This window comes from Podarcis erhardii (assembly GCF_964252035.2).
Source record: "Podarcis erhardii genome assembly, chromosome: 13".
NCBI classification, from domain to species: Eukaryota; Metazoa; Chordata; class Lepidosauria; order Squamata; family Lacertidae; genus Podarcis; species Podarcis erhardii.
The window spans coordinates 21,182,547-21,254,635 of record NC_138502.1 but is presented as its reverse complement, the minus strand read 5'-3'; the positions used below and the strand labels follow the sequence as shown (position 1 = coordinate 21,254,635).

The following is a 72,089-nucleotide window of genomic DNA, read 5'->3' as shown; positions in this document are numbered from 1 at the left end:
GTTCTGTTTGGTTGTCTTTTGTGCCCTCTTACCTGAGCACAAAGGGGAAATACATGGTGGCTGTGGAGATCTTCTCTATCTTGGCCTCCAGTGCTGGGTTGCTGGGTTGTATATTTGCCCCTAAATGCTACATAATAATTCTGAGGCCTCATTTGAACACCAAGGACCAATTAACTTGGAGAAAATATTAATAATCTAATCATTTTTAAATTCTATATGATCTTAAAATGGTGGTATTTATTAAAGAATAATATTACTAAAATATATAATTTACACCTTTGTTTTTCCTAAATACTATTAGCTAGGGCTAAGTGTTTAGAATGTGATGCAAAACTCTTTACTTCTATGATTCTGTGCTTTCTTCATTCTCCTGTTTATTTGGGCTTCTGAAACTGTATCTGTCATGAAAAGTTTATCTATGATGGGTGTAGACGTTCCCCCATTGACTTGTCATTTACGTACCTTCACTGAGGCAAAACCTCATGTGTCCCCTCAACTACCTATGATAGTTTAATTTTGTAGAAATGTGATGGCCTTGTATTGTATTTTCAAACCATGAGGGTCAGAATACTGGACTGCCACATGGCCAAAAATCATTTTGGAAGGACCTACTTCTGCCGTGAGTATAGTGAATGATAGTGAACCTGTCGGAAAGTGAATGTACTGTGACACAGTTTCTATATTTTATAATAAAATATTGTTTTAAGGATATGCAATGCAAGAGAGTTTTTGTAATTTTTAAAAGTTATGTTAGTTTGTAAATGTAATGAATACAAAAATATTTATTTGTTTATTTGTGCCTGATTACTACAATGCATCAATATACATGAAACTTCTATTCCAAATAAGCAGGCTCTTTGCCTATGGCATGGAGTTCCTCTATGCTTTTGCACTTTTCTCTCTGAGCTCTTTTGAGAGCTCATGTTACTTGTCTCACTAACTTAAAGTGAGATCTGATATTATTTTCCAGGCATGGAAAACATTTTACATGTCTCTTACTCTACATACTCTGCTTTGCTTTATTCGATCCTCAGATAGCACAGAATGTCATCCTTGCCCCCCCCATGAACTACTTGAAACTTCTGGAAAAACTTTCTTTTTCTAGGCATTTCTCAATTAACTATAATCTTTTCCCCATCCCTGACCCCCTATTGTACATCTCAGATGCTAAAGCTCCATAGATGCTCATGTAGAATGACCTGCTAGATTGTGGTAAGAATGTTGAACACCAATTGGTCACATTGATCATATGCTCACTGGAAGACTGAATACTGAATAAGCCTTTACAGGAAAATTAATAACTTGATCTCAAGTATCATTGATGTTCTCATACTAGTTTAAGTTTTTCATTTGGCTTGAAACCAACAGCAGTTTTATCTCAACCTCATAGTGTACTGGGAAGAAGAAGGGGAGACCGAAGGGGGAGATCCATCTTGGGCAAGATGCCTGAAGGTTGGCTGGGAGAGATACCTTGCACACCAATGATGCACTGCTGTGGGGAACAAGTTCCTCTTGAAACTACCATACTGTAAAAATTAGGACTCCATGCAAATTGAAGGTATAAATATCTGAATAAATTATATTTCTTAAAATTACGACAGTCTCTGCCACATCTTCAATTGTCCAAAGGAGCACAAATGCCTGCACTCCTTTGGGGAAATTCATATCCTAAATAGACAGTACCCTGCCCTACTTCCATCCCATGGGCCCTAGTCATCTCTTGTCACTTTTGTCTCATATCCCTACTGAGTGCACATGCAACATTTGTCCCACATATGGTACACTGAGATGTGATAACTTGTCTTCTGTTCCTGAAAATTATGTTTGTATAGGAAAGTACTCTGGAAAAATTACATTGGACCCTGTCATTTATACTAAATTACTATGACTCCTCCTGTACTTTAGCAAACTCCCCATGGATTTGTCAAGCTACAGTGGTAATCAAAAACAATCTGAAACCCATATAGAGTATACCTTTGTACAGAGCTCAGTGACAGGAAGAACTATGCCAGTCTAATTGACAAGTTCACCTTATCAAAAGAATCTGGAGCCACAGAAGAAAGACTGTGACAACATAGTGGAAGGTTCATAGCAGACAGAAAACACAATTTTTGGTCGATATTTACCCTAAGAGAAAATAATGTCTATGTGGTTACTATTCCTCTTTCTGTGGCTGCAGCTGCCCTCAGCTGATGGAAAGGAAGACACTGTTATATGTATCACAACTGATCTCTTCCAGCTTCCCTATGAATATTATCAGAAAGGGGATGTACTTATTGGAGAGGTGACTTCTCAGCTTGGCTGTATGATGGATGAAATATCTTTTAGTGAACACCCTAAAACAAAGTTTGCAGATCAGCTTCTGTAAGGACTCTCCCCCACCCACCTGCCCAAATAGACACAAGATTAGGTCATATACAATCTAAAGAAGCCATACAAGTACCTGCAGTTAATATGAATGGATTATTCAAAGGTGTATATGGTATCCCATCTACACTATATTATTGGTATTCATTTGCACCAGTTTGCTTTTTCACATATGAGTGGAAAGCACTTTTGCTGCACATTGCCTCAGAGCAGCACACATTGGAGGATCTGGGTTCTTTAACCCCCCCCCCTTTTTTTTTAGTAACAAAGGTTTCAACTGGCAGCCAGGACTCACATTTTTGCACCAATAAAGTCTGGGAATTAGGAGTTGTGCACACAAAACAAAGAAAAGACAGGCTGACAGACTGAGCTTGGCTACTTAATGTGAGCAACCTGTGGCCAGTATGACATACCCCAATATTGTTTTCCCTCATCATCTTGTCATCTGCAGCACAGGCTCTATGTTCTGTATTTATATACTAGTAGTGCTTGGGTACTGAACATATTATATACTCAATCATCATTGCTAGAACAGCTTTTTTTAATAACACACACACACACACACACACACACACACACCCCACCCTCTCTGAGCTCAATGTGAAGGACATTACTTCTATGGACTCCAGGTTTGGCTTAAAGTTTTTGTTCCTCTCTGACCCACCCATGATTGCCTCATTTTGTTTCCTCCACTGATGCATGTTTTCTTGCCATAGCAGATGCTATTATTAGATAAATTGTTCAACTGCTCATTTTGTATCAGATGTAAGTAGAACTTATGCCATATCATAATGACAACTTCCAGAAGGTTTATCTACAGTATCAATAAATACTTATTTTTCTTGTAGATTTGAAAATATGGCAACTTAAGACCTAATTATGTTTGCTGCAAAAATGATATAAGCAAGGTAATTCTCACAGACAGGTGATAACATGAAGGGTTGAGGGTTAGATATCTGTCTTACGCAAGATGCAATTTTTAATTTAGTGCTACACCAAAGAACTATCAGCATGTCCTATCCTTGGCATTTGCTGTGAAAGAGATCAACGAGAATCCAAAGATCCTACCAAATGTCAGCCTGGGGTTCCACATCTATGATAGCTACACAAATGAAAGGATGACTCATCAGAACACCTTGAAGCTTCTGTCCAGCACAGAAAGAATTGTCCCTAACTTCATATGTGACAGGAAAAAGAATATGATGGCTGTTATTGGGGGACAAGACTCTGACATCACCCTTCACATGGCTACTATCTTAGACATCTACAAGATTGCACAGGTAGGATGAGTGTGTGTGCAGTGAAGCTTTTTTGAATCTAATATAATAGGCCTTCCCTGGCATTTTCTAAACTTTATTTCTATTACACTCTTCTTTTATGAGTGAGAAAAATATTGCATGGGCAAAACGTATAAATGATTCCAAAGCCCAAGTCTTTGCTTATATTTTATCACAGCACCCATGGAGTAGAAAATAAAAATCATTTATACTTCTTTTCATTGTGTACGTATATGTTGAGGAAGGAGTGATACATTTCTTTCCTTTTGATTTCAGCAGCATATCCAGCCGTAGAAATAATTTCTAAGATGTCTTGATCTTATGATCTGCAAAGATTATGAGGGAGTGATTCTTACTTTTTTTTATATAACCAATTCATTTGCTGTATGCATGTTTCTAATATGGATGCCTCAAGCCATACATATTTTGTCCAAGGTAGGAAGGAATTATGTGGAGAGAAATGATCAACATTTAATTATGCATCTGCAACCTTCCTCCAAAAATAAAATATCTAATGGAGGGTCTCATATAACTTTTGGTATTGTAGTTCTGCAGGTCAATAAGAGAAAAAAATATAAATATTAATGAAGGGATAATCCAAAATTTATTTTGTCGCTTGGGGAAATGTCTGAGTGGCAGGGGCAACCCACTCAGATGGGTGGGGTACTAATAAAATAACAAAAAAAAATTATCACAACACACACAAAGTAAGGCAACGTACATTTTGCACAGGTTGGAAAGAGATCAACATAATTCAAAAGAAATATTTCCTATCTGATATTTTGATAAAATAAAAAGAAGATGGAATTTAGCAATGGCAAAAGTATATCAGTATGCAAAAATTGGAACAAAGCTTTTTATATTTTCACTTCTTATATTAGGAGAACAAATATAAATACCAAAGAATATTTCTATTTTGGAAAATTATCCTGCCTTCAGAAATTTTGAATAAATCTTGGCAGTTTAGTTTGACTTCTGATCATCATGTTGAAATTAATCCTATTTCCCCTTAGGTGGCCTACTGCGTACTAGCTCCAGTGAGGAGTATTAAAGCCCAGCTTCCTTCCCTCTACCGAATGGTTCCCAAAGAAATCTATCAGTACAAAGGAATTGCACAACTACTTCTACATTTCCAGTGGATATGGGTGGGGATTATTGCAACAGATGATGAGAGTGGAGAAACATTTATGGAGACCTTGATCCCATTGCTCTCTCAGCATGGAATCTGTACAGCCTTCTATCAAAAAATGCCATCCTTATCTCAAGCTATAGAGAATTTCAGTTCATTAGACATCATTCGGACCACATCTGTTCGCTTCATCACTTCAAAAGTCAAAGTACTGATTGTATGTGCAGAACCTAAGACCATTGCAGCTTTGATATGGATTATATATTTATTTTCCTTATTAGAAGGTATTAGAGAGACTTCTATAGGAAAGGTGTGGATTATGACAGCACAATGGAATTTTTCGCCAGAAATACTGCACAAAGATTTTGATATACAGGTCTTTGATGGCACATTGTCTTTTGCAATCCACTCAAATGAAATGCAGACTTTCACAAGCTTCCTGAAGACATTGAATCCTAACACTGCGAATGCAGATGGTTTTATCAGGATCTTTTGGGAGCAGGCCTTCAACTGCTTCTTTTCTGCTTCTAATGAGCACGAGGAAAGGATGGACAGCTGCACTGGTCTGGAGAAGCTGGAGAGCCTCCCTGGGACCCTGTTTGAAATTAGCATGACTGGCCAAAGCTACAGCATCTACAATGCAGTTCATGCCATAGCACATTCTTTGCATAGGATGTACTCATTCATGTCAAAACACAGAGCCATGACAAAGAGAAGTAAACTAGATCATAAAAATCTTAAGTCTTGGCGGGTGAGATTTCACACCCAGAACAACCACTTGGTCGGCTGGAATACATCAACAGAATAAAACCAGCACACAATATTCACCTCTGTTTAAAACTGCTACCTCTTCCAGCTTGCTTGTTTTTTGTTTTCTTGAGCATATTTTATTTCAACTACTGTGTTTGTGTATTTATCAATTATGTTTTCCTTGAAAGGTAGCATAAAAATACTTTAATAATAAATATATAAATATATATTACTTATATGTTTCTGAAAATTGTAGACACACCCCTTTTCTGAAACCTAGTTTAAAGAAGAAATTTCATTATCCCCATAATGATGCATCTGTGGCCAATTTTCTTTTCTTTCCTTTTCTTGCCTTGCTAGCAGTGGCCACAGATGCACCATTATGTATTTATTTACTTTGAAAATTCCATTGAGTGATTTTTATAGTCCTCTTCCCCACCATAGCAAGAAAAATATATTCTTGTGTTGTCCCTTTTTGTCATTCAGTAAAGTCTGCTTTTTATTCATTCTGCATAGCTTCACTATTTCCTGAGGAGCATCTCATTTAACAACAGTGTTGGTGATACAGTTTCATTTGATGAGAATCGTGAACTAGCAGCTGGATTTGATATTATGAACTGGGTTACTTTCCCAAACCAATCCTTCTTGCGACTGAAAGTAGGAAGAATGAATCCAAAGGCATCACAAAACCAAGAATTTAAACTGAATAAGGAGGACATCATGTGGAACAGTGCTCTTAATCAGGTGAAACTGGACTACCAATTTTTTAAAAAAGAAGGACCTGTATTTTAAAAATGTGGATTCTAAGATACATTATTGTATAGTAAAGCATTCTAAAATTTTGCTACACTGAAAAAACAAACTACATTCCATAGGACTCAAAGCTAGCAGATTATTATGCCACCAAATGTTTATGAAGTAGAGTTTGAAAATTGCTTGGTTCTACACAAATATAAGAGTTCCAAATATTTGTACGTTTACTAAAAACTAAAAAAGTAAGCACTCTGTGAAATAAAGCTGCAATTCAGGAGTTAGTTTCCTTGAATTGAGATCTTATCTGCACTATACATTTAGAACAGTATCATACCACTTTAAGCAGTCGTGGCTTAAACCATTGACTCGTGATGTGACCAGAAACCAACACAGGGGCTGACTGCTAGCCAGTTTTTCTCTTTTCTGCAGAGGGCAAGGCTATTTATATGCTCTGATAACCCCTAGCAAGCAACATTGTAAAATGTTATGAGGTCAGGATTGTAAATTACCCTAACAAGCTAATCAGCCTCACAGCTGCCGTCTTGGTCTTCTGATGACTATATCTCTATGCTTCAAAATTATTTTACAGCCTTTTATCCTTTTAAAATTATAAATATATTTAAAGTTTCAAAGCTTATACACCTCCTTGACCCTCTAAACCTTTTACACAATACAAACTGTAGGAGTGGTGCAATAAAGTGCCAAATTCATCCAGAATAGTTACTATTGCTACATAGTAGCACAACTCTGTTGAATATTGAGTCAGGCTATCTGGTTTAACTGGAAGTAGCCTTTGAAGGTCACAGGAATATATCTTACCCAGTTTTTTTCTGCCTGAGAGTCATCTCAATGGGGATTGAATCTTCCTGTTTGTGCATCTTGAACTTTGGTGCTCCCCATCACACCTTTGGAATACATCCTGAATCAGCAATAGGGATGAACAAATATGGCAATTTTGTTTTTTCTCAATATCTCATATCTCCAATCTTGAGTTCAATTCTCATTTTCATTCAGTTTGCTTTAAAAAGAATTCTCAGGAAAAGAGTTTATAAGCAAAATTGTATTAATATGCATATGTGCATTCTTGCCAATATAAATATTTTGGAAACAAATGCCAAATGCAATGCACTTTAATGTTATTTTCACTAATGTAGCATTTATATGCAGAATTTACATTGGTATATGTCTTTTTGTACGTAAGTCATGGCCTGTGAAACTGCATTACAAAATTCAGAAAAGTGCAAATGCTTAAGGACTGCTGTGTGAGAAATGAATTTACTTTTCAATGCAAATTAAATTTATTAATCATCCCTAATCAGGACTCTTTGCTATCACTTGGTTAGATCTTAACAAATGTTATGATAATTGGAACACCAGTTTCTATTTATACTATGAATACAATGAAGTATTTATAATTTTGGCCTTGTTGTAAATAATGTAAATATGTAGACTAAAGGAAACTTGAAGTCTTTTGCATCCCTTTTCTGGGGAATCTAGGGGGGAAATTCCACACACTTTTACCCGAAATGACACCACCATTTTTAGTATTAGTTACTTTTCCAATCAATAATTTTCCAGATTCTGCCTATTTGCCTACTGTCTAATTCATGATTTCTTCCCATCAGTCCCAACACCGCTTCTCAAGGCCAGAAACATTGTTGTTGATTGCTTTATTTAAAAGCTAAAAAAACCCATTATCATCTTTTTATGAATAGGTGCCACCCTTTGCTTTGTGTAATGACCGCTGCCATATGGGCTATGTGAGAGAAAAGAAGGAGGGGAAGCCATTTTGTTGCTATGACTGTGTTCCATGTCCAGGTGGGATGATTTCAAACCAAAAGGGTAGGAGACATCATGTGCCGTGGTATAAGATACTCCATCTTATATTTCACATATTCCCATATAAAAGAGGTTCAACTTTTTCTTTCACATTGTCAGAGTACTTTCCATTTCCTTGACTATCATTCAGAATGTTGGTGGTTCCAGCATTTAATTTACTTTTTCACTGTGAGCTAGGTTTGGATAATGGATGTGTTTTTATTTTTACTGAACATTTGTTCCACACTCTGCAACCACTTTCAAACACCTCTTTTCAACTTTGAAAACAGTGGAGTCTGCTAAATTACAAAAAATAGGGTACTACCCTACCAACCTCAGTTTGCCCTTAGTCAGCCCCCACCTGCTTGCCTTCTAACTTACCTCTAGTCCAGGGGGTGGTAGCACTTGTTGTCCATGTCCAATTAGTCTCAGTGTTGCTATTGCAGAACACAGAAAATATACAAGTTGTGCATTAGTGAAAGCAATTTATGCAAAGCGATATCAATTGCCCCATAGCAGGTCTGCAGAGAATAGCAGTCAGTAACCCAAAGTGGTGTTAGCTTACAAAGCCCAAACTCCAATCTCAAGCTTTTTGGGATGTAATCCTAGACATGTTTACTCAAAGGAACCTACTCCAAAGTAAGTGAGTATAGGGCTGTGGCCTTGGTCTTTGTCTCAAAATTGCATTCTACATTACAGATACCCACTATGTTTTTTAGTTTATTTTATAAAATGTCTAGGGTATTTAACTGATTTTCACTTACATAATATATATATTTTCTGCTTTCCTATAGTTCATGTATGTACAAACAAACAAACAAAGATCTGAACAACAGAGCAGAAATTGGAAATGGATGCATTCACTTCATTTTGCACTTGGGCAATAAAGGTGAAAAGAAGAAGAAAAAATGTCAAATGCTTGTGACTATTAATGCCTCTTTTATTTCATTTTTTCAGATATGGACAATTGTTTCAAATGCCTAGAAAATAAATTTCCAAACAAAGACCAAGATCAATGCATTCAAAAGGCCTTTAATTTCCTTTCTTTCTCAGAACCTTTAGGGCTCACTTTAGCTTTCTTGGCTCTGTGTTTTTCTCTGATCACAGCTTTCATACTTGGAATCTTTACTAAGCATCAAGACACTCCCATCGTCAAAGCAAACAATCGGGAACTCACCTATTCTCTCCTCATTTCCTTATTGCTCTGCTTCCTCTGCTCCTTCCTATTCATTGGGTGGCCGCACACAGTGACATGCTACTTACGACAAGCTGCTTTTGGTATCATATTTTCAGTGGCTATTTCATGCATATTGGCCAAAACAATCACTGTGGTTCTGGCTTTCATGGCCACCAAGCCAGGTTCCACAATGAGAAGATGGGTGGGGAAAAGATTTACATATTTCATTCTTCTTGGTTCCTCCTTTATTCAAATGAGTATTTGTGCTGTATGGATATGCACAACTCCACCATTCCCAGATTTTGACTTTCACTCTCTGACTGAAGAAATTGTAGTTGAATGCAACGAGGGGTCTGCCACAATGTTTTATTGTGTCCTTGGTTACCTGGGTCTCCTGGCCTTTGTGAGCTTCACCATGGCTTTCCATGCCAGGAAGTTGCCAGACAGTTTCAATGAAGCGAAGTTCATCACTTTCAGCATGTTGGTGTTTTGCAGTGTTTGGTTGTCCTTTGTGCCCTCTTACTTGAGCACCAAAGGGAAGCACATGGTGGCTGTAGAGATCTTCTCCATCTTAGCCTCCAGTGCTGGATTACTGGGTTGCATCTTTGCCCCTAAATGTTACATAATTATCCTGAAACCTAACTTGAACATAAAAGACCACTTATTTAGGAGGAATTGGTAATGATCTACTAATTTCAGATTATTATTTTTTTGCCAATTATTTTTTATTACATAATTTTTATGAATCTAAATTATGATGCTTCCTGGAAGAAATACCTAAATAAGCACTTCTTTTTCCTGTTCAATGAAATTATGATATTACATCTCTTTCTAATTAATTTTGTCTTGTGGAATAATGTACTTCAGACTTTTAAAAAATAGCAAATCTCATTTGCAAATTATAGAATCATAAAATCATATGTGGGTTTCCTCCTTCTCCAGATGGGATTATAGTTTAAAAGACAGTATCTGTGTTTAGGGAAGGGAACATTTAGAATGGTAGTTGGGAGTTATGCAACATGATTAGCAAGTCATGAGCTGGAGGGAGGCGTGGTGGCTCCATGTTTGTGGAATGCTCTCCCCCGGAGGGCTCTCCTGGTGCCTTCATTATATACCTAAGGCACAAGCATCAAAGGGAAGCACATGGTGGCTGTAGAGATCTTCTCTATCTTGGCCTTCAGTGCTTGGTTACTGGGTTGCATTTTTACCCCTAAATGCTACATAATTATCCTGAGGTCTGATTTGAACATCAAAAATAATATAATTAAGAGAAATTAGAATACATTTACTAATAATTGAGATCCTTATAATTGACTTTGTATTTGTTTTTGAAAAACATAACAAAAATATGCATATGCTAATATGACTTCCGCACGAGCAACATTGAGTGGCTTTCCAAAATTACTTAAGCTCTATACCACATCAACAATTTTTTATTTTTAAAAAATCTGAATTCCATTCAAAGTACAGCACCTATGTCAGTCTTATAAAACATATGTAGGAGAGTGGAGTGAGGTCCTGCCATCAGTGGAACTGCCATAAGCTCAATGCAAAATAGATAACATGAGCACAAATATATTTTGACTACTGGGGGAAGATTTGGCTTGAAATTCTCTCTCTCTCTCGAACAACCAGCAATAGTGTTTCAATCCAATGTTACTGCTGTTTCCTGGATAAATATGGGGGTAAGAGATATTGATATGTTCCTACTTCTATCAAGAAATACCGTATTTTTTGCTCTATAGGATGCACTTTTTCCCCTCCAAAAATTAAGGGGAAATGTGTGTGCGTCCTATAGAGCAAATGCAGGCTGTGCCGCTAAGCCCAAAGGCAGAACAGGGAGACGGAGTGCTGCAGAGTGCTCCGTCTTGCTGTTCTAGCTTGGGGATGGCTGCGCTCAAAGCCTCTGCAGGGCAGCGGGGTACCTTTACCCCGCTGTCCTGCAGAGGCTAGCAAGGCTGTTCCCAAGCCAGAACAGCGAGACAGAGGGCTCCGTCTCGCTCTTCTAGCTTAGAGATGGCTGCACGCAAAGCCTCTGCAGGGCAGCAGGGCGCTGCGCTCCAAAGGCTTCAGGGATCTTTGAGGATGGCAGTGGGGGAAAGCAGCGCTTCCCCCCACCGCCAGCCCCACAAGCTCGGGTGAATGCACCTTGAACGCACCTTGTTTTAGAGGGGGGAAACAAGAAAAAAAAATTCCCCTGTTCTCCCCCTCCTATGGTCCGGTGCGTCCTATGGTCCAGTGCGTCCTATAGAGTGAAAAATACAGTAAGTGTACTGAAAGAAGTAGACTGCTGCCTGATAATCGGAATGAAGTAATAAATATTAACAGAACAACTAAAGATGTTGAATATATGAGATCCAACTGAATGTGAATATACAACATTACTGAAATTCATTAACAGATCTGGTTAAAATTGCAAACGAAAAGACACAATATAAGACATCAATGTAACTAACTTTTATTTGTGTGATTATATTAAAGTAAAAGTTAAACCCAAAGTTTTAATATTTGTCTACCATTTTTACTATGGGCCTGAATAATCTCTACACAACGAACACAGCCCACTCAGTTCCAGTGAAATCTGACAAACACATATAATCATTTTGCTCTGTTATTTTGCACATAACAATGATCAAGGCTAAGATTTTGAACCCTGTAATCATCTCAGATTGCTAGGATTCACCCCTCCTCTTTTCAAATCCTATGTGGATTATCTGAGGCAACAGATATCAATAGTGCAGTCAGAAAACTTACATAAGGTATCTCTATGCTAGTCAGAAGAGGGTGAGAAGCTCCAAACAGGCAGGGCTGCCCCAGTTTGAATTTCAGCAGGATCTCTTTACCAAAACAAAAGCAAAACCCAGAGCCATTGAATTGGAGGGCCTTTTAACCTGGCTGATTGTGAATTTCAGGTAGAAACTTGCGCTTATATGACAAACATTACCCCAAGATGGCATGGAAATTTCTGCTGCTACTGCTGCTTTCACTGTGGCTAAAGTTGTCTCAGGCTGTGTATACTGTACATTCTGTTATGTGTACCATGACTGATTTGCTCCATATCCCACACAGGTATTATCAAACAGGGGACTTCATTATTGGAGTGATTGCTTCACAGTTTGGCTGTGTATTTGATGAAATACCTTTCAACTCACATCCCGGAAGAAAGTTTGCAGCTGAACTTATGTAAGGAGATATTTTGTTCTCTGCATAACATGCACTAAATTAGGTCATTAGAACTGTATATTTTTGATAAAAGTAATGGTACGTTCCAAAAACTGTCAGCTTCTGACATTTTTTAAAGTTGCATTTAGACTGATTAGAATTACATACTGAATACATATCATTGTGTATTGGTTGCATTTTCCTCATTTTAGATTTATTTTCCTTACCTATAATCTGCTTCTGGCTCTCTCATATTGGCTGCTTACCATGCATCCGGGTGGGCACTAGTTGCGGCTCATCATGTCAGACCACCAGCCTCACAGTACAAAAGCCTCCTCATCACAAGGCCAGAAACTGGGGGAAATCCCCAGCCAGCTGCAGAGGTGGCTGGGATATCCTGCCACCCATTGGTCTGAAAATCAGTCAATCTTTTCTCTTGCAGAAAATGAGTGTTGGCTGAATGACCTATGTAGAGGCATCAAAATTGGTTGCAGCTGTAGGCTGGTTTGGCGGCAAGATGGCAAAGGAGCTGTCTTGAATGGTGGATAAGGCATTGGGTGGAATTCTTAGTCAGATATTGGGGCAGGGTGAAGTGGTACAATACTTCTATCCCAAAACAGGTACGATCACAGTTTACTATGTTGACTCTACAAATGATACTTCCAGACAAGGCCATCAACATGTAACTCAGGACTATGACACTCTGGGCTGGAAGCTGAAGGGACTTAGGGTACAGGTGGTTTTTACAGGAAGAGAGTCAAAAATACTGGAAGTAACCACTGGCTGCATCAAGCAGTTCTTGGACCATGGTCTCAGCTTCCTTGAGGAAGGACTTTTGGCAAGAGATGGCCTGCACCTCGCAGCATTTGGCAACAATGTGCTTGCTAAGAGTCTCACAAACCTGTTTTGGAGAGTTTTAAACTAGAGGGAGGAGGGAAGGAGACAAATTACAGAGAAAAGAAGGAAACTGATGTGGTGCTCCAGAAACCACTAAAGAGCAAGAAACTACATGAAAGAAGCAGCTGGGGGGAATGACTCATGGTTTCTGTTGTCTTCTTGCACAGAGTATGGGAAATAAACAAATATGGCAAGTATGACCTGGTAGACATGACTGAAACCTGGTGGGATGAGATTCATGACTGGGATGTTGGAACTGAGGGCATAACCTCTTCAAAAGGAACAGACCAAACAGGAAGGAAGAGTAGCATTATATGCAAATGAGATGTACAATTATGAAGAGATGCATGACCTGGATCATGCAAGGCAGATTGAGAGTATATGGGTAAAAATTGTAGGAGAAAGAAACAACAGTGACCTTACTGTGGGTCGAAACAAACAAACAAAAAATCCTTCCAGTAGCACCTTAGAGACCAACTAAATTTGTTATTGGTATGAGCTTTTGTGTGCATGCACACTTCTTCAGATACACAGTGTACTTCAGTGTATCTGAAGAAGTGTGCATGCACACGATAGCTCATACCAATAACAAATTTAGTTGGTCTCTAAGGTGCTACTGGAAGGAATTTTTTGTTTGTTTGTTTCAACAATGGCAGACCAACACAGCTACCTACCTGTAACTTACTATGGGTGTCTGTTATAGAGTGCCAAGTTAGACTGAAGACTTGGATGATGTCTTCTTAAAGCAGATTATGAAACATTTGAAAAGGAGAGAGATAGTGGTTACGGGAGATATTAACGACCCTGATATCTGTTGGAACTCAAACTCTGCCAAGAATATAAGGTCTAACCAATTCCTCCATTGGCTCACTGGCAATTTCATTTCCCAAATGGTAGAAGCAGCAACAAGGCAATCATTTATCTTGGCGCTGGTCCTCACCAATAGGGAGGAACTAATCAATGAAGGGGAAGTACTGGGAAACTTGGGAGGAACCTTTTATTAAGGTTTTTGGTACATTGAAGTGGCATGGACAGAGATGCTTTTGTCATGTCAATGAAAATGTGTCTGTAACCGATGCCTCCCATCCACCATTCCTGGATTAATGAAATTAATTGTATCAGGTTGAAGTTACATTAGCTAACTAATGCATTGTGCACTTAATTTATTTAGTAAAACATATATAATTCTTCATCAAAAATTTCTGTGCAGGCCCACATTCACAGACCTGTAATCTCCCAGCTAATACAGAAGAGCTGTCATCCATCCAAATTTATATAAAAAAAGAATATATTTTCTCAGTAACTCTTGGTTTTGTTTTATTACAACATGTAACATTGTAAATGTAATTTCTTCAGAATGCATGAACAGGGCTTTACATAGATTATTCTCTGTCCTTATCATAATTATCCCACAACATTGCCTTTCAGTTATCCATATTTTCCCCTTCCCCTTCTTGAGTTCTCTAGTTGAATTATAACGTCACAACATTAGTTTAAGATATTACTGGAAATACATTGGCACATAATGCAAAATTCCGGCTTGAATTAAAACTCATTTGTCATAATTGCAATATAAGATTGTCTGTAAACTATGCTGAAATTCAATAAACATGTTTTCTTTGGTTCTTTTGCTGCAAAAGAACAATGCAATTCTCTTGGGAGACAGACCCTTTAATTATAACTATTCACTTGGTTTCAGCCATTTTGCCAAACCCCATGTGAATTAACAGCACAGACTGAAGGCTGTTGTAAAATATCCTAGAAAATATGAAGGGCTGCAGGGAAATTCCATGTATCATAAGTATTTAGAACTCTAGACAAAAGGTGTTTGCACCAAGCTGCTTCTGGATTATTGATAAAAGCTGGATATTCCTTGCCAAGAAGTGGTCAAAGATGACTAGGATATTTCTTTTGCTAAGGCTCAGTTTGTGGTTCCCTCAAAAGGTGTGCAAGGTATACGCTGCTATGTGTAGCTTGAGTGAACCCTTCCAGCTCTCACATCAGTATTATCAGACTGGTGACTTTACCATTGGAACAATTGCAACTCAGTATGCCTTCATATTCGAAGAAATAGGTTTCAAAAAAATCCCCACAATAAAGGATATTGATCGACTTATGTAAGGGAATTTTCTTTCCTTCTACATGTGTTAGAACAGATCAGAACAGCAACATGCAGATTATATGCAGTGCTTCCCCCTCCCAGGGGGTACTCAATGGTATGCAGTACCAGCACCTCTTTTTTATTGTTAAAAGGTATGGCACTTACTGTAACAACTTTGTGGTGAGTAGCGGCACCAATGTTTACAGAGAAAAAAGCACTGATTATACTATAACCACTGTCATGATCAAAAAGCTAAGTGCAGATGATAATTAGCAGGTTTCTTACAACCCAGCATACTCTCTTCTACGTTATTTGCTTAGCATTTCTTCAATATACTCCCACCCTCCCAGCTTACTCTGAGTGGTGTGTATTCTTGTTTATACATTAAGAAGTAGTGATGGAAGTAGTAGAAGAAGAGGAAATATTAGCCAGCTTAGCTTTCGAATCACTTGCTTATTTGGGGAGGAAAGATCCTTCATTAGGCATTTCTCAGTGATACTCTACTTAATGCTGCCTGCAAAGTCCTTTTACTTTTTACAAAGAAAAAAAAAGAAAAACTCTGCTGCCCCCCTCTTATTTTTAAAATAATAGGAAGGGTCCAAGGGTCCAAGGACATAGAGTAAAGGGACACAGGCATACCGTTATATTGCACAGAAAACCACAGTGACACAGCAGTACAAAGCATTGTGGTGGCCCTTATCCAACTTGGGTTACTTTGTTGGCATTGCAGCTCAAACTGTGTAGGGATACAGCCACCCCATATTTGTGTGGCTGCACACTCCTAAAATTAATCCACGGTCTATTTTTGTCGTTCTGCTGGATTATGCTGTGTTTTGTTAATTTGCATTGTATTTTAGCAGTCTTTATAATCTTCCATTTTTTTTTAATCAGAAAGGCTTCATATATGGGTTTACTACCTGATTTGACAGGGTCCCTGGATTTTTGTACATGCAGTTATAAATCAAGATGAATCAAACCAACCAAATTTAAAGGCTACTTGGAATGATTAATTTAATGCAGAAATAAGTGCCATGTCCTTTATGTTCCCTCTGAAATAAAAAGAGTAAGATGTTATATAGTATGCATTTGGTGTATTTTTGAATGTACTGAAATGAACTGATAGTTGATGGCTCAATATATGTCTTAAACATAACATAACTCTTCCTTTAGAGCAAGGCCTAAGTATTACCAGCATGTTCTGTCCTCAGTGTTCGCCATCAAGGAGATCAATGAAAACTCCCAAATCTTACCGAATTCAACCTTTGGCTTCCACATATACGACAGTTATATCAATGCAAGGATGACTCATCAGAACACCCTGAAGCTTCTTTCCAGCCAGGAAAAGATTATCCCGAACTTCAAATGTGATAAGCAAAAGAATTTGATAGCTGTCATTGGGGGACTTGACTCTGAAATATCCCTTTACATGGCTACTCTGTTAGGCATCTACAAGATTCCACAGGTAACATGCATGTGTCATACACCTTAACCTAGTGTAATGTAATATTTATTCTTTTACTATTTAGCTTAAAACTCAATATCTGTTGTCTCCATTTGTTTTCTTTTTTGTAAGCAACTATAAGCCCGTGAGAGAAATAGATAATTGTGTTTTTTAATCTATTGTACATTTAGATGGAAATAGTGAGATATTTTGAAATCACCTGCCAAATAAAATGGTCAGATTTGGGTGGGCAGGTGTGGGAATTCACCAAGTCAGATTACAATCAGAAAAACGGTTAAGGGTTGAGAAATGAAGTCCCAAGACTTGCCTTAGGCATCTAGGGCTAGAATCCTACAACACCTTGAAGGCTACAGGTTCTCTATGTTTACAATACTTTCTTAACAGGGAAATGTGATATCTTCATCCAAAAATAATGGAGTCATTTAGAGACTTGAAGACCTGGATATTTTCCTAGTTTAAAATATTTCTGTAAGTGGCATGATTAATACTTATTCCATTCAGTAGTGTGGGAACTGAGACACAATGTTAAAGGTATATGAAGTACTTTCTACAGCGCTCAAGTACACCACAGAACCATATTATACATTGCAAAAAAGCTGGTTTAAAGGAAGCCTGTGTAGATTAAGCTGGTGTAAGGTTGCAGTAGATCCAAACCCCATTGAGCTGTTCCAGCTGCTGGCAGAGGGAAATCAAGACTTTAACATAGGGTTTTATGCTGGGTTGCCATTTCACATGACCTTATTTATGTAATTTTACTATTGTGTTGATTTTTAAAGATTTTCCTCCTTTCGCTTAGCTTGCCTATTGTATAATTGCTCCAGTGATGGATGTTAAAAATCAGCTGCCTTCATTCTATCGAATGGTGCCGAGTGAAGAATATCAGTATACAGGGATTGTCCAGCTTCTTCTGCATTTTCAATGGACATGGGTTGGGATACTTACAATGGATGACGATAATGGAGACCAGTTTGTAAAGACATTGATGCCAATGCTTTTGCAGCATGGAATCTGCATAGCCCTCAATGAAAAAACTCCACCTGTATCTCAGGCTATAGAGAAGCTTTCATTTGATTCCATTCTGAAAAGGGCTTGTTATCTATCCAACTCTAAGATCAAAGTGCTGATCGTAAATGCAGAAAATCCCACCATAACATGTTTGACATGGACAATATATTTATATGTTACATTGAAAAGCATTACAGAGACATCAGTAGGCAAAGTATGGCTTATTACAGCTCAGTGGGATTTCTCATTGGATATAATGCTCAGGGCTATTGATATACAAGTTTTTGATGGTACCTTGAGTTTTGCAATACATTCAAATGCAGTGCCAGGGTTCAGAAAATTCCTTTATCACCTACAACCAAACACAGAAAAAGGAGATGATTTTATTAGGATCTTCTGGGAACAGGCTTTCAGTTGCTCGTTTTCTGGTTCTAAGGAGGTCAAGCAAACGTCTGATAGTTGCACTGGTGAAGAGAAGCTGGATAGCCTCCCTGGGACACTCTTTGAGATGAGTATGACTGGCCAAAGCTACAGCATCTACAATGCAGTCCATGCCATAGCACATAGTTTACATAAGATGTACTCATCCAGGTCAAAACACAGAGCAATGCAGGACAGAGCTAGATTGGATGTTTCAAATCTGCAATCTTGGCAGGTAATGTTTCAAATAAAGAGTACTCTTCTAATAACCAGTTTAGTGTATGATGGCACACAATTCAGAGCATACCTAAGAAAATGTTTATTTTTTCTTGAACACGGATTTACGGATTTTCTTGAACACGGCTCTAAATGGCTGATTTAGAGCCGTCCAGAGGTTACCTGACTCTAACTCTCCTCAGCCCAAGAAAGCAAGATGAATGGTCACAAATGAGTCATATTTCCAAAATAAATAAATAAATAAAATAAAATAAAATAAAATAATCAGAAGGGTCACAGATTCTGCATCCATTCAGCAAGTGATCTCATAGAATCATTCTTCCCCTTTTTCGCATCTACCTTGGTTTCTGTAATGCTGATCTACCCTACAAAAGGTCTTGCTCTGGACCTAATCTATTGTTCATAGATTTTACTCTGTGAATTATTATGATCAAATATAATACTCTGTTATTGTTATTGTCATTGACACCTAATGATTTCAGGAATGACCATGTTTACAGGCAATGAACATAAGGACACCCCATCCCACTCCATTCTGCCCCTTTTTGTGACATTTTCATGACATTTTCAGGTTATTTCTGGGATTGGTGTGATGCACACACGTGTGGCCATGCACATCTCAGACAGGCCTAAACTGGTCACTAGCTGTATAGTCAGGGACTGGAGCTTATTAAAATTAGAATGATATATTAGAATGATCTTGTTCCTTTTTTATTATTTTGTAAAATCTGCCTTTGATTGTTTTCATTCAAGATTCATCCTTTCCTCAGAAGCATCATATTTAACAATAGCGCTGGTGATAAAGTGTCTTTGAATGAGAAGGGTGAATTAGCAGCTGGATTTGACATAATAAACTGGGTTGCTTTCCCAAACCAATCGTTTGCAAGTGTGAAAGTAGGAATGATGGATCCAGAGGCTGTAACAGATCAAGACTTCACAATCAATGATAAGGCTATCACATGGCATAACACATTTAATCAGGTGGGATTCAAACATAGTTATTTCAGAAAATGTCAACAGGGAAAGAGTTCAATATTTAAAATTTCCCCTATGGTGGTGATCAATGAGAGGAGAAATCAAAACAGCAGACAAGAAAAAGCTTATGAAATACCAAATAAAAACAAAACTAAATGTTGTCCCCGTACCTTCTGACTATCTGACAGGAGTCCAGCAGGGATATGGGTTTGATAGACTGTTTATCATTGATTCTAGCTGTTCCCTACCTTTCTGCTTTCCTTTGTCTAAAAATTAAATTATATTTTTCTATATTTTCTTGAAATATGAGTTAAAATGGGTTAAAACAACTTTTCTCATGCTAGACAGCCATTGTGTGGACAGGCGGAGTCCCCAGATCCCACGCGGTCCCCCCCGTCATGTGGAATAACGACTCAAGACAACGTGCTATGGGATTAAATTGGCACAACTTTATTAAATTTCAAATGTGGGTAGACCTTGGCTCAGGCATTGGGCGTTCTCCCTCCCCAGTCCCCAGCCGGGGACCTAGGGAGCATCAGGGTTATCCAGTGTGGGGGGGGGATGGGCTGGCTCTGGAGAACATATGTTCAAGCAGAGATATCCGCCCCCGTTACACCGCCGCCACAGGGGAGAGCAATGACGACCTTTTGACGTACGGTCAAAGCCTCCCTTCAGAAACCCCTTTAACGGGGAACCCTGGTATCGCCGCCGCAAAGAGGAAGATGGACTAAAGGATTCCGCCCAAGGCCTGATACCGCCAAAGTTGTGACGTTTTGCTATGGGAAAGGCGAAACCTGCCAATGCAGGGAAATTCCTTTCCGGCCCTTTAACAGCGACCTTAACGTAGCAGCGCCCACATACCTGTGAAGAAAAGCTAACCTGCAAAACCTGTGAAGAAAAATTAACCTGCAAAATAAGACATTAACTGAGGGTGGGTAGGGCGGGAGAAGCTCTGGAGCCAAGTGAGGATTCCCAGGTAAGATCCTCCCTCTATTGCGTGGGCAGGTAATCCCTCCCCTACCTGGCCTGGTCTCCTTGGCAACACCTCCCCCAGGTGGGATTGGACAATTGACTGAGGTAGGCGGAGACCTAACCCTAACCCTGAGGGAGGCAAAGCCAAGCCTATGCTGTTGGAGCCGCTTCAGATCTAGGGGCTGCGCGCGTCCACGCAAAGGGCGCCCCCCGTTTTTAAGTGGGGAGCGGTCATTCTAGCCATGATTGAAATCTCACTAAATATGAAAGTTATTTATGACAAGATGCCTTTGCAACCTGAAGCCTTTTCGTGAGTTCTTTTTTTCAATAATTAGCAAGGTTAGAAACTTTCCATTGACTTACAGTGAAGTGCTGTAAAAGAATTAAATGTGTATAGAATGGCAGCCTTAGAAACCTCACTTCTATTATAAACAAATTTCTTTACACCACCATAGAGTACTTGAATACAACAGCAATTTGTTTTTCTCCTCTTCTTATCAAAAGGTGCAGCCGCTTGCTGTGTGTAATGACTATTGCTATCCAGGATACAGCAGAAAAAAGAAGGAAGGGCAGCCATTTTGTTGCTATGATTGTACTCTGTGCCCATATGGGAAGATTTCAAACCAAATGGGTAAGGGCACACAATGTCTAATGGTATAAGTAATGCACTGCATCTTTCAATAGATTTACTTTCAGCTCTACAAAACAGAAAACAGATTATGATCATCAAGTTACGAGGCAGATTCCATACATGTTACACCAGACAGACATAACTCCATAAACCTGTTTTTATAAAGCACAAGCTATGATAATCTTTGCTATCTCTTATGGAAAGAGAACACTTAGCAAGGTTATGACATGGTATTGTCTAAGGAAATTCTGAATTCTGGAAAAGTCATTCCATGGCTGAAATGCAGATCTCTGAGTCATATAACTACACCCCCTCTGCTCCCCACTTCCTTGTATGTAGCATTTGACAGTAGATGTTTCAAAAATGAAAAATAAACTTGGACTAAAATAAAGCAAAACTTCACACCATTAGAAGGGCCCACTTTTGTTTGGACTGCTTTAAAACAGAGTTGTCTCACTTTGGGGGGGGACTCCAAAGATTGCGTTATATTTCATCATCATTGGGCTGTTCATTGGGCTGTTATTCATCAGCTTTTACACTTCCACTATCTTCGGCAGCAGACCTTGGCTCAAAAATATAACAAAATATACATGAAAATATGTATTTGAGGGCGGGGGAAGTATTTTTAAAGAGTAGGATTTTTCAAGGATAATTGAAATGCACATTGTTATACAGCTCTTATTTTATAAATATTTGGTGATTTCTGAAGACATACAAAATAATCTTTTGGTAAACACACATGATAAAGTGATGAGGACTGGAAATAGACTGACAACTATTCCTAGTCCTCCAGTCCCCAAAGTCTTTATGTTCTCATATGAGTTTTCATGGCACTCTCTTTAATATGAAATCAGTGTTAAGAGTGGGTGTGTCAAAATTAGTTCTTTGAAATAATAATAGTTAAGTACCCATCCCTGTATTGCATTGAACACAGCAAAGGCTGTCTTCCACTGAATAGTGAGGAACTAACAGAAAATTTGCTTCATTTTTCAGATATGGATTACTGTTTCCAATGCCCCAAAGGCCAATTTCCAAACAGCAACAGAGATCAATGTCTTCCTAAAGTCCTAAACTTCCTGTCTTTCACAGAACCTTTGGGAATCATTTTAACCTTTTTGATTTTGTCTTCTTCTGTAATCACAGCTTTGGTGCTAGAAATTTACATCAAGCACAAGGACACTCCCATTGTCAAAGCCAACAATCGGAATCTCACCTACACTCTACTCATCTCCCTCTTGCTCTCTTTCCTCTGCTCTTTGCTATTCATTGGCTGCCCTCAAACAGTGACCTGCTGTTTACGACAAACTGCCTTTGGCATCATCTTCTCCATGGCTGTTTCTTGTGTTTTGGCAAAAACTGTCACTGTGGTCCTGGCTTTCATGGCCACCAAGCCAGGATCGAGGATGAGGAAATGGGTGGGGAAAAGTCTGGCCAATTCTGTTGTATTTAGCTGCTCCATTATTGAAGCTATCATTTGTGTTGTTTGGCTATGCACTGCTCCTCCATTCCCACATTTGGAAACATATTCTCTCATGGAAGAAATCATAGTGGAATGCAATGAAGGATCAGTCACAATGTTTTATTGTGTTCTGGGATACTTGGGATTTCTTGCCATTGTTAGCTTCGCAGTCGCTTTTCAGGCCAGAAAGTTGCCAGATAGCTTCAATGAAGCCAAGTTCATCACTTTCAGCATGCTGGTATTTTGCAGTGTTTGGTTGTCCTTTGTTCCTTCTTACCTGAGCACAAAGGGGAAATACATGGTGGCTGTGGAGATCTTTTCCATCTTGGCCTCCAGTGCTGGGTTACTAGGTTGCATCTTTGCCCCCAAATGCTACATAATTATCCTCAGGCCTTCGTTGAACAGCAGAGAGCAGCTTATACGTAGAAATACCTAGGAATTAAATTGTTTTGCTTTTTATGTATTATTCCATTGAAATGACTATTCAAAAGTACCCCTGAAAACATGTTAAATAACTTGGCCTTTTCAAGAAACATGCTTCTGCGATCCTCAATATTCTACTTTTTTTTTTTCTTATTTAGTATGATATTCCAAATCTGCCTACTCCCCTTAAATGGAAGAGTAGGGTATATATTTTTCTCTGAGGTTCATGTTCTCTCTTGTCCATAGGTTTGAATGTAGAGGTTTGTGGCATATATTGCATGTTCAGATACAGTAAGGCTTCCAGTGTTTTTACTGAATACATAGGACTATATTATTGAATCAAAACAGGCCAGAACTTTATTGGTTACTTGTGTAAGTGATTTTGACTCAGGCATTGTTTGATTATCTACATAGCATGTCTGCTAACTGCTTCTCAGGGGGGTCACTTCTGGGACAGAATTGCCCTAGGAATTATATCAAATAGTAGCAGCCCACTGAAACCACTGTTTTGGGGCTTATGGACAAAACACTTTTCCTCAGATTCTTTTAATGAAAAAACCCAATTCCTGGAAGGGAAAGGCACAACCATAGAATTCTTCCCAATGCCTAACCATTGAAGTTGTGATGAAAGCTGTGAAGGAGTCAAAAACCACAAGAATGGCCAATTTGTCTGGAGATAAAATTCCTTCCTGGTCCTTGGGAAGGTCAAGAAGCAAACAACAAAGCATCACACCAGGATACTACAAAATTTTAGGACAGGGAGGTTGGAGACAAAATGAATCCATAAGTTGCTTACAAACAATAAATAACAATAACAGACCATCATAAAACATCATAAAACCATCCAAAACCAGATTACAATATTTTCCTTAAATTGACTTTTTAAAAAAAAATCCTTCCATTTTCCACCAACGAGTGATGTCTTACAAAGTGCAATACTTGTGGGAGATAACTTTGAACACTTTCATTATTACAAATTGCTAAATGTCATCATTCACCTTGCCAATTCCCACATGGATTTTTGTGAAATCACAAGCACAATAATTAACGGTCTGAAAGCTAATATTAAGTGTCTGTGAGTTTTTCTTTATCAAATTTTTTATAGTCTTTGAAAAGATTTGTGGTGTATAACAGATTGAACCCGGGCATTCTGCATAACAAAGTATCTCACAATGATTGTGGTATTTCTTTTGCCTCTTCTCATATTGTTACTGCATGTACCTCAAACTGAGTGTGAGCCACATGCTGCTATGTGCGCTGTGGTAGATCATTTCCAGCTCCCATATCAATATTATGAGATAGGTGAGCTAATCATTGGAGCAATTGTTACTCAGTATGGCTGCATATTTGGAGAAATATTGTTTAGTGAACACCCCACAACAAAATTTCTAGATGAACTGAAAGAATTTGCGTAAGGATGTTTTCCCCCTCTGCATGTGTTGTGTCAGATCATAAGTACTAAGGAAAAGGTAATGGAAGGGAATGCAGATGATACAACGGTGGTTGGTTTAATCACAGCTGGAGAGGGGGAGGCAGCCTATAGGAAGGAAATTGAGCAGTTGGGGGAGTGGTGCAGGAAAAACAACTTACTCCTTAACTTAAAGAAAACAAAAGAGTTTATTGTGGCCTTTAGGAAATGTAAATTGAATATTCAGCCACTTATTATTGAGGGGAAGTGCGTGGAACAGGTTTTGGTGTTTCGATTTCTGGGAATGGGGTTGAGAGATAACCTAACCTTGGGAGAAAACAGCAAAGATCTGATGAAGAGAGCACAGCAGAGGTTATTTTTTCTGAGAATCCTCTAAGAAAAAAATCTCTCAAAGGACCTGTTGATGGCATTTTACCATTGTACTTTGGAGAGTGTATTAACTTATGGTCTCTCTGTGTGATATGGGAGCTGCACGGCCGGGGGGGGGGGGGAATACTGTCCAGGGTTGTAAAGACTGCAGAGAGAATAATTGGGTGTACTCTTCCCACCTTAGATCAAATCTATGCTGTCAGGTGCCATAAGAAAGCTACAGAGATAGTGCAGGATAGTGCGCACCCCGGAAATGATCTCTTTCAGCTTCTGGCTTCTGGAAGAAGGTATAGGGTTATAAAGACCAGGATTAGCCGTCTGAGAATCAGTTTCTACGCAAATGCAATTCTGGTTCCAAACGCAGCATAAGGAGTCTCTATAGTATATTGTATTTTAAAATGGGGTTTAAGAGTTTTTAGGGGGTTTTGACTGTCTTACGTAGATTTTCAATTTTATTCTTCTATATGGGACAATGGCAATAAAGATATTGTATTGTATTGTATTGTATTGTATTGTATTGTATCGTATCGTATCGTATCGTATCGTATCATCGTATCGTATCATCGTATCGTATCATCGTATCGTGTCTTGTCTTGTCTTGTCTTGTCTTGTCGTATCGTATCGTATCGTATCGTATCGTATCGTATCGTATCGTATCGTATCGTGGTGGTTGTAGACTAGGGATGGGGAGTGAATTTGTGGCCCTCCAGACTACAATTCCCATAGCCCCTGATGATTGACAAACTGTCTGGAGCTGATGGGAGTTTGAGTCGATCCACATCTAGAGAACCATAGGTTCCTTCCCCCTGTTGTAAACACATATGTAGGTCCAAAGCAAATTCATAATTACTTTTGAGTAACTTGTACAAATGTAATTCTTAGGAAGGCATGAAGAACAGTATGATATAATGCTATAATCTTAGGAAACTGTATAAAAGCCTAGTACGTTCTAATCAAAACAACTTCCTACCATCTAATCAAAACAACTTCCTACCATCAAAAACAATTGGCCTTATACTTACAGCTTATTCAGCTTAAATGTCACTGATCGAACTTTGGACTTATGAAAGCTTTGCTACTCAACTGTTAAGATCTAAACTTTGTAACAAAACATCCTTAAGCACTATTTCTTGTCTTAGGTTAATATTTACTTTTGATATTTATGTCTTATTTATTTATCAATCAAAGTGAACCAAGAATTCAAAGACTTCCCTACTAATAACTAACATTGAAGAAGTTACAGGCAATGAGCCTAGGACTCCCTAGATGTATATAGTCTTTCTTCTATGTATTACACTTTGTATTTGCTTGTTATTTTGGTTTGACTTGGTTTGGCATGTTGTTGTTTTTCGTTTCTCCTCATCATGCTGATTCTATCTTCCACATGTCACTTTGTCACATCATAGAATCATAGTATTTTAGAGCTGGAAGGGCAATGTAGGAATCCTTTGCCCAACATGAGGTTCAAACCCATGACCCTGAGATAAAGAGTCTCATGCTCTACCTGACTGAGCTATCCTATTATTTCAGGTAATTTATCCCTTACTTTTTTCTCCCTCATCTCAGTCTTTCCATACTTTCCAGTCCAGCTGTATTATTATTTTTTGTATCTTCCCTTCGAGTTCATTTATTTCTATCTCTATTTTATGCCACACAACACCCAAGATTTCTCCCCATTATTTTTCTCAACCAAAGAAACATACTGCATAAAGCTCATATCCATTCAATTATATGGGCCACATTTTAAATGTCATTTATTTCTTTATATTGATTGATTTAAAAATGTTCTTTAATAGTAATTTCAGCTGTATCTCTGATTTTGCTGTTCAAAGAGATCCATTGCTATTGGAGTGTGACGTCAGAGGTGGATTTAGGTTAGTACTACTGGATCCACCACACCAAGCTTAGGGGGGCATTGGAATGCATCACAACTAGGAATAGTGTATTAGTGACTGGCTGATAGATTTTACAGAAATTTGGGTTCAATGTGGCTTTCTTGAGCAGCACATTCACAGTTACCGCAGTCTGTCCCACTGTCAAACATCTCTTACCATCAGAAAGTTCTTTGTAATGCTTAGTTGCAATCTCCTTTCTTTTAACTTGAAGCCATTGATTTTTGTCCTACCCTCCAGAGTAGGAGAAAACAAGCTTGTTCCATCTTCTGTGTGACAGCTCTTTAGATATTGAAGGATGGCTATCATATCTCCTCTCAGTCTCCTCTTATCCAGAGCTTTCATCCATCCTGCATTTTTCAGCAATTGGTTTGGAGAAGCCTTACTGCCTCCAACCTTGGAGGCTGTGTATAGACATGACGAGTGGCCATTTTGATCACCTAATTCTCCATGAAGTTGTTTAATCCACTTTTAGAGCCATTCAAGTTACTGGCTATCACTGCCTCCTGTTGCTTGAAACCATGCAGGGTGTGGGCTGGGCTGGGGCCTGTTCTTGTGCTTGAGTCCCACTTGTGAGTTTCCTTCAGGCATCTGGTAGGCCACGGTGGGAACAGGATGATGGACTAGAAGGGCCATTGGCCTGACCCAGCAGGCTGTTTTTATATTTTTATATTATTTTATATTCTTAAATGGGCAGTTCTCTGAATTAACTGTTGCGTAAAGAAGTCAAGGACACTTCAAGGAATAAGAAGAGAGGTCCTCTTGTGGATTACAATCAGATAGGCTTATCTATTAAGTTAGATTAAAAATAAGAATACTTTATTCTATTTTTCAGCCAGCCACAAGTAATGTTTTGCACAATGCAATACACTGAGGAGACATATTTGAAAACTTTGATTATCACAAATTATTAGTTGTCCTCATGCATATTGCCAAATCCCATGTGGATTTTCTCTGATCACAATAATTAACAAACTCGGAAAGTAGATATTGAATACTCAGTGCTGGGATGTTGGGTGGCATAGAGGCAGGGTGACAGCTGTCAGACTGATCTGTGTGAGATTGCCTTCCTCAGAAAGGGTCCAGAGCCACTGAACAGGCTGGACGTTTATTTTGGATTGATGCTGGGCATTCTGCATGAATATGTGGCTCAAGATGACTGGGTTGTTTCTTTTGCCTCAGCTTCTCTTGTTTCCGCGACTCCCTCAGACTTACTGTGAGTCACATGCTGTTATGCATACCATGGTTGATTCCCCCCAGTTCCCACATCAATATTATCAGTCAGGGGACCTAACGATTGGATTTATTGTTACTCAGTATGGCTACTTATCTGATGAACTATCATTCAGGGTACATCCCACAAACGCGTTTCTGGAAGAACTAAAACTTATGTAAGGAGTATGTTTTCTCTGCGTACTTCAGGCCAGGTCATAACTATTACTCCTTGAAAACAGTAGTTTTAAAATGTCCTTAATGAATTCTGGGTATGTTATACACATATATCAAGAACTAAGGCCGTGCACCTGCTTGATCTACTCAACAACCCCCTGCTATCTCCTCCATATTAACACAAGGCTTTCCCCTTATCATTTCCCCTTTCCAGCTGCATTTCTGAAGCCACTTCTATCTTGCACTGATTCTCACCTTCGTCTTCAAAACTAGGCTTGTGTGTGAGGGGAGGAGAGGGTGCTTTTCTCAGCTAAAGAAGTTTGAGTAAATGGAGGTGAAGTGAGGCTGAGAAAAAAAGTGGTAGTTTTAAAACAAAATGTGGGGAGGGGGGACACCGAGGAACTTTTAATAAATAAATAAATCAAACCAACCACTCTTTGCCAGGAGAAATAGCAGATATGAGTAGAACACAGAAGCTAAGACTGAAAAGCTAACGCAACAGAACTATTCCAAGCTGCATTTTCACTGCCCTCATATTTGTTTTTAACTGCCACTTACTCCCGCCTTGCATGTTGAACCCTGTTCAGTCTACTGAAACCTCTGCTTTCTTTTAAAATCACCAGATAGTTATTCTATGTTCCTTTCTCATTGCACTCAGACTTCTCTGTCTTTCATTCCTCAGCAGCTTCGTGTGTGAGAGATAACTAATGTGGACTCCCATATATTCCATAGTACTCAAACCTATGTCTTTGATAATTTTCCTCGCAGTTCCTCCCAACCCTGCTTTACTGAATCTTCTACCAGTGTTTAAACCACCACTTTCCCCCTTGCAGTGTTGCTCCCTTCTTGCTGCCTTGCCAGGGCCACTGCTGTTGTGCAACCTGCCTTCAGCTTTGTTTCCCTACCCCACTCTGGTTTCATGAGAAGCCAGGATTCCTATGTGGCACTACAAATCTTCCATAGGGGCTGAACAATGGTTTCTCTCTCTCTCTCTCTCTCTCTCTCTCTCTCTCTCTTTCTGTGTGTGTGTGTGTGTGAGTGTGTGTGTGTGTTTGGGGGCAGTTGAGTTTAATCCTTAGAAAATGTATAAGAGCATTGTAGTTTCTAATCAAAACTGACTGAGAATACAATCTTGTGTACCTTTTCGCGTGCATATTGGCATATTCTTCAGTTTATATACAACTAATATGATTTTGGATTTATTAATGCTTTCCGTTTGGAATCTTAAGATCTATGGTTCAAAGCAATAAATGTTTAAGCACTACTATTGCGCATCTTAAGTTATGATATTTATTTATTTATTATTTCCCCAATACTGCAAAGTCATATAAAGTGTGTGTGTGTGTGTGTGTGTGTGTGTGTGTATGAATGTATGTTGTGCACAAGATCTCATTTAAAACCAGTGCAACATAACAAATAAAACTGAAGTATAATACATTAAAGAAACAAACATGCATAATATGTTACCTGACAAGAAGGTTATTAAAACACTGGGGGGGGGAGTTGTTAGAAAAATAATATGCATATTAATAAACATTTATTAATGTTATGTACTGAGTTGAATAGGATCCAAAATGCAGCAGTCTGATTGGTCCTAGAACAATAGGATTCAGAATGCAGCAGTTTGATTGGTCCTAGAACAATGTAGCAGTATGATTGGTCCGCAGGAGACACCCAATCCAGCTCCAGGTGGAAGTGAATCCACAACCTGATTGGCCTACTGGAGAATCCCGGAATTAGCCAATCATGTGCAGCCAATTCTGTAAATAATGTATGTAAAGCAGATATTGTGGGGGAACTTCCATTCCTCCTCACCACTATGAGCTGAATAAAGAGCCTGAAATCCACTCTCAACTCCGAGTATATTTCAATTAATAAAAAGGGAAAATGGATCCATAGATATTATACCAGTGATCAATCCTTATTAATTGCAAAGTTTCCCACATTTGGTTATTATCGTGCTAGCTGCTGTTAGTAAATTTGTTATTAAATCCTAACTTACAAAGCAGGCAAGATTCTTTCCTAATATTCCTTCCAATTAGATGTAATCTAACAAATGTTTGAAAAACTGATGGTTGATGAAGAGCTATATATCTGCCTTAATTAACTCTTTCTTCAGTTCAAGGACAAAGAACTACCAGCGTATCTTGTCCTTGGCATTTGCTGTCAAGGAGATAAACGAGAACCCTGAATTTCTACCAAATGTCAGCCTTGGCTTCCACATTTATGACAGTTATACAAATGCAAGGATGACTCATCAGAACACCCTGAAACTTCTTTGCAGTCATAAAACTGTAGTCCCCAACTTCAAATGCAATAAGCAGAAGAATCTGATGGCCGTCATTGGAGGACTCGACTCTGAAATCTCCCTTTACATGGCTACACTTTTAGGCATCTACAAGATTCCACAGGTAAAATATTTGGATTGGCTATGCAGCTTTCCCACATGGAAACCCAGCCAGATGGGTGGGATATAAATAATAACTATTATTATTATTATTATTATTATTATTATTATTATTATTATTATTGGTAATATTTACCTTTCTACTACTGGCCCTTTCAGTTTCTCTTTTGTTCTTTATGGAAAGAAAGTGTCAATCAGCAAACAATGAATGTGCAGTTAACACAACTGCGTAATTGGCCCCCTATTCATGCAAGAGAAAAGTGAACAATTAATCCCATTCTTTATGGGAAGCCACAAGTGGTAACCCTCCCCCCCCCCAAAAAAAAACAACTACAAATGAAATTGCCACCACTTAAGTGTATGTCTTGCAGCTGGGCCAGAGCATCTCCCACTGGCAATTGTGACACCTCATTCCAGTGTCTCTGGCATAGAATGGGTAGTCAAAGACAGAATAAGAAACCTAGCAACTGACTAAATGATCTAATTAATGAAGTCTTCCTTGTTCATTTAAATAAAATATACAATAAAATACTAGCAACCAAAGAAATGGGATCCTCATAATAGAGGGTCGTCGTTGCGCGCGGGACCCAAGAGCTCACCTGATAGGGTTAAAATGGGGGGGAGGAGCAAGAAGTCCTGGCCGTTCCCCTGGGATCACACCAGGGGATTTTAGCCAATAGCCAGTGAGTGGTGTGATCCCAGGGGCTTTAAAAACGGCAGTGTGATGCAAGGAGGGGCACTTGCTTCACACTGTTGAACACCTGCCCACCCTCCCTAGTTTAGGTAGAGTCGCTTGGCCTTGCTTTGGTTTGGGTCACCTGTTTTGGAACAGGGGCTGGGTAGTAACTTTTCCATTTGGCAGGTTGGCTTTAGCCATTTGATTTTCACCTACCCCTTGGCAAATTATCACAACTTGTAAGGTGGTGGTTAGGCATTGGCTCAGTTGATTTGTGGGGAGGGGAGGTGCGGCCATCACCTGCCCCTCCAGGAACTGAGTATTCCATTAAAGGAATCTGGGGGTCCTGGATCTCGTCCGAAATCCGCTTGAGGGGCTAGGGCCATGCCAGGACCACAGGTCCTCATCGAACCTAGCTCCCTTGTTTGGTTTACCCCATTGGACGATCACCCTGAGAAGTGGAGTCAGTTATAGTGGGGAGTCAATGTCTAAGCCAATACCACTCACGTGATTGTATTTCAATAAAGTTGTGGCCAAAAATTTGCCCCAAAACATAAACTAATATAAGTGTCTGTGTGTATTTATTTTGGGGGTGGGTCTTGGGGCCTCGAGACGCAAATGGTACAAGCAGTAAATTACAACTTGGTCATGAAAAAAACCATAAATCCCTTACTCCATGTATGCCTACTCGACTGCTTTGAATGACAGAATTAACACTACTACAAGTGCCACATAATACCCATGATGTATTTGTAAGAACTTAACTATTTAGTGTGACAACATAGGGACACCCTGTCTATTCTTTTTGGCACCTGTTAAAACTGTGGGAGGCAGTGGAAAACAGGAGTGCCTGGTGTGCTCTGGTCCATGGGGTCTCAAAGAGTCGGACACGACTAAACGACTAAACAACAGCAAAAACATTCTTGTTTAGGCAAGCCTACCTAGATGCTTAGGAAGTTGAGGAAATTTTAATCTGTTCTAGTATTTTAAATTTTACATATTTTAAAGTAGGCTTCTAAATGGTCATTTGAGATTTTTTTTTTTTTAAAAAAAACCACACCAAGCAATGTATTAATTTTGTGAAATAAATAAAAAAAGGTGCCAAAGTGTAGCCAACCAAAATTGGGCAGGGATTGTTTATAAAGTGCATACAGCATACCTATGCAAAGTGGAAATGCACAATTAGAACATGTAAATGGGAACAGGCATAACACACTAGACAAATGGTTCCCTCCTCACTCAAAAGTTGGACCTACCCCCTCTACCCCTTAGCCCACTTTCATTCCCTAGATTCTCACAAAAGGATTCAGTCATTGGAGAACACTGAAAGGAAAGAGCATCCTTCATGTTCTCTGAAGAGGGGACCTTTAGGTTTATAGCATTTGGTGGGAAGCTGTACACCATTGCTGGACAGCAACACTTCCAAGAATGCCTTGCAACATAATATGAGGTGATGTTTCTCTCAAGTCATTCCAGGATATGTGGGCAGGGGAAAGCTGAGTAACAAAGCTTGAAATTTTTTAAAGTTAACAACAACAGCAAAAAGTAGAAAGTGGAAACAATTTGGCCACTTTGTAAAGGTTGTAAAGACTGTGGAGAGAATAATTGGGTGCACCCTCCCTACCTTGGATCAAATCTATGCTTCCAGGTGCCATAAGAAAGCTGCAGAGATAGTGCAGGATAGTGCACACCCGGAAATGATCTCTTTCAGCTTTTGCCTTCTGGAAAAGGTACAGGGTTATAAAGACTAGGATTAGCCACCAGAGAAACAGTTTCTCTTCAAATGCGATTTCGGTTTTAAACACAGTGTAAGGTAGTCTCTATGGGAGTATATTGTATTTAATTATGGGATATCAGAGTTTTTAAGGGGCTAACCAGGCTGGGATAGCTGGGATAGAAGGCTTGTTCGTTTTTGAATGTCTGATGTAGATTTTTTCAATTTCGTTGTTCTGTATGGGACAATGACAATAAAGATTATTGTATCGTATTAAATGATGGTCAGTGGCAAGTCCCCGCTATATAGTTTGAAGGCATTTGTTTTCTCCATTATTACTTTTCAGGAGTATCTTATGTCACTCCCCACTCACCCAATGAACTCTTGAAAAAAAGACTTTCCTGATATTTTACTGAAATTTACATGTCTTTTTACTTAGATTGCCTATTGTGTAATTGCTCCAGTGACTGATGTTAAAACCCATCTCCCTTCATTCTACCGGATGGTGCCCAATGAAGATTATCAGTATGAAGGGATAGCTCAACTTCTTCTGCATTTTCAGTGGACGTGGGTTGGGATCCTCACAATGGATGATGATAATGGAGACAAATTTTTCCAGACCTTGATTCCAATGCTTTTGAAAAATGGAATCTGTATAGCCCTCAAGGGGAAAATTCCAGCCACCTCTCAAGCGGCAGGTACACTTACTTCCTTTGATTCCATCGTGGATGAAGCTATTTATCTATCGAATGCCAGTGTTCAAGTGTTGGTTGTAAATGCAGAAACTATTACTATCTCTTTTTTGTTATTTAAAATATATGCATATGCAGCACTGGAGGATATCCTACCATTAGCTATGGGGAAAGTGTGGATCATGACAGCCCAATGGGATTTCTCAGCAGACACAATACAGATGGATATGGATATGCAAGTCTTTGATGGTGCCTTCACTTTTGCTATACAGTTAAATGAAGTGAGGGGGTTCAGAAAATTCCTGCAGACTGTTCGTCCTAAATCAAAAAATGAAGATGGGTTTATTTTGCTCTTCTGGGAGAAGGCATTCAGATGCTTATATTCTGATTCTATGGATGGCATGGAAAATAATAATAATGCCTGTAGTGGTGAAGAGAATTTGGAGAGCCTCCCTGGGACACTCTTTGAAATGAGTATGACTGGCCAAAGCTACACCATCTACAATGCAGTTCATGCCATAGGACATAGTTTACATAAGATGTACTCAGCCAGGCAGAAACACAGAGCCGTGCCAAACAGAGGTGGAGTGAGTCCACTAAAAGTACAACCTTGGCAGGTAGTGTTTCTCGTCCAAAGTTAATTTCTTTAAAAGCTGTATGCACATATTTGCTAACAATGTCCTGTGTTCCTTGAATACTTTGCTCACTCACGTGACTTCTTTTCTCCTTGTAATTTTTTATTAATAATACAAAAGGTGGATAGAATTCCAGAGTTAAAAGAGAACAGGAAAAAACTGTTGGTTTATTTATTTGGAACAAACAAACTTTTCTACCCTATTATAGCGACACATAATTATTCCATACTTCCCTATACCCTGAGGTTCACAGAAAAGATCAACATAAAAGCCACAATATATTTAATCAAAATAAGAATAGCACCCCAATAACACCTCCCCATTGGTCCCATTGGTGCACTGGTGGGAATTGTTTTTTTGGAAGATGTTCAGTAGGGCCAGTTCCGGGGTAACTTCTAGTACCTGTTTAGTTCTTTTTGCTTACCGTATTTTTCGCTCCATAAGACACACTTTTTTCCTCCTAAAAAGTAAGGGGAAATATCTGTGCGTCTTATGGAGCGAATGTGTGGTCGATCCCTGGCTCCCTTTCTGGCCCCGCCCCTTTGCCGAGGCTTCCATTGTTGAATGTTCTGCAGACAGAGGCTGTTTGTTTCCCCAGTGACATTTGATTGGCTGATTAGATTATATGTCTGGAAACTGTAGAAACAACTCCCTTTCCTTTCCTTTCCTTTCCTTTCCTAAAGAAGCTGCAGAACTGTGAGTTTAACCCTATAAAAACAGGATTTCCCCCCTTTGCAAAGCAAGCTCAACAACTTTGAGCTGATCCTTAAAAAATTGGGGCTTTCCCCCTTTGCAAAAGAAGCTGCACAACTGGTAGCTGATCCTCAAAAAAAATGGGCTTTCCCCCTTTCCTCCTCTAAAAACTAGGTGCGTGTTATGTTCAGGTGTATATTATGGAGCGAAAAATATGGTATTTCTTGTATGACTGTTGTCCAGAAGAGTTGGGTTTGGGGGCATTCCCACCACATGTGGAGGTATATGCCTGTGGAAGTGTAGCCTCTCCAGGTTTTTGTGAGGTTCCTGGGTGTGTCAGGGCCAATTTCTGTGGTGTTCAGTACCATCTGTAAGTGAGTTTCATAGTGAGTTCTTTTCTTTTCACTGATATGGATTTCAAGGGAGGTTAGAATAGAATAGAATAGACTTGCGTAGCCGACAGGCCATAGCATCAAAGGACAAACACTGACAAAAATACATTACGAATATAGTTACCATAAAATCTTATGACCTATTAAAACCCTAGGTAGAAGCTGGATTATCATTCATCCATGACCCTCTGTCCCATGGGCGGCCGCCTTTTCTCTGATAGAATGTTCCTGGTCGGTTATGTGAATAGACCAGCCAAATTGAAAGATTATAAATATAAATATAACCTCGGAGGGATGGTCAGGACAGGGAGAAAGATAATAATAACCAGATGCAGATAAATTAATAATCTCAGTACTTAAAACTTGGCAGAGGTAATAAAATAATAATAAAAAAATGTAATTATAATAATAATAAGATCCTAGGCGAGGAATCCGGGTGACGACACTGATGTCATTCAGATAGCAGCTCTCAGTCTCATTGCTCTCTCGATAAATTTGGCAACCTTCTCTGTTGTTGAGCTGTTCTGGTCGGCTAGGAGTGAGAACAATTTGGCTTCACAAGAGCGGCCCGGGATGGCACATAGGAGTGGCATGATGGTCTCGTCCCTGAGATCTTTATATAGGGAGCAAGGCAAGAGAACGTGTGACACAGTCTCTACGTAGCGAGCTCCACAGGGGCAGAGCCGGTTCTCGAATGAAATTTTTTGATATCTACCTTCAAGAACAGCTGAGGGTAACATATTTAGTCTGGCCAATGTAAAGTCCCGCCTGAGTTTTGGAATGGTTAAGGTAGACAAATAAGGTGCCCGAAAATCAAAGTGGGAGGGGAGCAGATAAGCGTACCAAGCACTAAATTTCTTAATATAGGCCAAATTATTCTGCTGCTCAATATACTTCATGCGCTGGTCAATAAAGGTTTTTGCCTTGGGGAGACCCATTTTCAGGAGATGCTGTGCTTGGAGGCCACATGTAAGTAGTTTTTGATGCACTGCTTTGGACCACTGACTTCTATGAGCATCTCGTGCTACTAGAGGTAGTAGTCCGGATGGGTTTAAATTTAAGCGAAGCCATTAGTTGAATGTTCTTAACCAGGTCTGGGTTTCGACGGAGAGGAGGCCAGTCTCCAGCCGTAGGGCCGCATTTGGTGCGCATGGTGGAACGGCTAGAAACTGTCTTAAAAATTTAGATTGGACCATTTCAAGTGTGCAGCAATGATTTCCCATCCAGATTTGGGCACCGTAGAGTAACTGCGCCAAGGGTTTTGCTTGAAAGACCTCCAGAGCTGCTGGGATATGTCTGCCCCCTTCACAAAGTAAAAGCGAGACAGTATTTTGGTGCTTTGAGATGCTTTTTCCCTAGCATATTTATGATGGGCCTCCCAGGCCCCTGTTGACTGGAAAACTACTCTGAGGTATTTGAAAATTTTGACCTGTTCTATTGGCTGATTGTCCATCTCCCATCTGTGATGTCTGTGTCTCCTAGTGAAGACCATGACTTTGCTTTTTTGGTGATTAACCACCAGTTGATCTCTCCTGCAGTAGGCTGAGAATTCTCTTAGTAGCCTTTTGAGGCCTACTTTAGTTCGTGATAAGAGAACCGCGTCGTCCGCATAGAGGAGCGCTGAAATTGATTTTTTGGCCAATTTGGGGGCATGAAACTCCGGGGATGTTAGGTATTTGACCATGTCATTTATATATAAGTTGAATAAGGCCGGGGCTAAAATACAGACCTGCTTGACTCCTTTGGTGACTGCTACAGGGCCAATTAGTTGCCCATTTACTGAGGTTCTTACATATAACTTAGAGTCTTTATATAGGCTTTTTATCAAGAATAGTAATCTTTTGTCAATAATAATAAATAATAATAAATTTTATTTATATCCCGCCCTCCCCAGCCGAAGCTGGGCTCAGGGCGGCTAACAACAATCAGAATAATCCAATGATTCTAAAAACATTTCATTATAAAAAATAATTAAAATCAAATTGATGGCAACCATTAAACAAAATTCTGTGCAGATTGCCAGAGGAGGGAGTCAGGCTGTGCCCTGATCAAAGGCCTGGTGGAACAGCTCTGTCTTGCAGGCCCTGCAGAAAGATGTCAAGTCCCACAGGGCCCTAGTCTCTTGTGACAGAGCGTTCCACCAGATTGGAGCCGCGGCCGAGAAGGCCCTGGCTCTAGTTGAGGCCAGCCTAACCTCTCTGTGGCCTGGGATCTTCAAGATGTTTTTATTTGCAGACCGTAAGTTCCTCTGTGGGACATACCAGGAGAAGCGGTCCCGTAGGTACGAGGGTCCTAGGCTGTATAGGGCTTTAAAGGTTAAAACCAGCACCTTAAACCTGATCCTGTACTCCACCGGGAGCCAGTGCAGCTGGTATAGTACCGGATGAATGTGATCTCGCAGCGAAGACCCCATAAGGAGTCTCGCCGCGGCATTCTGCACCTGCTGGAGTTTCTGGGTCAGTCTCAAGGGTAGCCCCACGTAGAGCGAGTTACAATAATCCAGTCTGGAGGTGACCGTCGCGTGGATCACAGTGGCTAGGTCAGGGCGAGAGAGATAAGGAGCCAACTGCTTAGCTTGGCGGAGATGAAAAAATGCTGCCTTTGTTATAGCTGTAATCTGCGCCTCCATAGAGAGGGAGGTATCGAAGATTACACCCAAACTCTTAATGGACGATGCTGGCACTAATTGCACCCCCGCAAGAGATGGGAGTTGCCCCCTCAATCCCATATCGCCCTGTCCCAGCCAGAGGACCTCTGTCTTCGAAGGATTTAACTTCAACCGGCTCCCACGTAACCATCCAACCACAGCTTCCAGACATCTGGTCAGTGTGTCTGGGGCCGAGTCAGGATGGCCATCCATCAACAGATAGAGTTGGGTGTCATTGGCATACTGATGGCAACCCAGCCCAAAACTCTGGACAAGCTGGGCGAGGGGGCGCATAAAGATGTTAAAAAGCATCGGGGAGAGAATCGCACCCTGAGGCACTCCATACACCAAGGAGGCACTCCACACACCAAGGAGTGGCGCGATGACAATTCCCCCCCAAGCACCACCAGAGAGAAACGAGCGCAGCCATTGAAGGACTGTGCCCTGAATCCCCACGTCGGCAAGGCCGTGTTCCAGGAGTTCGTGATCGACCATGTCGAAGGCTGCTGACAGATCTAGAAGAATCAGCAGCCCCGACCCGCCTCGATCCAGCTGCCTGCGGAGATCATCTGTTAGGGCGACCAGAGCTGTCTCAGTCCTATGACCAGTGCGGAAGCCGGAATGGAATGGATCCAGAGCCGATGTTTCATCCAGAAACCTACCAAGCTGTTCAGTAACCGCTCTCTCAATCACCTTACCCAGGAATTGGAGATTCGAAACCGGGTGGTAATTGGATAGATCTAAGGGATCTAATGATGTTTTCTTTAAGAGCGGGCGCACCACTGCCTCCTTCACTTCCCCTGGGAATAGCCCGGTGCCAAGGGACAAATTGATGATATCACCCAGGGGGGCCCGCACCTCGTCTGGACACGCTCTAATCAGCCAAGACGGGCACGGGTCAAGAGGACAGGTGGTGGGCTTTCCAGCTCGGAGGAGTCTGTCCACATTGGCTGGGGATATCCGGTCAAAGTGGTCCAATACTGGACCCGAGGACAGTCGAGGGGCCTCCAGTTCCTTTATTGTATCCAAATTGGCAGGGAGGTCATGGCGGAGCAACAGGACCTTCTCTGCAAAAAAGCTTGCAAATGCCTCACAGCTGTGTGTCAAATTGTTATTTAAATTTGACTGTCCAAGGGACGTTAAAAACCTAATTATACTGAATAATTGCGCTGGGCGAGAGCTAGTGGAGGCAATGGAGGCCGAGAAGTAGGACTTCTTAGCGGCCTTCACTGCCACCTCGTAGGTTTTCATAAAAACCCTATAAGATGTTCTTGAGGCTCTGTTACGGGCACCCCGCCATACTCGCTCTAGCTGTCTGAGGTCCCGCTTCATTTTCCGAAGCTCCTCGGTAAACCAGGGAGCCCGGTTTCTGTGGGGTCGCAGAGGGCACTTAGGTGCGATCTCATCGATGGCTGCCAGGAGCTGGATATTCCAGCCCTCAACAAGCTCCGTCAATGAGTCGCCAGGGGGAGCAAGGTCCCGCAAGGCCTGACGGAATCTATCAGGGTCCATCATCCTCTGCGGGCGAGCCCAAATTGGCTCGCCACCTAAGCAGGGTGGGGGTGGAAAATCAATCCTGGCTTTCAGAGCGTAGTGATCAGACCATGGCACCTTCATCGAAGGAGACATGATCACATCTATACCGACGCCAAAGATCAGATCCAGCGTGTGGCCTGCTTGATGTGTGGGGCCCGAAACAAACTGGGAGAGCCCTAGTGTCGCCATGGAAGACACCAGGTCCAGAGCCTGTGAGGAGGGAGTGGCATCAGCATGGACGTTGAAGTCCCCCAATACCAATAGGTTAGGGAACTCCAAGGCTCAGCCGGCCACCGCCTCTAGCAGGCCTGACAGGGTAGCTGCTGGTGCGCTAGGTGGCCAGTACACCAGCCAGACAGCCAAGCTCACCTCGGAGCCCCACCCTAGGCCAACACATTCAATGCTGGGGATCGATGGCGATGGTAGAGCCCTGAAAGAACAATCTTCCCGGATTAAAAATGCCACCCCTCCCCCCCGGCCCACAGTCTGCGACTGGTGGAGGACGGAGAAACCCGGGGGCGCCATCTCTCGTAAGGTAACAGTTTCCCCTTCGTGCACCCAGATCTCCATCACACAAGCCAGGTCAACCCCCTGCGAGGTGAAGAAATCTCACTGGGTGGCGGTTTTGTTTCCTATGGACCTGGCATTGCACAACACCAGTGACGGAGGTGAGTAATCCTTGCTCACCCTACCCTCGTCCCTCGGGATGGGGTGCAGATTGGAAGGGGTACGAGCATATCCATATCTTGATCCCCTTCGCCTATGGCATCTGCCCCCACCGCCATACCTCCCTTGCCCCACCACGGTAGCAATCCCAAGCCTCATACCAACCTCCATTTACAAAATAGAAAAACAAACAAAACCAAAAACAATTATACCAAACAAAACCAATCCCCACCCCACTCAATATTCCTGTCTATATTGGAGATCCCCAACTTACTTCTGTTTGCAGTTGCTACAGGGGTCCTAGGTGGGTTCAAGACAGGGGCATCCAGCTGTAATTTGGTTGCTTTTGTCAGGCTGGGCGAACATAGGGGGAAAACGGCCGTGGGGGGGCTTATTTCTTTAAATGTACTTGGGGAATTATTTTCACATATGGGGAGGGGTTTGGTCTTTGGCGAGTCTCCCTTGTCAATCTCTTTGGTGCCTTGAGCTTTGATTTTTTTTGCAGATATAGGAGGTGATGATAATAAGTTGAAGAGTTTCTGCCACTGTTTTTTGCTGGTGTGTTGGGTTTTTCTAGATGGCTTAAATTTTTTGATGTTTTTAGTTTTCTTCTTCTTGGGTTCCGGTTTTTTTTTGCGTGAGTTCTTTTTGGGTGGTATGTGGATTCTAGCATCTGAGTCCAGGGTCTGATCTGTGGCTCTTTTTGCTTGTTTGAAATTCTCCACAAGCATCAGGAGTAGGCCATTTGTTACTGCTAGGAAGTTTTTTATATTGTAGAGGTCTGTGCGTATCTGATCTAGTTGATCATGTAACTGGTCACCCCTCTCTTCTATACTGTTGGCATTCGCTGTGGGCTGAGGGTCTTGCTGGTTTTCCCTGAGATTCTGAGTTGATTTTTGGTGCTCGAGGTCATTGGGGTTGGGGGAATTGGTCATCAAGGCGTTCTCAGCTAGGTCCAGTTCCTGCGCCCAGCTCATGGAATAATTTGGTCTTTCATGCTTAGTTTGTAAGTCTTTGCGTTGTATTGACCAATCCAGCACAGTAGGGGCAATTTCTTTTGGAGTGCTCTCGTGCTGTGGATTCTTATTCCCTTCTTTATGGGGGAAGTAATTGGTGATTTTACTTTGCTTCCTTCGGGGCTCCCACTCCCCCTGAGGTGATATTGGTGCAATTCCCAGGTCCATATAGTTCTTTCTTGTGAGGACCATGTTGGGCGTGGAAAAAGGTAATTGGGAGCAGTTTGTTGGAATCTCTTAGTCCTGGGTTTTTTAGCTTCACTTGGCTCAATCACAAGACGGATTATGTTTATCTTCCAGTTTCCCACCTTCGAAAGGTGGGGAGGGTTGTTTTACAAGCAAGGTTTCATGCTTGTCCCTTATCTCGGTGGGCCTCTAGGGTTTCTGCTCCCTTTTCCGTCTTTAGTTCTCAGCTTTAGGGCTTTTAATGCTTCTGTCCTGTGGTGCCTTCCCCCTTATATTTGCGAGCAGAAATACCGAGGCTGTCTCCAGTACACTCGTCACCCTCAAAGAAGTTATAAATGACTAATAAATCAGAATGGTTTACCGCAGCAAAGTAGTAGGGCTTGTGCCAGGGGATAAAATGAAGCAGAACTTGCCTTCAGTTTCAGCCGCTCCTTGTTTGACCAACCTTTTGTCAGATCAAGGCCAGGTCTTATGTTCAATGGATGAAAACTGTGCGTTAGTTGCAAAGACTGCAATCTATCATCTTTAGCGTTCCTTGTTACGCTAAATCGAGTTGAGCCATAAAACAGTAGATAATAAAACAGTAAAACAATAAACCATTAGTCTAAAACCAAAGGAAACAAAATGACAACTAAAAATATAAACATAGGGTCAGAAGATGGCTAAAATCTAATTAAAAGCTTAATTGAAGGCAGGAGGTTCTGGCTAGGCTGCTACCTCTGTCACCATTTTGGCTCCAATCACAGTGGTCAAGTGTGATTGTAAGTGAGATTCATAGTAAGTTCTTTTCTTTTCTTTTCACTGATATGGATTTCAAGGGAGGTTTAGACCACATTCTAGACCACTGGGTGGCATTAATTTCATAGCCTATGCCATCTTCCCATTGCTTTTTTATTGTGTTGTAATCATATAAATTATTTAATGAGATTAATTAAATAAAAGGGGGCTTGTGTATATAACTAAAAAAGAAAAAAAGAAAGCAGGGAAGGGGGGAAAGAGAACAAGAAAAAGAGGCAGTATTAATTCTGTTGTGGAGCCCCCAGGGCTTGGTGTTGGGTCCTTAGATCGGAAACGCCTCCAATGGTTCAGGTCTCCTACGTGGCCATTACACTTCTTCAAAGGGTTTTGAAAATATTGATAATAAATGAACTGAAAATTTAAAATTAAAATAAAATATGTGGAGAGGTTTGTGCCTGTCTGCACATCTCCGCTGGCAGGGGAGGGCCTGTGCCGCATTTGTCTTTCTCCAGTGTGGTCCCCAGAATATGGTTCCTCACTGGGCCCCAGTCTGCTCTTTTGCGCCAGTTACCAAGGATATTGGCTTGGTGTCAGGCCTGGGCTAGGCTGCAAATTTCCTCACAGCCTCCCTGACTTTCTTGGTCCCCTCCTGCCATTCTCACTTGGCAGTGGTGTTGGTGATGGCAGCAGCGGTAAGTTGGAGGCCTCCAGTCCAGGAATTTCATTGGGGCTCTCTTGGTCCCGGTGGGATCAAGATTGTCGGGGTATGGGTGTGTGAGGCTCTGCGCTGCCTCTTCACTTGTCATTTTGGGCTCCCTGGGCTCCCTTCTCATTGCTGTGACGGTGAAGGTGGTGTGGGGACCAGACAAGCAGCTTGGTTGGTTCTGGTGGTCCTTAGGAGTTCAGTGTGGCTATGGCACTCACTATCTTGCCTCGCCAAAAGTCCCTCTTTTTAAAAATTTTGGCTTGCACTTTTTTTTCATTCCAGCTTCACTCTTTCTTGCGAAGTATCTCCTTTAACAACAGTGCTGGTGACAGAGTGTCATTTGATGAGAATGGTGAATTAATATCTGGATTTGATATTGTAAACTGGGTACTTTTCCCAAACAAATCGTTTTTACGAGTGAAAGTAGGAGGGATGGATCCACAGGCTTTACCGGATCAGAAATTCACAGTGAATGAAAAGGCTATCACATGGCACAGAATATTTAACCAGGTGGGATCCAAATATAGAAATAAGATACAACTTAAATTAGTAAGAGGCACAATAAAGAACCATGCCAGGTGATTCCATTCAGTAGGAGAGTCAATCTATCTGTCTACTTATTCATATGTATACAGAAAACGTAAGAGCAAGTGCTAAATGGGAAGAGTTCCAACAATGAGCCTTGATAATTCTTCTTACACTGATATATTATTATTCTCAGTAACATATATGGGGGACTAAATCATATAGCAGAGTGGTTGACTAAATGATTATTTTCTCTCTTATTAATTCAGTTATATATTGCCCATATATATTAACACCTCATTATTTAAAAAGTATAAAGGCCAATCCAAATTTTAAAACATTGTAATAAATAAATGTAAGTCAGTGCAAGAGAAGGTAAATGTAAAACTGCTGCCCTACTGTATTATCTTGACAAAATGAAAAAAAATGAACAAGGCATCAACTTCCAAGGGTCATTTTCCTAGTGAGCAGATTTTTTTGTATAATAAAGTCCTGGTGCGATATCCTGGCCATTCTTAGTTCTATGTTAGGAGTTTTCTTAGACACAACCAAACATAATTAGGAACAGAATTTGATATCAAAAATGTAAGCTGGTTGTTTCTAGTGTCCTGTATCCTTGCTCTGTTCTTTTCACTGGTCCTGCATTACCATGGGACCCAATGTTCTCAACAGCAGCATTTTGTGTGTGTGTGTGTGTTTGTAAAGGTACATCAATTTATTTCTCTCCATTTTTAATGGATAGGTGGTGCCTCTTGCCAGATGTAATGATCACTGTCATCCAGGCTACAGCAGAAAAAAGAAGGAGGGGGAGCCATTTTGTTGTTATGATTGCACTCCATGTCCGGATGGAAAGATTTCAGACCAGAATGGTAGAAGACATACTGACCTAAATGATGGATTGCACATTGAACCCCCTTTTTCTGCTGTCAATCTAGTTCCCTAAAACAGAACGGGGGTGACAGTTGTCTAGTTCTGACATAGATCCGTAACATTTTTTATCAATTCCAGATAATGTGTTTGGTATACTGCCAAATTTCATCACCATTGCCATGCTTTTCTCTTATTTCAAGTCAAATGATGCATGTGTTTTTGATGTACATTTTGATACAGAACATTCATATCATGGGTGTAGTTGAAATCTCTGGAAGATAGAGATTTGTGCTTCATCCATAGTGATTCACACTACCAGTGTAGTTATACATTGATTTCTCAATGTATACACCTCCCACATGTACGGTTGCAGAATCTTGTTATTGTTTTACCTAAGAAATATCAAAATATTTTTATATAAGTGAAAATACAACAAGAAATGTCTACTCTGATAGTGTGTGTGTGTGTGTTTGTGTGTGTGTGTGTGTGTGTGGTGTGTGTGAAAGATGAATGCTGAAATGATCTAGCTTGCTTAATCCCAGCTGGATATTCTGAGACCAAAAGAGCAATGGCACCAATGTAGAGGAAGAAATTTTCAGAAAGTATTCCCATTTACTCTTTTTTAATCAGACAGTTCTATTCTGAGTTTGATTATTAAGTGATTGATACAAACTTTGTCCCATTTTCAGATATGGACAACTGTTTCCAATGCCCAGAAGGTCAATTCTCAAACCAGAACAAAGATAACTGCCTTCCAAAGACCCTTAACTTTCTCTCTTTCACGGAGCTCTTGGGGACTACTTTAGCCTTCTTTATTTTGTTTTCTTCTCTAATCACAGCTGCAGTGCTGGGGATTTTCATTAAGAACAAGGACACCCCTATCGTCAAAGCCAACAATCGGGAGATCACCTACTCTCTTCTCATCTCTCTACTGCTTTGCTTCCTGTGCTCCTTGCTATTCATTGGCCGACCTAACATAGTGACCTGCTATTTAAGACAAACAGCGTTTGGCATCATATTCTCAGTGGCTGTCTCCTGCATTTTAGCAAAAACCATTACTGTGGTTTGGGCTTTCATGGCCACCAAGCCAGGATCCAGGATGAGAAAATGGGTGGGGAAAAGATTGGCCAGTTCTGTTCTTCTTGGCTGTTCCACTATTCAAGCCATTATATGTACTGTTTGGTTATGTACTGCTCCTCCATTTCCACATTTTGATATGCATTCTCTGACTGAAGAAATCATACTGGAATGCAATGAAGGGTCTGTGACTCTGTTTTATTGTGTTCTGGGGTACTTAGGATTTCTGGCCTCTGTCAGCTTCATTGTGGCTTTTCAGGCCAGAAAGTTGCCAGATAGTTTCAATGAAGCCAAGTTCATCACTTTCAGCATGTTGGTCTTTTGCAGTGTTTGGTTGTCTTTTGTTCCTTCTTATTTAAGCACAAAAGGAAAATACATGGTGGCTGTGGAGATCTTCTCCATTTTGTCCTCTAGTGCTGGGTTACTAGGTTGCATCTTTGCCCCCAAATGCTACATAATTATCTTGAGGCCTTCCTTGAACACAAAGGACCAGCTAATAAGGAGGAATATCTAGGAAATTAATTGTTTGGAGATTTATGCATACAAAGATATTAAATTGAGCCATTTTTTTCAAACCAAATATATGTACTAACTTTTTCAACTTTTCAAGTCTTCTCCATTGAGTGCTTTTGTAAAAAATATCAGGATAAAAATGTAACAGATTTACTCCATACATTATACATGTATGGAATCGATATAAAGATTTGTTTGAAAGTAAAACCCCCAGGTGGCTGTCACCAATGGAAGCTAAGGCGGTAAAAAGATTGAACATGGATACAGACTGGCCAAAATATTGTGAAATTGTAGAATATGATGGTGAAAAGCTGAAACTACAGAGTTTCGAGAAATTGAAACCTAAAGTCCGAGACTGGTTACATTATTACCAGATTAATGAAACTTTTAAGCAGGACAGAAAACTAGGATTTCAGAAGGAGAGGTCAAAGTTAGAAACAGAATTGCTAGAACCCAATACTAAGAATTTGTCTAGAATGTATAATCTGCTGCTAAAATGGAACACACAAGATGAAACGGTTAAATCAGCCATGATTAAGTGGGCACAAGATATTGGTCATGATATTATGTTTGCTGACTGGGAGCAGTTATGGACCACAGGTATTAAATTTACGGCATGTAGTGCCCTGAAAGAGAACATAATGAAAATGATCTATAGGTGGTACATGACCCCAGCCAAGCTTGCAAAGATATATCATTTGCCCAATAACAATTGCTGGAAGTGTAATGAATGTGAAGGAACTTTTTATCACCTTTGGTGGACCTGCCCAAAGATTAAGGCCTACTGGGAAATGATCTATAATGAAATTAAGAAAATCCTTAAGTGGACATTTGTAAAGAAACCGGAGGCTTTTCTCTTGGGCATGGTCGGCCAATTGGTACCAAAGAAAGATAGGACCTTTTTTATGTACGCAACAACAGCAGCAAGAATCCTTTTGGCGAAGTATTGGAAGACTAAAGAACTACCTACTCTGGAAGAATGGCAGACCAAGGTGACTGAATTTATGGGACTGGCAGAGATGACCGGCAGAATCCGTGACCAGAAGAAAGAGACAGTGGAGGAGGACTGGAAAAAATTTAAAATCTATCTTAAAAATTGTTGTAAAATTTCGGAATGTTAAGATGTCAGGGGATTGGACACTAAGAATTACAGCTATAAATCGAAATTTATAAAGCAGAAACTCTTTTTAAAGAGAATTAAATATAAAAATGGGATGAAGAATTGCTAAAAATTTTGAAATTTGGATGCAGTGAAGGGGAGGTTTGGGGAAGTCGCATTATGTTTGTTTTGTTTTTTCTTTATGTTGTAAAATCAATAAAAATTATTATAAAAAAAAAAAAAAAAAAAATGTAACAGATTTACACATCTTGCTGTGTACAAACTGTGAATTACAGTTTAAAATAGTGGTTAATTGCCATTGGTTATGAATCTGACTCAATGCATTAGCCATTGTCTGTTGCAAATGATTGTCTGTAATTTGTGCAAAATGCTAAGTCAGCATTTTTGAAGAAGTTCTACGAGGCCCTGGGGAGTGACCCAGGGACCCACCCCGACACCACTTGCCACACCCCAGGGCCGCCAGGCATGGTGGGGGAAGGGGTTAGGCCACGTGCAGCGTCGCTTCCCCCCATGGCCCACACGCCACCGCAGACACAGGGGGGCAGCCAGAGGGCCCCTGTGCCAACCCCCGGGGCAACCAGACCCGCCAGGGAAAGGGCCCCCCTTTTAAAGGGGGTATGCTGGGATCTATTACCCCCCCCCGCCATCCTTTGGGAGCCCTGTTGTGGGGGGGGGAGGCAAAAGGCCCCAGGCCTACCTTTGGAGCGAGGAAGTCCAGCGACGTCCTTCCCGAAGAAGCTCTGGAGCCAAGTGAGGATTCCCAGGTAAGATCCTCCGTCTATTGTGTGGGCAGGTAGTCCCTCCCCTCCCCTACCTGGCCTGGTCTGCTTGGCAACGCTCCCCCAGCCGGGATTGGACAACTGACTAAGGTAGGCGGAGACGTCCAGGTGTCCCACCTGAGGGAAGGCGAAGCCAAGACTATGCTGATGGAGCCCCTCCAGATCCAGGGGCTGCACACGTCTACGCAAAGGGCGCCCCCCGTTTTTACGCGGGGAGCAGTAATTTTTGAAGAAGTTCTCCTCTAGGCTATACAGCAGGAGGTGAAAAAGTGATGAAGCATTAAAAGGCCAATAAGAGCAATATCAATTATTTATGGTCATGAGAAGTTTACTGGACAATATGTTAATATAATACAGCAACGAGTCATTTCCTCCCATTTGAAAAAAATTCAGTACTAGGTATATTGAAGTGCTAGTTTCATAAACATAAAGTAAGAATTATTGTTGGGGGCATTAACAGTGATGCTAAATTGTATTTGTGTTTAGAAGTAATATGGGGGGAAAGTTGATTTACAGGCATGCTTACGTTTTGTGTTTCTTCATGTATGATAATACTGTATTTCCAAGGACAAATTCAAATTTTCACATAGTTATTATCATAAATAAGAAATTCCCCAGATCTACCACGAATTTTCTGTTATAATCTGAAGTTGCAATAAAAATTCTGAATTAAATTAACGTTATTGTTATCATCACCATCATCAATATTTTTCACACACAATTCTATCTTTCCACCTGTGATTTAATTTTATTGCCACCATATTGTTCCTTTCCCCATTGAATGAAAGGGTATGATATATTTTTATCTGAGGTTTCTGAGGGTCAGGTTCCCTTTAGTATGCACTCCTTGATGTAGATTTTCAGATGCACATACTGCTTTGGTGGAAGCAACACAAGTCTTCATCCTCTGGTTCGAGTAAAGTCTATCCAAGGCTATGCTTATTTAGACATGGCAATTGCATTGCAGAAGACCCACACCCCATCAGCCAAAATCTCTTTTAAGCTTATCAATGGGATGTTCTGCCTACATACAGAGTTAACAGCTACTTAAAGGGATGATAGCTTTATCACAACCAACTTAATAAGAAACCACAATAAGCTAACTTGAGGGAAAATACAAGAAAAACAGCATTGTTGAAATCAAAACCGCCAACATTCTGTACTTCCTTTGTTCTTTTACCTTCTCTGACAGCTTCATGATAACTTTCTTTTTACATCTAAGAGAAACATGCCCTTAAGATATAATTCATAATTACCTTTGAGTAACTTGTACAAGGGACGCACAACCCTAGAGTCGGACACGACTGGCCCGTATGGGCAGGGGTACCTTTACCTTTACCTAGCTTGTACAAATTTAATTCTTAGGAAGCCATGAAGAACAGAATGATATAATGCTATAATCTTAGGAAACTGTATAAAAGCCTAGTACGTTCTCATAAAAACAGCTTCCTACCATCAAAAACAATTTGCCTTATACTTGCTGGCTATTCAACTTAAATATCACTGATCAAATTTTGGACTTATGAATGCCTTGCTGCTCAACTGTTTGTAACAAAACATGCTTAAGCACTAAACTTTGTAACAAAACATGCTTAAGCACTATTTCTTGTTCTAGGCTAATATTTACTTTTGATATTTATGTCTTATTTATTTATCAATAAAAGATTTCCCTACTGATAACTAACATTGAAGAAGTGGTAATCAGTTACAGGCAATGAGCCTAGGACTCCCTAGATGTATATAGTCTTTCTTCTATGTATTACACTTTATATTTGATTGTTATTTTGGTTTGGCTTGGTTTGGCATGTTGTTGTTTTTCGTTTCTCCTCATCATGCTGATTCTATATTCCACATGTCGCTTTGTCACATCAAAGAATCATAGTATTTTAGAGCTGGAAGGGACCACGTGGAACCCCTGCAATGTAGGAATCTTTTGCCCAACATGAGGCTCAAACCCATGACCCTGAGATAAAGAGTCTCATTTTCTACCTGACTGAGCTATTATTTCAGGTAATTTATCACTTACTTTTTTCTCCCTCCTCTCAGTCTTTCCATACTTTCCAATCCAGCTGTATTATTATTTTTTGTATCTTCTCTTCGAGTTCATTTCTTTCTATTTCTTTCTATACTGCATAATGCTCATATCCATTCAATTATATGGGCCACATTTTAAATGACATTTATTTCTTTATATTGATTGATTTAAAAATGTTCTTTAATAGTAATTTCAGCTGTATCTCTGATTTTGCTGTTCAAAGAGATCCATTGCTATTGGAGTGTGACGTCAGAGGTGGATTTAGGTTAGTACTACTGGATCCACCACAATGGGCATCAAGCTTAGGGGGCATTGGAATGCATCACAACTAGGAATAGTGTATTAGTGACTGGCTGATAGATTTTACAGAAATTTGGGTTCAATGTGGCTTTCTTGAGCAGCACATTCACAGTTACCACAGTCTGTCCCACTGTCAAACATCTCTTACCATCAGAAAGTTCTTCTTAATGCTTAGTTGCAATCTCCTTTCTTTTAACTTGAAGCCATTGATTTTTGTCCTACCCTCCAGAGTAGGAGAAAACAAGCTTGTTCCATCTTCTGTGTGACAGCTCTTTAGATATTGAAGGATGCCTATCATATCTCCTCTCAGTCTCCTCTTATCCAGAGCTTTCATCCATCCTGCATTTTTCAGCAATTGGTTTGGAGAAGCCTTACTGCCTCCAACCTTGGAGGCTGTGTATAGACATGACGAGTGGCCATTTTGATCACCTAATTCTCCATGAAGTTGTTTAATCCACTTTTAGAGCCATTCAAGTTATTGGCTTTCACTGCCTTCTGTTGCTTGAAACCATGCAGGGTGTGGGCTGAGCTGGGGCCTGCTCTTGTGCTTGAGTCCCACTTGTGAGTTTCCTTCAGGCATCTGGTAGGCCACGGTGGGAAGAGGATGATGGACTAGAAGGGCCACTGGCCTGACCCAGCAGGCTAATTTTATATTATCTTATGAATATGGGCAGTTCTCTGAATTAATTGTTTTGTAAAGAAGTCAAGGACACTTCAAGGAATAAGAAGAATGGTCCTCTTGTGGATTACAAATTGCTTAAGTTACAGTGAGCAAATAGTAGGAATAAATTGAGAGTTCACCAAATAGACAGAAGTAAAAAAATGGTGTCCCCCAAGGATGAGTATTGGGATCTGTGCTTTTTAACATAAATTATCTAACTCTAGATTAACGATCTAGAACTTTGGAACATACAACCTTAGGAGGTAGCAATGAACACAAATTTGGATGCCTTTAAAAGAGAATTGGACAATTTTTGGAGGATAAGACTATCAATGGCTGCTAATCAAAATGGCTATGCTCTGCATTCATGAGCAGAGTGAGTAATGATTCTAAATATCAGTTGCTGGAAGCTACAGAAAGGGAGAGTGCACTTCCAATTGAATCCTACTTGCTTGTTTCTTCCAGGCATGTGGTTGGCTACTGTCAGAACAGGATGCTGGATTACATGTGCCGTTGATTACATGTGCCTGCTATCCAGCAGGCTGTTCTTATGTTCTTTGCTCTTTAGCTAATAATTCATCCACTCAAATGACCTCAAAGTTGGGTTATGCTATCATAAAATTGCAATAACAGTCCTTGAAATAGAGTGGAATATTGCCCTAGAATGCAGAGTAATCCAGAAACTCCAGTAAAACACAAGTTATGGTCAGTATCCTAAAACTATCCAGCTGTCATAACAATCAGATAGGCTTATCTATTAAGTTAGATTAAAAATAAGAATACTTTATTCTATTTTTCAGCCAGCCACAAGTAATGTTTTGCACAATGCAATACACTGAGGAGACATCTTTGAAAACTTTGATTATCACAAATTATTAGTTGTCCTCATGCATATTGCCAAATCCCATGTGGATTTTCTCTGATCACAATAATTAACAAACTCTGAAAGTAGATATTGAATACTCAGTGCTGGGATGTTGGGTGATGTAGAGGCAGGGTGACAGCTATCAGACTGATCTGTGTGAGATTGCCTTCCTCAGAAAGGGTCCAGAGCCACTGAACAGGCTGGACGTTTATTTTGGATTGATGCTGGGCATTCTGCATGAATATGTGGCTCAAGATGACGGGGTTGTTTCTTTCGCCTCTGCTTCTCTTGTTTCCGCGACTCCCTCAGACTTACTGTGAGTCACATGCTGTTATGCATACCATGGTTGATTCCCCCCAGTTCCCACACCAATATTATCAGTCAGGGGACCTAACGATTGGATTTATTGTTACTCAGTATGGCTACTTATCTGATGAACTATCATTCAGGGTACATCCCACAAACGCGTTTCTGGAAGAACTAAAACTTATGTAAGGAGTATGTTTTCTCTGCGTACTTCAGGCCAGGTCATAACTATTACTCCTTGAAAAAAGTGGTTTAAAAGTGTCCTTAATGAATTCTGGTTATGTTATACACATATATGAAGAAGTAAGGCTTCGCACCTGCTTGATCTACTCAACAAACCCCTGCTATCTCCTTCATATTAACACACAGGGTTTCCCCTTGTCATCTCCCCTTTCCAGTTGCATTTCTGAAGCCACTTCTATCTTCTGTAATGTAGCCCCACTTTGCACTGATTCTCACCTTCGTCTTCAAAACCAGGTTTGTGTGTGCGGTGAGGAGAAGCTGCTTTTCTCAGCTAAAGAAGTTTGAGTAAATGGAGGTGAAGTGAGGCTGAGAAAAAGTGGTAGTTTTAAAACAAAATGTGGGGGGGGGGGGACGACACTGAGGGATTTTTAACAAATAAATAAATCAAACCAACCACTTTTAGCCAGGAGAAATAGCAGATATGAGTAGAACACAGCAGGTAAGACTGAAAAGCTAATGCAACAGAACTTTTCCAAGCTGCCTTTTCACTGCACTCATATATTGTTTTTAACTGCCGCTCCCCCCTTGCATGTTGAACCCTGTTCAGTCTACTGAAACCTCTGCTTTCTTTTAAAATCACCAGATAGTTATTCTGTGTTCCCTTCTCATTGCACTCAGAGTTCTCTGTCTTTCATTCTTCAGCAGCTTTGTGTGTGAGAGATAACTAATGTGGACTTCCCATATATTCCATAGTATTCAAACCCATGTCGTTGACAATTTTCCTCGCAGTTCCTCCCAACCCTGCTTTATTGAAACTTCTACCAGTGTTTGAACCACCGCTTTCCCCCTTGCAGTGTTGCTCCCTTCTTGCTGCCTTGCCAGGGCCACTGCTATTGTGCAACCTGCCTTCAGCTTTATTTCCCTACCCCACTCTGGTTTCATGCGAAGCCAGGATTCCTATGTGGCACTACAAATCTTCAATAGGTGCTTAACCATGGCATGTGTGTGTGTGTGTGTGTGTGTGTGTGTGTATGTGTGTGTTTGGGGGCAGTTGATTTGAATCCTTAGAAAATGTTTAAGAGCATTGTAGTTTCTAATCAAAACTGACTGAGAATACAATATTTTGTACCTTCTCACGTGCATATTGGCATATTCTACAGTTTATATACAACTAATATGATTTTGGATTTATTAATGCTTTCCCTTTGGAATCTTAAGATCTATGGTTCAGAGCAATAAATGTTTAAGCACTACTATTGTGCATCTTAAGTCATGATATTTATTTATTTATTTATTTATTATTCCTCCAATACTGCAAAGTCATATAAAGTGTGTGTGTGTGTGTGTGTGTGTGTGTATAAATCAATCAATCAATCTTTATTACGGTCCAGAGACCCAACAAATCATTACAAATCTATCTATATATATATATATATGTTGTGCACAAGATCTCATTTAAAACCAGTGCAACATAACAAATAAAACTGAAGTATAATACATTAAAGAAACAAACATGCATAATGTGTTACCTGACAAGAAGGTTATTAAAACATTGGGGGGGGGGAGTTGTTAGAAAAATAATATGCATATTAATAAACATTTATTAATGTTATGTACTGAGTTGAATACGATTCAATATGCATCAGATTGATTGGTCCTAGAACAATAGGATCCAAAATGCAGCAGTCTGATTAGTCCTAGAACAATAGGATTCCGAATGCAGCAGTCTGATTGGTCCTAGAACAATGCAGCAGTATGATTGGTTCGCAGGAGACACCGAATCCAGCTCCAGGAGGAAGTGAATCCACAACCTGATTGGCCTACAGGAGAATCCCGGAATTAGCCAATCACGTGCAGCCAATTCTGTAAATAATGTATGTAAAGCAGATATTGTGGGGGAACTTCCATTCCTCCTCACCACTATGAGCTGAATAAAGAGCCTGAAATCCACTCTCAACTCCGAGTATATTTCAATTAATAAAAAGGGGAAATGGATCCATAGATATTATACCAGTGATCAATCCTTATTAATTGCAAAGTTTCCCAACATTTGGCTATTATCGTGCTAACTGCTGTTAGTAAATTTGTTATTAAATCCTAACTTACAAAGCAGGCAAGATTCTTTCCTAATATTCCTTCCAATTAGATGTAATCTAACAAATGTTTGAAAAACTGATGGTTGATGAAGAGCTATATATTTGCCTTAATTAACTCTTTCTTCAGTTCAAGGACAAAGAGCTACCAGCGTATCTTGTCCTTGGCATTTGCTGTCAAGGAGATAAACGAGAACCCTGAACTTCTACCAAATGTCAGCCTTGGCTTCCACATTTATGACAGTTATACAAATGCAAGGATGACTCATCAGAACACCCTGAAACTTCTTTGCAGTCATAAAACTGTAGTCCCCAACTTCAAATGCAATAAGCAGAAGAATCTGATGGCCGTCATTGGAGGACTCGACTCTGAAATCTCCCTTTACATGGCTACTCTTTTAGGCATCTACAAGATTCCACAGGTAAAATATTTGGATTGGCTATGCAGTTTTTCCACATGGAAACCCAGCCAGATGTGTGGGATATAAATAACTACTACTACTACTACTACTACTATTATTATTATTTGAGATAATATTTACCTTTCTACTATTGGCCTTTTCAGTTTCTCTTTTGTTCTTGTTGAAAAGAAAGTGTCAGTCAGCAAACAATTAATGTGTAGTTAACACAACTGTGTAATTGGCCCCCTATTCATGCAAGAGGAAAAGTGAATAATTAATCCCATTCTTCATGGGAAGGCACAAGTGGTAACCCTCCCCCCCCCCCAAAAAAAAACAACTACAAATGGAATTGCCACCACTCAAGGGTATGTCTTGCAGCTGGGCCAGAGCATCTCCCACTGGCAATTGTGACACATCATTTCAGTGTCTCTGGCATAGAATGGGTAGTCAGAGATAGAATAAGAAACCTAGCAACTGACTAAATGATCTAATTAATGAAGTCTTCCTTGTTCATTTAAATAAAATATACAATAAAATACTAGCAAGCAAAGAAATGGGATCCTCATAACAGAGGGTCCTGGTTTCTATTCAAATGCGATTTTGGTTTTAAACGCAGTGTAAGGTAGTCTCTATGGGAGTATATTGTATTTAATTATGGGGTATCAGTGTTTTTAGGGGGCTAACCGGGCTGGGATAGCTGAGATAGCTGGGATAGCAGGCTTGCTGGTTTTTGAATGTCTGATGTAGATTTTTTTCAATTTCGTTGTTCTGTATGGGACAATGACAATAAAGAATATCATATTGTATGAAATCATGGTCAGTGGCAAGTCCCTGCTATATAGTTTGAAGGCATTTGTTTTCTCCATTATGACTTTTCAGGAGTATCTTATGTCACCCCCCACTCACCCAATGAACTCTTGAAAAAAAGACTTTCCTAACATTTTACTGAAATTTACATATTTTTTTACTTAGATTGCCTATTGTGTAATTGCTCCAGTGACTGATGTTAAAACCCATCTCCCTTCATTCTACCGGATGGTGCCCAATGAAGAATATCAGTATGAAGGGATAGCTCAGCTTCTTCTGCATTTTCAATGGACATGGGTTGGGATCCTCACAATGGATGATGATAATGGAGACAAATTTTTCCAGACCTTGATTCCAATGCTTTTGAACCATGGAATCTGTATAGCCCTCAAGGGGAAAATTCCAGCCACCTCTCAAGCGGCAGATACACTTACTTCCTTTGATTCCATCTTGGACGAAGCTATTTATCTATCGAATGCCAGTGTTCAAGTGTTGGTTGTAAATGCAGAAACTATTACTATCTCTTTTTTGTTATTTAAAATATATGCATATGCAGCACTGGAGGATATCCTACCATTAGCTATGGGGAAAGTGTGGATCATGACAGCCCAATGGGATTTCTCAGCAGACACAACACAGACGGATATGGATATGCAAGTCTTTGATGGTGCCTTCACTTTTGCAATACACTTAAATGAAGTGCCGGGGTTCAGAAAATTCCTGCAGACTGTTCGTCCTAAATCAAAAAATGAAGATGGGTTTATTTTGCTCTTCTGGGAAAAGGCATTCAACTGCTTATATTCTGATTCTATGGATGGCATGGAAAATAATAATAATGCCTGTAGTGGTGAAGAGAATTTGGAGAGCCTCCCTGGGACACTCTTTGAGATGAGTATGACTGGCCAAAGCTACACCATCTACAATGCAGTTCATGCCATAGGACATAGTTTACATAAGATGTACTCAGCCAGGCAGAAACACAGAGCCATGCCAAACAGAGGTAGAGTGAGTCCACTAAAAGTACAACCTTGGCAGGTAGTGTTTCTCATCCAAAGTTAATTTCTTTGAAAGCTGTATGCACATATCTCCTAACAATGTCCCGTGTTGCTTGAATACTTTGCCCACTCACGTGACTTCTTTTCTCCTTGTAATTTTTTATTAATAATACAAAAGGTGGATAGAATTCCAGAGTTTATTTATTTGGAACAAACAAACTTTTCTACCCTATTATAGAGACACATAATTATTCTATTATATAATCCATATTAGGGCCACATATTCATTAGGCCAACTAAAATATTGCAAAACATGATCGCCTAATAAAGTATTAGCCTACTATGGATTTGGAGCATTGGTTTTTCTTTTTATAATAGTCCCACACAAGTATCTTTCTTTTTTTTTGTTATTTTTTGACTTTACATATAATGATTTGGTGTTGTTAAGTATAATATTTTACTGCTTAAATATGCTGGATGTGATTAATTCTACAAGTGCCAATTATATGCACAAATTGAATAATTTTGCAAAAAGAAACAGTTATCTCACTATTTCCTCTCCATTTACATCAGAAGACAAGGAAGGCATATATACTTCCCTATACCCTGAGGTTCACAGAAAAGATCAACATAAAAGCCACAATATATTTAATCGAAATAAAAATAGCAGCCCAATAACACCTCCCCATTGGTCCCATTGGTGCACTGGTGGGAATTGTTATTTTGGAAGACGTTCAGTAGCGCCCGTTCCGGGGTAACTTCTAGTACCTGTTTAGTCATTTTGCTTACCGTATTTTTCGCTCCATAAGACGCACTTTTTCCCTCCTAAAAAGTAAGGGGAAATATCTGTGTGTCTTATGGAGCGAATGTGTGGTCGATCCCTGGCTCCCTTTCTGGCCCCGTTCCTTGCCCAGGCCTCCATTGTTGAATGTTCTGCAGACAGAGGCTGTTTGTTTCCCCAGTGACATGTGATTGGCTGATTAGATTATATGTCTGGAAACTGTAGAAACAACTCCTTTTCCTTTCCTAAAGAAACTGCAAAACTGTGAGTTTAACCCTATAAAAACAGGATTTTTCTCCCTTTGCAAAGTAAGCTCAACAACTTTGAGCTGATCCTCAAAAAACTGGGGCTTTCCCCCTTTCCTCCTCTAAAAACTAGGTGCGTTTTATGTTCAGGTGCATCTTATGGAGCGAAAAATACAGTATTTCTTGTATGACTGTTGTCCAGAAGAGTTGGGTTTGAGGGCATTCCCACCACATGTGGAGGTGTATGCCTGTGGAAGTGTAACCTCTTCAGCATTTTGGTGAGGTTCCTGGGAGTATCAGCACCAGTTTCTGTGGTGTTCGGTACCATCTGTAAGTGAGTTTCATAGTGAGTTCTTTTCTTTTCACTGATAAGGGAGGTTTAGACCACATTCTAGTCTACTGAGTGGCATTAATTTCATAGCCTATGGCATCTTCCAATTGTTTTTTATTGTGTTGTAATAATATAAATTCTTTAATGAGATTAATTAAATAAACAGGGGTTTGAGTATATAACAGGTCTCCTACATGGGCTCCCTTTTGAAAATATTGATAATAAATGAACTGAAAATTAAAAATTAAAATAAAATATGTGGAGGGGTTTGTGCCTGTCTGCACATCTCCGCTGGCAGGGGAGGGCCTGTGCTGCATTTGTCTTTCCCCAGTGTGGTCCCCAGAATGTGGTTCCTCACTGGGCCCCAGTCTGCTCTTTTGCGCCAGTTACCAAGGATATTGGCTTGGTGTCAGGCCTGGGCTAGGCTGCACATTTCCTCACAGCCTCCCTGACTTTCTTGGTCCCCTCCTGAAATTCTCACTTGGCAGTGGTGTTGGTGATGGCAGCAGCAGTAAGTTGGAGGCCTCCAGTCCAGGAATTTCATTGGGGCTCTCTTGGTCCCGGTGGGATCAAGATTGTCGGGGTATGGGTGTGTGAGGCTCTGTGCTGCCTCTTCACTTGTCATTTTGGGCTCCCTGGGCTCCCTTCTCATTGCTGTGAAGGTGGTGTGGGGACCAGACAAGCAGCTTGGTTGGTTCTGGTGGTCCTTAGGAGTTCAGTGCGGCTATGGCACTCACTATCTTGCCTCGCCAAAAGTCCCTCCTTTTAAAATTTTTGGCTTGCACTTTTTTTCATTCCAGCTTCACTCCTTCTTGCAAAGTATCTCCTTTAACAACAGTGCTGGTGACAGAGTGTCATTTGATGAGAATAGTGAATTAGTATCTGGATTTGATATTGTAAACTGGGTACTTTTTCCAAACAAATCGTTTTTACGAGTGAAAGTAGGAGGGATGGATCCACAGGCTTTACCGGATCAGAAATTCACAGTGAATGAAAAGGCTATCACATGGCACAGAATATTTAACCAGGTGGGATCCAAATATAGAAATAAGATACAACTTAAATTAGTAAGAGGCACAATAAAGAACCATGCCAGGTGATTCCATTCAGTAGGAGAGTCAGTCTATCTGTCTACTTATTCATATGTACATGGAAAATATAAGAGCAAGTGCTAAATGGGAAGAGTTCCAACAATGAGCCTTGATAATTCTTCTTACACTGATATATTATTATTCTCAGTAACATATATGGGGGACTAAATCATATAGCAGAGTGGTTGACTAAATGATTATTTTCTCTCTTATTAATTCAGTTATATACTGCCCATATATATTAACACCTCATTATTTAAAAAGTATAAAGGCCAATCCAAATTTTAAAACATTGTAATAAATAAATGTAAGTCAGTGCAAGAGAAGGTAAATGTAAAACTGCTGCCCTACTGTATTATCTTGACAAAATGAAAAAAAATGAACAAGGCATCAACTTCCAAGGGTCATTTTCCTAGTGAGCAGATTTTTTTGTATAATAAAGTCCTGGTGCGATATCCTGGCCATTCTTAGTTCTATGTTAGGAGTTTTCTTAGACACAACCAAACATAATTAGGAACAGAATTTGATATCAAAAATGTAAGCTGGTTGTTTCTAGTGTCCTGTATCCTTGCTCTGTTCTTTTCACTGGTCCTGCATTACCATGGGACCCAATGTTCTCAACAGCAGCATTTTGTGTGTGTGTGTGTGTTTGTAAAGGTACATCAATTTATTTCTCTCCATTTTTAATGGATAGGTGGTGCCTCTTGCCAGATGTAATGATCACTGTCATCCAGGCTACAGCAGAAAAAAGAAGGAGGGGGAGCCATTTTGTTGCTATGATTGCACTCCATGTCCGGATGGAAAGATTTCAGACCAGAATGGTAGAAGACATAGTGACCTAAATGATGGATTGCACATTGAATCCCCTTTTTCTGCAGTCAATATAGTTCCCTAAAACAGAATGTGAATGAATATTGTCTAGTTCTGACAGATCCGTAACATTTTATATCAAGTCCAGATAATGTGTTTGGTATAGTGCCAAATTTCATCACCATTGCCATGCTTTTCTAGAAGGGATTTCCATCTCTTATTTCAAGTCGAATGATGTGTGTGTTTTTGATGTACATCTTGATATAGAACATTCATATCATGGGTGTAGATGAAATCTCTGGAAGACAGAGATTTGTGCTTCATCCATAGTGATTCACACCACCAGTGTAGTTATACATTGATTTCTCAATGTATACACCTCCCACATGTATGGTTGCAGAATCTTGTTATTGTTTTACCTAAGAAATATCAAAATATTTTTATATAAGTGAAAATACAACAAGAAATGTCTACTCTGATATTGTGTGTGTGTGTGTGTGTGTGTGTGTGTGTGTGGTGTGTGTGAAAGATGAATGCTGAAATGATCTAGCTTGCTTAATCCCAGCTGGATGTTCTGAGACCAAAAGAGCAATGGCACCAATGTAGAGGAAGAAATTTTCAGAAAGTATTCCCATTTACTCTTATTTAATCAGACAGTTCTATTCTGAGTTTGATTATTAAGTGATTGATACAAACTTTGTCCCATTTTCAGATATGGACAACTGTTTCCAATGCCCAGAAGGTCAATTCTCAAACCAGAACAAAGATAACTGCCTTCCAAAGACCCTTAACTTTCTCTCTTTCACGGAGCTCTTGGGGACTACTTTAGCCTTCTTTATTTTGTTTTCTTCTCTAATCACAGCTGCAGTGCTGGGGATTTTCATTAAGAACAAGGACACCCCTATCGTCAAAGCCAACAATCGGGAGATCACCTACTCTCTTCTCATCTCTCTACTGCTTTGCTTCCTGTGCTCCTTGCTATTCATTGGCCGACCTAACATAGTGACCTGCTATTTAAGACAAACAGCGTTTGGCATCATATTCTCAGTGGCTGTCTCCTGCATTTTAGCAAAAACCATTACTGTGGTTTGGGCTTTCATGGCCACCAAGCCAGGATCCAGGATGAGAAAATGGGTGGGGAAAAGATTGGCCAGTTCTGTTCTTCTTGGCTGCTCCACTATTCAAGCCATTATATGTACTGTTTGGTTATGTATTGCTCCTCCATTTCCACATTTTGATATGCATTCTCTGACTGAAGAAATCATACTGGAATGCAATGAAGGGTCTGTGACTCTGTTTTATTGTGTTCTGGGATACTTAGGATTTCTGGCCACTGTCAGCTTCATTGTGGCTTTTCAGGCCAGAAAGCTGCCAGATAGTTTCAATGAAGCCAAGTTCATCACTTTCAGCATGTTGGTCTTTTGCAGTGTTTGGTTGTCTTTTGTTCCTTCTTATTTAAGCACAAAAGGAAAATACATGGTGGCTGTGGAGATCTTCTCCATTTTGTCCTCTAGTGCTGGGTTACTAGGTTGCATCTTTGCCCCCAAATGCTACATAATTATCTTGAGGCCTTACTTGAACACAAAGGACCAGCTAATAAGGAGGAATATCTAGGAAATTAATTGCATAAAATGATATTAAAAGGGGCCATTTTTTAAACCAAATATATGTACTAACTTCTTCAACTTTTCAAGTCTTCTCCATTGACTGCTTTGTAAAAAATATCATGATAAAAATGTAACAGATTTACACATCTTGTTGTGTACAAACTGTGAATTACAGTTTAATATAGTGGTTAATTGCCATTGGTTATGAATCTGACTCAATTCATTAGCCATTCTCTGTTGCAAACGATTGCCTGTAATTTGTGCAAAATGTTAAGTCAGCATTTTTGAGGGAGTTCTCCTCTAGGCTATACAGCAGGAGGTGGAAAAGTGATGAAGCATTAAAAGGCCAATAAGAGTAATATCAATTATTTATGATCATGAAAAGTTTACTGGCCAATATGTTAAAATAATACAGCAATGAGCCGTTTCCTCCAATTTGAAAAAATCCAGTACTAGGTATATTGAAGTGCTAGTTTCATAAACATAAATTAAGAACTGTTGTTGGGGGCATGAACAGTGATGCTAAGTTGTATTTGTGTTTAGAAGTAATATGGGGGGAAAGTTGATTTACAGGCATGCTTACGTTTTGTGTTTCTTCATGTATGATAATACTGTATTTCCAAGGACAAATTCAAATTTTCACATAGTTATTACCATAAATAACAAATTCCCCAGATCTACCATGAATTTTCTGTTATAATCTGAAGCTGCAATAAAAAATCTGAATTAAATTAACGTTATTGTTATCATCACCATCATCATCATTTTTCACACACAATTCTATCTTTACACCTGTGATTTAATTTTATTGCCACCATATTGTTCCTTTCCCCATTGAATGAAAGGGTATGATATATTTTTATCTGAGGGTCAGGTTCCCTTTAGTATACACTCCTTGATGTAGATTTTCAGATGCACATACTGCTTTGGTGGAAGCAACACAAGTCTTCATCCTCTGGTTCGAGTAAAGTCTATCCAAGGCTATGTTTATTTAGACATGGCAATTGCATTGCAGAAGACCCACACCCCATCAGCCAAAATCTCTTTTAAGCTTATCAATGGGATGTTCTGCCTACATACAAAATTTATACATACTGATAAATTTTACAGAAATTTGGGTTCAATGTGGCTTTCTTGAGCAGCACATTCACAGTTACCACAGTCTGTCCCACTGTCAAACATCTCTTACCATCAGAAAGTTCTTCATAATGCTTAGTTGCAATCTCCTTTCTTTTAACTTGAAGCCATTGATTTTTGTCCTACCCTCCAGAGTAGGAGAAAACAAGCTTGTTCCATCTTCTGTGTGACAGCTCTTTAGATATTGAAGGATGGCTATCATATCTCCTCTCAGTCTCCTCTTATCCAGAGCTTTCATCCATCCTGCATTTTTCAGCAATTGGTTTGGAGAAGCCTTACTGCCTCCAACCTTGGAGGCTGTGTATAGACATGACGAGTGGCCATTTTGATCACCTAATTCTCCATGAAGTTGTTTAATCCACTTTTAGAGCCATTCAAGTTATTGGCTTTCACTGCCTTCTGTTGCTTGAAACCATGCAGGGTGTGGGCTGAGCTGGGGCCTGCTCTTGTGCTTGAGTCCTACTTGTGAGTTTCCTTCAGGCATCTGGTAGGCCACGGTGGGAACAGGATGATGGACTAGAAGGGCCACTGGCCTGACCCAGCAGGCTAATTTTATATTATCTTATGAATATGGGCAGTTCTCTGAATTAACTGTTTTGTAAAGAAGTCAAGGACACTTCAAGGAATAAGAAGAATGGTCCTCTTGTGGATTACAAATTGCTTAAGTTACAGTGAGCAAATAGTAGGAATAAATTGAGAGTTCACCAAATAGACAGAAGTAAAAAAATGGTGTCCCCCAAGGATGAGTATTGGGATCTGTGCTTTTTAACATAAATTATCTAACTCTAGATTAACGATCTAGAACTTTGGAACATACAACCTTAGGAGGTAGCAATGAACACAAATTTGGATGCCTTTAAAAGAGAATTGGACAATTTTTGGAGGATAAGACTATCAATGGCTGCTAATCAAAATGGCTATGCTCTGCATTCATGAGCAGAGTGAGTAATGATTCTAAATATCAGTTGCTGGAAGCTACAGAAAGGGAGAGTGCACTTCCAATTGAATCCTACTTGCTAGTTTCTTCCAGGCATGTGGTTGGCTATTGTCAGAACAGGATGCTGGATTACATGTGCTGTTGATTACATGTGCCTGCTATTCAGCAGGCCATTCTTATGTTCTTTGCTCTTTAGCTAATAATTCATCCATCCAAATGACCTCAAAGTTGGGTTATGCTATCATAAAATTGCCATAACAGTCCTTGAAATAGAGCGGAATATTGCCCTAGAATGCAGAGTAATCCAGAAACTCCAGTAAAACATAAATTATGGTCAGTATCCTAAAACTATTCCGCTGTCATAACAATCAGATAGGCTTATCTATAAAGTAAGATTAAAAATAAGAATACTTTATTCTATTTTTCAGCCAGCCACAAGTAATGTTTTGCACAATGCAATACACTGAGGAGACATCTTTGAAAACTTTGATTATCACAAATTATTAGTTGTCCTCATGCATATTGCCAAATCCCATGTGGATTTTCTCTGATCACAATAATTAACAAACTCTGAAAGTAGATATTGAATACTCAGTGCTGGGATGTTGGGTGGCATAGAGGCAGGGTGACAGCTGTCAGACTGATCTGTGTGAGATTGCCTTCCTCAGAAAGGGTCCAGAGCCACTGAACAGGCTGGACGTTTATTTTGGATTGATGCTGGGCATTCTGCTTGAATATGTGGCTCAAGATGACGGGGTTGTTTCTTTTGCCTCTGCTTCTCTTGTTTCCGCGACTCCCTCAGACTGACTGTGAGTCACATGCTGTTATGCATACCATGGTTGATTCCCCCCAGTTCCCACACCAATATTATCAGTCAGGGGACCTAACAATTGGATTTATGGTTACTCAGTATGGCTACTTATCTGATGAACTATCATTCAGGGTACATCCCACAAACGCGTTTCTGGAAGAACTAAAACTTATGTAAGGAGTATGTTTTCTCTGCGTACTTCAGGCCAGGTCATAACTATTACTCCTTGAAAAAAGTGGTTTAAAAATGTCCTTAATGAATTCTGGGTATGTTGTACACATATATCAAGAAGTAAGGCTTCGCACCTGCTTGATCTACTCAACAAACCCCGGCTATCTCCTCCATGTTAACACACAGGGTTTCCCCTTCTCATTTCCTCTTTCCAGTTGCCTTTCTGAAGCCACTTCTATCTTCTCTAATGTAGCCCTACTTTGCACTGATTCTCACCTTCGTCTTCAAAACCAGGTTTGTGTGTGAGGTGAGGAGAAGCTGCTTTTCTCAGCTAAAGAAGTTTGAGTAAATGGAGGTTAAGTGAGGCTGAGAAAAAAGTGGTAGTTTTAAAACAAAATGTGGGGAGGAGGGACACCGAGGGATTTTTAACAAATAAATAAATAAATCAAACTAACCACTCTTTGCCAGGAGAAATAGCAGATATGAGTAGAACACAGAAGCTATAACTGAAAAGCTAATGCAACAGAACTATCCCAAGCTGCCTTTTCACTGCCCTCATATTTTGTTTTAAACTGCCACTCCCCCCCATGTTGAACCTTGTTCAGTCTACTGAAACCTCTGCTTTCTTTTAAAATCACCAGATAGTTATTCTATGTTCCTTTCTCATTGCACTGAGACTTCTCTGTCTTTCAGTCCTCAGCAGCTTCGTGTGTGAGAGATAACTAATGTGGACTCCCATATATTCCATAGTACTCAAACCTATGTCTTTGGCAATTTTCTTCGCAGTTCCTCCCAACCCTGCTTTACTGAATCTTCTACCAGTGTTTAAACCACCACTTTCCCCCTTGCAGTGTTGCTCCCTTCTTGCTGCCTTGCCAGGGCCACTGCTGTTGTGCAACCTGCCTTCAGCTTTGTTTCCCTACCCCACTCTGGTTTCATGAGAAGCCAGGATTCCTATGTGACATTACAAATCTTCCATAGGTGCTTAACCATGGCGTGTGTGTGTGTGTTTGGGGGCAATTGAGTTTAATATTTAGAAAATGTATAAGAGCATTGTAGTTTCTGATCAGAACTGACTGAGAATACAATATTGTGTACCTTCTCGCGTGCATATTGGCATATTCTTCAGTTTATATACAACTAATATGATTTTGGATTTATTAATGCTTTCCCTTTGAAATCTTAAGATCTATGGTTCAGAGCAATAAATGTTTAATCACTACTATTGTGCATCTTAAGTTATGATATTTATTTATTTATTTATTTATTTATTTATTTATTTATTTATTTATTTATTTATTTATTATTCCTCCAATACTGCAAAGTCATATAAAGTGTGTTTGTGTGTGTGTGTGTGTGTATAAATCAATCAATCTTTATTACGGTCCAGAGATCCAACAAATCATTACAAATATATGCACAAGATCTCATTTAAAACCAGTGCAACATAACAAATAAAACTGAAGTATAATACATTAAAGAAACAAACATGCATAATGTGTTACCTGACACGAAGGTTATTAAAACATTGGGGGGGAGTTGTTAGAAAAATAATATGCATATTAATAAACATTTATTAATGTTATGTACTGAATTTAATAGGATCCAAAATGCAGCAGTCTGAATGGTCCTAGAACAATAGGATTCAGAATGGAGCAGTCTGATTGGTCCTAGAACAATAGGATTCAGAATGCAGCAGTCTGATTGGTCCTAGAACAATGCAGCAGTATGATTGGTGTGCAGGAGACACCCAATCCAGCTCCAGGTGGAAGTGAATCCACAACCTGATTGGCCTACAGGAGAATCCCGGAATTAGCCATTCACGTGCAGCCCATTGTGTAAACAATGTATATAAAGCAGATATTGTGGGGGGACTTTCATTCCTACTCACCACTATGAGCTGAATAAAGAGCATGAAATCCACTCTCAACTCCGAATATATTTCAATTAATATAAAGGGGAAATGGAGCCATAAATATTATACCAGTGATCAATCTTTATTAATTGCAAAGTTTTCCAACATCTGGTAGTTTTCCAACTACCGTGCTAACTGCTGTTAGTAAATTTGTTATTAAATCCTAACTTACAAAGCAGGCAAGATTCTTTCCTAATATTCCTTCCAATTAGATGTAATCTAACAACTGATGGTTGATGAAGAGCTATATATCTGCCTTAATTAACTCTTTCTTCAGTTCAAGGACAAAGAGCTACCAGCGTATCTTGTCCTTGGCATTTGCTGTCAAGGAGATAAACGAGAACCCTGAACTTCTACCAAATGTCAGCCTTGGCTTCCACATTTATGACAGTTATACAAATGCAAGGATGACTCATCAGAACACCCTGAAACTTCTTTGCAGTCATAAAACTGTAGTCCCCAACTTCAAATGCAATAAGCAGAAGAATCTGATGGCCGTCATTGGAGGACTCGACTCTGAAATCTCCCTTTACATGGCTACTCTTTTAGGCATCTACAAGATTCCACAGGTAAAATATTTGGATTAGCTATGCAACTTTCCCACATGAAAACCCAGCCAGATGGGTGGGATATAAATAATAACTATTATTATTATTATTATTATTATTATTATTATTATTATTATTATTTTTTTTATTATTGATAATATTTACCATTCTACTATTGGCCTTTTCAGTTTCTCTTTTGTTCTTTATGGAAAGAAAGTGTCAGTCAGCAAACAATGAATGTGTAGTTAACACAACTGTGTAATTGGCCCCCTATTCATGCAAGAGAAAAGTGAACAATTAATCCCATTCTTTATGGGAAGGCACAAGTGGTAACCCTCCCCCCAAAAAAAAACCAACTACAAATGAAATTGCCACCACTTAAGGGTATGTCTTGCAGCTGGGCCAGAGCATCTCCCACTGGCAATTGTGGCACCTCATTCCAGTGTCTCTGGCATAGAATGGGTGGTCAAAGACAGAATAAGAAATGTAGCAACTGACTAAATGATCTAATTAATGAAGTCTTCCTTGTTCATTTAAATAAAATATACAATAAAATACTAGCAACCAAAGAAATGGGATCCTCATAACAGAGGGTCCTGGTTGTGTGCAGGACCCAAGAGCTCACCTGATAGGGTTAAAATGGGGGGGAGGAGCAAGAAGTCCTGGCCATTCCCCTGGGATCACACCAGTGGATTTTAGCCAATAGCCAGTAAGTGGTGTGATCCCAGGGGCTTTAAAAAAGGCAGTGTGATGCAAGGAGGGGCACTTGCTTCACACCTGCCCACCCTCCCTAGTTTAGGTAGAGTCGCTTGACCTTGCTTTGGTTTGGGTCACCTGTTTTGGAACAGGGGTTGGGTAGGAATTTTTCCATTTGGCAGATTGGCTTTAGCCATTTGGTTTTCGCCTACACCTTGGCAAATCGTCACAACTTGTAAGGTGGCGGTTAGGCATTGGCTCAGTTGGACTGTGGGGAGGGAAGGTGTGGCCATCACCTGCCCCTCCAGGAACTGAGTATTCCATTAAAGGAATCTGGGGGTCCTGGATCTTGTTCGAAATCCGCTTGAGGGGCTAGGGCCATGCCAGGACCACAGGAACCCCGGGGTGAGCTTAGGTTGGTCCTCATCAACATAGCTCCTTCCTTTGGTTTACCCCATTGGATGATCACCCTGAGAGGTGGAGTCAGTTATAGTGGGGATTCAATGCCTGAGCCAATACCGCTCATGTGATTGTATTTCAATAAAGCTGTGGCCAAAATTTTGCCCCAAAACTTAAACTAATATAAGTGTCTGTGTGTATTTATTTTGGGGGTGGGTCTTGGGGCCTCAAAACACAAATGGTACAAGCGGTAAATTATGACTTGGTCATGAAAAAAACCATAAATGCCTTACTCCTACTCGACTACTTTGAATGAACTAACACTACTACAAGTGCCACATAATTCCCATGCTGCATTTGTAAGAACTTAACTATTTAGTGTGACAGTACCTACACATAGGGATACCGTGTCTATTCTTTTTGGCACCTGTTAAAACTGTGGGAGGCAGTGGAAAACAGTGCCTGGTGTGCTCTGGTCCATGGGGTCTCAAAGAGTCGGATACGACTAAACAACAACAGCAAAAACATTCTTCTTTAGGCAAGCCTACCTAGATGCTTAGAAAGTTGAGGAAATTTTAATGTGTTCTAGTATTTTAACTTTTACATATTTTAAAGTAGGCTTGTAAATGGTCATTTCAGATATTTTTTTTTTAAAGCCAAGCAACGTATAAATTTTGTGAAATAAATAAAAAAAAGGTGCCAAAGTGTAGCCAACCAAAATTGGGCAGGGATTGTTTATAAAGTGCATACAACATTCCTATGCAATGTGGAAATGCACAATTAGAACATGTAAATGGGAACAGGCATAACACACTAGACAAATGGTTCCCTCCTCACTCAAAAGTTCGATCTACCCCCTCTACCCCTTAGTCCACTTTCATTCCCCAGATTCCCACAAAAGCATTCAGTCATTGGAGAACACTGAAAGGAAAGAGCATCCTTCATGTTCTCTGAAGAGGGGACATTTAGGTTTATAGCATTTGGTGGGAAGCTGTACACCATTGCTGGACAGCAACACTTCCAAGAATGCCTTGACAGGAGTGCAACATAATATGAGGTGATGTTTCTCTCAAGTCATTCCAGGATATGTGGGCAGGGGGAAGCTGAGTAACAAAGCTTGAACTTTTTTAAAGTTAACAACAACAACAAAAAGTAGAAAGTGGAAACAATTTGGCTACTTTGTAAGGGTTGTAAAGACTGTGGAGAGAATAACTGGGTGCACTCTCCCTACCTTGGATCAAATCTATGTGTCCAGGTGTCATAAGAAAGCTGCAGAGATAGTGCAGGATAGTGCACACCCTGGAAATGATCTCTTTCAGCTTTTGCCTTCTTGAAGAAGGTACCGGTTTATAAAGACTAGGATTAGCCACCTAAGAAACAGTTTCTATTCAAATGTGATTTTGGTTTTAAACACAGTGTAAGGTAGTCTCTATGGGAGTACATTGTATTTAATTATGGGGTATCAGAGTTTTTAGGGGGCTAACCAGGCTGGGATAGCTGGGATAGCAGGCTTGTTGGTTTTTGAATGTCTGATGTAGATTTTTCAATTTCGTTGTTCTATATGGGACAATGTCAATAAAGATTATTGTATCGTATCGAATGATGGTCAGTGGCAATTCCCTGCTATATATTCTGAAGACATTTGTTTTCTCCATTATGACTTTTCAGGAGTATCTTATGTTCCCCCCCCCCCCACCTAATGATCTCCTGGAAAAAAAAACTTTCCTGACATTTTACTGAAATTTACATTATTATTTTTTTACTTAGATTGCCTATTGTGTAATTACTCCAGTGACTGATGTTAAAACCCATCTCCCTTCATTCTACCGGATGGTGCCCAATGAAGAATATCAGTATGAAGGGATAGCTCAGCTTCTTCTGCATTTTCAATGGACATGGGTTGGGATCCTCACAATGGACGATGATAATGGAGACAAGTTTTTCCAGACCTTGATTCCAATGCTTTTGAACCATGGAATCTGTATAGCCCTCAAGGGGAAAATTCCAGCCACCTCTCAAGCGGCAGATACATTTACTTCCTTTGATTCCATCTTGGACGAAGCTATTTATCTATCGAATACCAGTGTTCAAGTGTTGGTTGTAAATGCAGAAACTATTACTATCTCTTTTTTGTTAATTAAAATATATGCATATGCAGCACTGGAGGATATCCTACCATTAGCTGTAGGGAAAGTATGGATCATGACAGCCCAATGGGATTTCTCAGCAGACACAACACAGACGGATATGGATATGCAAGTCTTTGATGGTGCCTTCACTTTTGCAATACACTTAAATGAAGTGCCGGGGTTCAGAAAATTCCTGCAGACTGTTCGTCCTAAATCAAAAAATGAAGATGGGTTTATTTTGCTCTTCTGGGAAAAGGCATTCAGATGCTTATATTCGGATTCTATGGATGGCATGGAAAATAATAATAATGCCTGTAGTGGTGAAGAGAATTTGGAGAGCCTCCCTGGGACACTCTTTGAGATGAGTATGACTGGCCAAAGCTACACCATCTACAATGCAGTTCATGCCATAGGACATAGTTTACATAAGATGTACTCAGCCAGGCAGAAACACAGAGCCGTGCCAAACAGAGGTAGAGTGAGCCCAGCAAAAGTACAACCTTGGCAGGTAGTGTTTCTCATCCAAAGTTAATTTCTTTGAAAGCTGTATGCACATATCTGCTAACGATGTCCTGTGTTCCTTGAATACTTTGCCCACTCACGTGACTTCTTTTCTCCTTGTAATTTTTTCTTAATAATACAAAAGGTGGATAGAATTCCAGAGTTAAAAGAGAACAGGAAAAAACTGCTGGTTTATTTATTTGGAACAAACAAACTTTCCTACCCTATTATAGAGACACATAATTATTATATTATATAATCCATATTAGGCAACATATTCATTAGGCCAACTAAAATGTTGCAAAACATGATCACTATGGCCTACTATGGATTTGGAGCATTGGTTTTTCTTTTCTTTTTTTTGTAAATAAATTTATTAGTTTTCATCCAGTTATACATTTTATATCGAATACAACATATTATACCAGTTTTGAACTTCCTTCAGCGCCTCTGACATCATTCGTATTTATACCTTTAGTACACATTCCCTTTTTCCATATTGCCATTATTCCTCCTTATTCCCATTTTTTTTTTAAAATAAACAATACTTATTTGTATTTTTACAGTGCCTCTTGAAATCCCACTAACGTTGTGTTTATACCACAAATGTTTTTCAGATAATCCACCAATTTTCCCCAGTCCTCGATGAACTTTTGGTCTTTAGTAAATCTAATTTTCCCAGTTAATTTGTCCAGTTCGGCATAGTCTATCAATTTTAATTTCCATTCTTCTATCGTCGGTATCTCCTCTTGTTTCCACTTTTGGGCCAACAGGATTCTGGCTGCCGTTGCTGCGTATTGGAAAAGCTTATAGTCCTTTCTTCTTATGTCGGAGCATTGGTTTTTCTTTTTATAATAGTCCCACACAAGTATCTTTCTTTTTTTTTTTTTTTGTTATTTTTTTGACTTTACATATAATGATTTGGTGTTGTTAAGTATAATATTTTACTGCTTAAATATGCTGGATGTGAATAATTCTACAAGTGCCAATTATATGCACAAATTGAATAATTTTGCAAAAAGAAGCAGTTATCTCACTATTTCCTCTCCATTCACATCAGAAGGCAAGGAAGGCAGGACAATGGCAACAGGTGGACTGAAAAATCTCTGGTTAAGAGAGCGGATTGAAAAGTCTTATTACATTTATGAAAAGGAAATTATGGCTTTTTATTATTTTATGAAAATTTATTGACATAAGCACATAAAAAATGCAGTAAAAATGATGAGTGCAGCAAATTTGAATATAGAAATTCAAAAATGAAATGAAAATGCAGGGAGAAGAGGAAAACCAAAAGCAAATGAAAGTACAATGCATACAACTATACATACGAGAAGTTAGGCAGTTGACTTCATTGTATTCATTTTCGTTTTAGAAACTCTGGCACTCTCATTCTTCCACAAAATTGTATTGGATTTTTAAGAATGCAGTCCCCCCATTTATTATTATTATTATTATTATTTATATACCGCCCTATACCTGGAGGTCTCAGGGTGGCTCACAAAAATGATCAACATAAACACCACAATATATATAATAAAAATAAAAATACCACCCCAATAAGACCTCCCCATGGTTCCCATTGTTCCTATTGGTGCACTGGTGGGCATTGTTATCTTGGAAGATGTTCAGTAGGGCCCGTTCTGGGGTGACCC

At 39.9% G+C, this 72,089-nt stretch overlaps 2 protein-coding genes across 2 annotated transcripts; both read left to right on the top strand.

The window, feature by feature from the left end:
* The first annotated feature begins 26,280 nt into the window (after positions 1 to 26,280).
* On the top strand, positions 26,281 to 59,783 carry LOC309326377 (vomeronasal type-2 receptor 26-like). The gene is made up of 4 exons (XM_081835023.1): positions 26,281 to 26,343; positions 54,256 to 54,547; positions 55,499 to 56,368; positions 59,471 to 59,783. The coding sequence occupies exons 1-4, from the start codon at positions 26,309 to 26,311 to the stop codon at positions 59,669 to 59,671; spliced, it is 1,398 nt and encodes a 465-aa protein (XP_081691149.1). The 5' UTR covers positions 26,281 to 26,308; the 3' UTR covers positions 59,672 to 59,783.
* Positions 44,885 to 45,889, top strand: LOC309328447 (vomeronasal type-2 receptor 26-like; the record flags this gene model as incomplete). Its single annotated transcript, XM_081838443.1, has 1 exon — positions 44,885 to 45,889. One exon carries the CDS (start codon positions 44,885 to 44,887, stop codon positions 45,782 to 45,784), a length of 900 nt encoding a protein of 299 aa, XP_081694569.1. The 3' UTR covers positions 45,785 to 45,889.
* Positions 59,784 to 72,089: the final 12,306 nt, after the last annotated feature.

Bases quoted from the DNA above. Each gene is read 5' to 3' on its own strand.
- LOC309326377 (XM_081835023.1), top strand. From the start codon at position 26,309: ATGCTCTACCTGACTGAGCTATCCTATTATTTCAG. The intron at 26,344-54,255 runs GTAATTTATCCC...CTCTTTCTTCAG, and splicing joins GAGCTATCCTATTATTTCAG to TTCAAGGACAAAGAGCTACC. The intron at 54,548-55,498 runs GTAAAATATTTG...TTTTTTACTTAG, and splicing joins GCATCTACAAGATTCCACAG to ATTGCCTATTGTGTAATTGC.